The sequence below is a fragment of the Populus trichocarpa genome, chromosome 6 (genome assembly GCF_000002775.5).
Source record: "Populus trichocarpa isolate Nisqually-1 chromosome 6, P.trichocarpa_v4.1, whole genome shotgun sequence".
Taxonomy (NCBI): domain Eukaryota; kingdom Viridiplantae; phylum Streptophyta; class Magnoliopsida; order Malpighiales; family Salicaceae; genus Populus; species Populus trichocarpa.
Genome location: NC_037290.2, coordinates 21213092 through 21285180, shown reverse-complemented (window position 1 = coordinate 21285180; position 72089 = coordinate 21213092). Strand labels below are relative to the sequence as shown.

The 72089-nt window shown below is 31.5% G+C and overlaps 6 protein-coding genes across 9 annotated transcripts in view; 4 read left to right on the top strand and 2 right to left on the bottom strand.

Annotated features, from left to right (window-relative positions):
• The window catches only part of LOC7485292 (probable aspartyl protease At4g16563), a 2379-nt gene extending 2073 nt beyond the window's left edge, over nt 1–306 (top strand). The window contains exon 1 of the mRNA XM_002309358.3: nt 1–306. This exon is cut by the window's left edge and continues 2073 nt beyond it. The gene's annotated coding sequence lies outside the window, so the exon portion shown is untranslated.
• A 10953-nt stretch (nt 307–11259) lies between these two features.
• Nucleotides 11260–19994, top strand: LOC7466002 (protein TRANSPARENT TESTA 9). 4 transcript variants are annotated; one of them, XM_024603846.2, is made up of 20 exons: nt 11260–11477; nt 11868–11919; nt 12131–12207; nt 12291–12424; nt 12614–12710; nt 12897–12954; nt 13575–13683; nt 13766–13886; nt 13989–14178; nt 14741–15000; nt 15458–15546; nt 15651–15706; nt 16471–16509; nt 16723–16863; nt 17056–17161; nt 17278–17349; nt 17445–17497; nt 17906–18062; nt 18145–18311; nt 18979–19994. In XM_024603846.2, exons 1-20 carry the CDS (start codon nt 11425–11427, stop codon nt 19027–19029), a joined length of 2082 nt encoding a protein of 693 aa, XP_024459614.1. In that variant the 5' UTR covers nt 11260–11424; the 3' UTR covers nt 19030–19994. The 4 variants fall into 4 exon arrangements, with proteins under 4 accessions (XP_024459614.1, XP_024459613.1, XP_024459612.1 ...); XM_024603845.2 differs by having other exon boundaries at nt 11261–11477; nt 17906–18023; nt 19497–19994; XM_024603844.2 differs by having other exon boundaries at nt 11262–11477; nt 17469–17497; nt 19497–19994.
• An 11576-nt stretch (nt 19995–31570) lies between these two features.
• LOC7485290 (protein SMAX1-LIKE 3) lies at nt 31571–35549 on the top strand. Its single transcript, XM_024602803.2, has 3 exons — nt 31571–33290; nt 33815–34052; nt 34179–35549. The coding sequence occupies exons 1-3, from the start codon at nt 32098–32100 to the stop codon at nt 35343–35345; spliced, it is 2598 nt and encodes an 865-aa protein (XP_024458571.2). The 5' UTR covers nt 31571–32097; the 3' UTR covers nt 35346–35549.
• Nucleotides 35550–50154: 14605 nt separating this feature from the next.
• LOC7466001 (uncharacterized) lies at nt 50155–51265 on the top strand. Its single transcript, XM_002309355.4, has one exon. It carries the CDS (start codon nt 50388–50390, stop codon nt 51048–51050), a length of 663 nt encoding a protein of 220 aa, XP_002309391.1. The 5' UTR covers nt 50155–50387; the 3' UTR covers nt 51051–51265.
• Nucleotides 51266–55071: 3806 nt separating this feature from the next.
• Nucleotides 55072–56096, bottom strand: LOC7466000 (NDR1/HIN1-like protein 10). The gene has a single exon (XM_002308405.4). It carries the CDS (start codon nt 55906–55908, stop codon nt 55243–55245), a length of 666 nt encoding a protein of 221 aa, XP_002308441.4. The 5' UTR covers nt 55909–56096; the 3' UTR covers nt 55072–55242.
• A 6244-nt stretch (nt 56097–62340) lies between these two features.
• Nucleotides 62341–63403, bottom strand: LOC18100613 (NDR1/HIN1-like protein 1). The gene has a single exon (XM_006381893.3). It carries the CDS (start codon nt 63239–63241, stop codon nt 62609–62611), a length of 633 nt encoding a protein of 210 aa, XP_006381955.1. The 5' UTR covers nt 63242–63403; the 3' UTR covers nt 62341–62608.
• Between the last annotated feature and the right edge of the window lie 8686 nt (nt 63404–72089).

The following is a 72089-nucleotide window of genomic DNA, read 5'->3' as shown; positions in this document are numbered from 1 at the left end:
GTAGGAGACATCTGCTCCAGCGCGTGCTTACTGTTGAATTGTCGATGTTCATATTGGTCCGTGCTCCTTTATATGTGTGTCATGAATTGTCAACAACGTATTTCTTTTGTCGTATCTTTTCATGTAGGGAAGCGTCTTCTCTTTCTTTTACTGTGTATGATGGTTGCAAAGCCCATATGTAAGAGGAGGATAAATTTGGCCCTCATGTTGTAATGGTTAATACTCAATTATGGGTGTGAGTTTCTAGAGTTAATAAACATATGTTAGGAGAACTTTTTTATTTGAATATATGAACTTTTATTCTTACTTTTGAGTGTGTGGATTTTCAATTTTTTTATAATAAAATAATTCTATTAAACTGTTCATAAGTCTAGGTTACTTGAGGGTGTAGTCTTGGTTCAGCTAATTTTGAAATCTGTAAGTAACGGATGTTAATCTAGTTTTGCTCCCATAGTTCTGGTTTAGTTATTTACTAGTTTTGTACCCATAGTTTTGTACCCATGTTTTCCCTGTGGGGTGGTTGTTTTAACTATGTTTTTTTAGAATATTATTTTTATTTAGTGAAAAATATTTTTTCTTAATTATATGACAATATAGAGTATGATAATTTTTTTTGATGGGATATAATTTTTTAAAAGTAAAATAAAAATGTGATAGGCACATGGTGCCGAGATAGTAAAAATAGATTATTGATAACAAAGGATATGAAATTATATTCTTTAAGATTTGAATCAAATAAAAAAATTGATCATCAATAACAAATGGTGAAATTGTATTTTTTTTAAATCGATGGATAAAAAAAACATTGAAAAAAAACAAATAATAGCCCAGAAGCAGTGGATTAACTTGTTAACCATGTGATCCAACTAATGGACTTGATTGAGTTCAATGATTTGTTTTACCAATTTTTCCAAATATAAAATAGCAAAAAAACAAAAACAAAAACAAAGAACAGAAAGAGTCTAGCCATATGAGTTTGGGCATTCAATAAAAACAACCCAGGTGCTTGGCCCTTCAACCCATCTTGCGCGCCTTGACCTGTCTTATTTTTCTATTTTTTAAAGGGGCAAATGATATGTCGTACGCCCCTTATCTTGTTTTTTAAAGACAATAAACAACGCATCATCTGCCTTCTGAAAAATTAGGGGTTCATATTTTTCAATTAAAAACCCATTTTTGATCTTAAATACTTAAAAAACATCATAAACATCTTGATAAATCTATCCATAGACATTAAAAAAAAACTCAAAAAACAGAAATCGACCTGAAACCTAAATTATTAATGTGGCTAGATTTACCTCCTCGGGCAAAGAGAAGGAAAAAAAACCACCTAGGTCAAAATCCCTTTATGAAATGAAACTCATTGACGTAAAAATCAACTATTTTATGGCTAGAATCGTCGACAACAACAAATTTCTCTCTCTACGTTAGAATCTGGCGAGCCTCTCATTCTCCTTTAAAAAAAAAGAAATTGAAAAATATGAGAAATAAAGTTTAGTACTCAAAATTGAATTTCAGAAAACTAAAGGGATTGGTTACCTAATAGCTAAAAATGATAGGGGACTAAAATGAACTTTTCAAATGCAATTCTAAGATGCCAATTAACCATCCTTTGCACTTTAGTTCTTTATCTTTCAATTTAACCTTTCTTTCCAACAAAAAAAAACATATGCAATTGGGTGTTAATTTGGGCTCAAAATGGCTCGATTATGCAAAAACAAAGTTCTAGGACCAAATTGAATTTTTTTTAAAATTACTATTCCAATCCACAGTAATTTTCGAGGGGATGAACAATGAAAAATGCTACAACGGTTTCTCCACAAGGCTTAGTTTCTACTAGCTATTTGACCCGCGTTCCATTGTGGGCTAGATGTTTTTTCCCTACAAAAAAAAATTGTATATACTTACTTTTTTCGATGCATTCTTATACATTAAAAAATTATGTAAATTAAAAAGTTCATGCATAAACGTAATCAAATAAATTAAGAATTATGTGTTAATAAATGGGGAAAAAAGTCATTAACAATAACTAAAAATAAAATCAGGAAAATCAAGAGACAGGTATAGATCAAGATATTTAATCTCACAAGACAGAATATTTACCCTGTTGTGGATGCTGGATTTATTTATTAAAATTAATTTTTTATTCAATCAAATGATAATAGAAATAGACACACCCTAAAACATATTATGTAAGGTTACACTTATTAGAAATATTCTCTGAAAATAAATATTTTTTATTTTTTAAAAAAAGTTCATTTATATAAAAGATTAAAAGAAATTATAGATGAATGAGAATAATCTTTCCAAAAACTAAATACTCACAACAACATTAAAAAAAAAGGATATTTATCCAGAAAAAGGTTAAATAAGAAAAAAATCACAAATGAAAGATATTAATCGAGCCATAAATTTAAAAATTATTTAAGAAAAAATAAATTCAAAGACGATATCAATTAAAAAAAGTAAAAATTAGAAAAAAAAATCTTGGATGTTGTGGCTTAATTCGTCAAACATATGCTCTGGATCATGAACTCAACTAGGTTCAATAATATGTTTTTTCTTTAATTTCTGTCTAACCCTTACATCAAAGACCAAAAAACAGCCTAGGCTTTCAGGCCCATTTCAAGGAAAAGCTTAAGCACATGGTGGGCCTTAAAGCCTAGGATCACAAGCTTGGGCTTGGTTATATGTTTTTATTTTTTAAAGAGTTGGACAAATTTTTTGAGAAATAAAATACGCATGCGACACGTTGCCTACTAAGACAGAAGACACATGTCTGGTTTTTTTATGCAATATTGAGGCTCCAAACAACCCAATAAAGCCCCTCTCATCTTTAGGAACCTGTGGACACCAATAAAACTCATTTTGGTGGCTAGAAATGGAGTAAATGATGATCTTTTCTCTTATCAGCAGAATCTGGCAACTCCTCTCTTTTTCTCTCTAACAATGGACTGAAAAATAACACAAATAAACTTGTTTATCAAAAGTGATTTTTTAAGATTTTAAGGGATCTAAATTTTATGAATTATATTATTTTTAAAGATCAATGACCTAAGTATATTTTGCATGAAGACTCGAGTACGACAATTATATTTGGTATTTTTTTCATTTTATTTTTTAATTTTTCAATTTCAATATTGACTAAGAAATCAAAAGAAATTAGCTTTCAATTAGGATCAAATCATACCAAAAAAAAACTTTTAAAGACTGAAATAAATTATTATAAAATGAATAACAAGTACATAGTGTTTTGTAATTGTGTGAACAATGCCATCTACACTGAAAAAGACATAAGGTTTAGAGTTTCTTATAATTAATTAATGCTTTGTAATAGGATCTGCCTACTCGTTGCCTTTTTTTTATGAATTTTTTACTTATCAATGGACGTGTACATTATAGCACTTTTTGTGGGTCCATTTTGTAAAATTTATCAGAAATAAGTTAAGAAAAAATATTTTTGACATTTAAGAATATAAACAGTGAGATTTATTTACAAAAAAATAAATAAACTAGAGACTTAAAATTGCAAAAACAAAAGAAAAACAACTTCGATCCACACACACCACCTGAATCGATCCTCCCTTTGGAGGGATATCGACAGAGTGGAGGGATGTGGCAATTCGATGCTTTTTGGATGTATGCATGGAGAAATTTACACGAAAGAGTAGAGGGAATTCAAGAAGGAGATCAGATTGAGAGGATGTGGCAATAATGGTACTGAAGCAGAGGAAGAGTGTGGAGCACTACAATTTTGAGGAAGAGGTATGGAATGTCGGAGTTACAGTATTTCGAATAGTCACTGTTCTTGCTTGCAAATCCTGCCATTGCTAAAGAAATAACGATAATGATAGTGGCAGTGGCGACGGTTCTTCTACAGTCATAGCTGTGCTCCTACGTACGTACTGTCCTTGTTAAGATTTTTGCTAGGCAATCCAAGAAGAAGTATACTATTTCATTTCTTCTGTTCTTGTATTTTATTTATTTCTTGGTATATAAATCTCATTTTACTATATATATTTTAAATGTTGAAATGTTTTTTCTTGATTTATTTCTGGTGCTGCGATATTGAAATGAACTTACAAAGCAATGCCATGCGTGCATTTAACGGATACATCATCAGTCAAGTAACAGAATTTAATATAATTACTTGATTAAAAAAATTAAAATCCAAACATTCAAATATAAGAAATCGCAGAGTTCACACATTAAACAAAGAATTAACTCTACTACGTCCTTTATGGCTCCTTCGAAACTAAATTCATTGAGGTTGTTCAAAATTAATCACATGAAAAACATATTATAACTTGTTTGGTAGCCAAAGCCATGATCGATTGTAAGACCGACTACACACCCCAGATTATAAAATGGCAGGGATTTTTGAAAACTTTTGCTTGCTCATTTTTTTACATGCACTTTAACATGATAGTTTGCGTGCAATAATTTGCATTGTTAAAGAAACTATCCTAATTGAATAAATATATATATATATATATATATATAAATAAAGTAATATGAAACATTGAAAAAGGGTCACCCACCACGAGGTTTTTTATTTTATTTTAATGGAATCTATTTTAACTATGGTCTCTTTGCCCATCACAAATCTTAAAGCTTAAGTAACTTGATAAACCCTAAAAAAATGAATTGCAAATAAAGAAGAGTGTAGAAGAAGTAACTCAATCTAACAAACATAACTTTGTTGTATTGGTGTTTAGCATTTTGAGACTTGTGATGAACTCAAAAGCCAAGTACCCCACCTAAGTGCTGTAGAGTCATCCAGAGTCTTGATAACTCCAGTCGAGAATTCTTGTCTCCACGTTAAAGTGTTCAAGTTTTTGTTGACCTGTCAATTTATCGGTCCATCAATTGATCGAGACAAGCTTTGGAAATTATTTTCATGGACTTGGTTTCCACACGAGATGTGCCTCTGTTCGTCTATTTCACACGAAAGTATCCATTGTTGAGTGGAAAACGTGAGGTAGAGGTCATTTTAACAAGTGGGGTAAAAGCTTATCTCATTGGATGGGCTCGCCACATTTAGGACAAGTTACTATAAAAACAAAACTGTTCATGATCGGTAGAGTGTAGGCTTTCTCTGTTTGTTATCCAATACACTTAGGTCCGTCCTAATTTACTTGCTAATAATCCATGCCCATATAGGAAATAATTTTCGTTATAATAACGCATGTGTTTTTATACTACCAAGTGTCCCTACACAACAAAGGAGAGAGATGAAAGTGCTCTTACAGTTTCTTTCTGTGGATTTATGGTGAGAACTCGGCCTTTTCTTCACCAAGAAGGAACAAGGCACGGACAGAAAGGAAACCATGCTTTGATCTATCACAAAAGCTAGAAAAGCAAGCCATGAAATTTACGTTCCACGAACATGGCACTCGCTGATTTGGAAGAACTTGCACAATAAGTTACAGGAGAAAAATAAGAAGAAGTAGAAGAAATGGGTTTTGAACTTGTGGCTGGGATCGATGATGTCATGTGAGAAGAACAAGAACAAAGAAATGAGTAGTAGCTAGGAGCCTAGCTAGGGCACATGCATGGTTAGGAATTGGAAAATAATGGGTTTTGATTGCATTTGGAATCTCTACTCACTGCCCATTATTAGACTTAAAAAATAGTGCATGTCAAGTAATCACTGCTTGTTGAGTCCAGATGAGATAGGAACTGGGATTTGGCAAATATGGATAGCAGTCGTATGGGTGATTTTTTTTAGCAAATTCCTTGCAACCAACTCATTGTATTCGAAATACAGTCCATATCCCCTAATAGACACTATAAAGATCAGAAACTAAACTATTTAGGTGGTGGTCTAGTGGTAAGAGTTTGGGACCAAGAGGTTTGCTCCCTCTATGGTCTCAGGTTCGAACCCTGTTGTTGCTCATATAATGGCCACTGAAGGCTTACATGGTCGTTAACTTCAGGGCCCGTGGGATTAGTCGAGGTGCATGCAAGTTGGCCCGGACACCCATGTTAAACTAAAAAAAAAGACCAGAAACTAGTTTTATAACATGCGTTTGAGAGTATCATGGATTGTTTTATTTGAAATTACAAAATCTATAACATGCGGGAAAAACACCGCAGATATGCCATTATAATAGTAAAATTACAATTTTCTTTTAATAAAAAAATCAAATGAATTGGACTTAAAAGGATAAAAGAATCTTTTCACGAGGTTAAAGTTTTATTTGTTTAGGAAAAAACTCTGTTTTTTTTTTCAATTTTTTGTAAATGTAAAATTATTGCATTACTCTTAAAAGTTAAAAATCACATCAACCCTTCAATTTCTTTCCCTTTTATATTTAATACTTGTTCTCTTAATTGTAATTTTTTTAATTGAAAACATTTTTTTAAATTGAGAATTATTTTCAATTTCATCATTTCATTATTTTTTAATTTTTTCATATCTCATAATTGATTCTTATTTTTTTAATTGATATTTTATTATTTTATATGATTTATAAAATTGATTTTTTTTTTGTGATTTCATTCTCTTTTGTTTTTGTTTTCTAATCAAGTTTGATCTTTATTCTTTTTATCGCTATTTTTCTTCTTTGACAAGTTTTTTAGATTGATTTTTTTTTTAGTTTTATCATTCAACATTAAATTGATTGAGAATTGACCTTATTGATTAAGTTCAGGTATGAGATTTCATGGTTTATAATTTTAAATATTAACTCAAGTTTAGGAGAGCAACTGGATTCGCTTTGTTTTTCATGTTATGAAATTAAGGTTGCCTTTTTTTATATTATTAAATTAACTAAAATTATCTTTTTCTTCTTTAAAAATCATAGCGTCGCATTAACATTTTTCTTCTTACGTACATAAAAATTTGTCTCAGCTCGTCCCATTGCATCCACCGTCGATATAAGTTTGCTCGAGTCACTTTTTTGTTTTCTTTTTTAATTTTATATTTTTTTCTGCTTTCAACCTTTAATATTTGGTTCATTATAATTGAGTTTCCTAATTTGTTTCGGTACAGGTTCTATGGTTTTATCACAATCTCATATGTCAAATTATAAGCTTCACAAAGTAATCATGGTTGGCCCGAGTCAATCTGATGTGCCGCTGTCTCAATAATTTTTTTTTAAAAAATATAACATCCAACATGTCATTATTTAAGTATTTTTAAAGTGTTTCGAGTAGTATGAATTAAATACTTCTTAACGACTTCACATTTTTTAAGGTTGAACAAAAATATATGACCCGCTGTATAAAATAAATTTTAAAAAATTATAATTGATATATAAAAAAACATTGTTAACGATAATTAAATACTAAAATGATAAGTTGATATTTCTAATAAAAACAAAGATAGATGTATATGCAAATATTTTACATTGAATATCCTTTTTTTATTTTATATATTTTGTTTATTTAATCTAAGATGTTAATTTTAGTTACTAAAAACAAATGGTTTTTGTTAATACAACTTATTTATATAAAATATAAGTGAAAATTTTTAAAGATAAATTATTATAACTTTTTTGAAGTATTATAAATTTAAAAAATAATTACTATTTTAAAAAAATTAAAAACATTTTTAAAAAAAAATACAAGGGTGTTAACTATTTTTTTTTTAAGTAATGAAAAGTAAAAACAAAATATATTCGTACCATCCCAATCATTTCAGTATATTAGTGAATAATAATTTTCCTCGTAGAATAATAGATGACAATTGAACTAAATTAATTATGGCCGATCTTGTTGCTTCCGGAATCTAGACCATAAAGCTAACGGCAATTTTTTTTTTTTTTCCAATTTTGCATAATTTGCCTTGTCTTCGCATGGTTTGGTCTTTTGAATATCTGGATTTGGTACTTAAACTTCACAAGCTTTGCAATTTATTCAATTGCTAAAGACTAATGAAAAAAATATTGTTTTGAGCCTTACATTACAGTGAAGAACATGTTTTTGAGTTTGTTATATAAACTCGAGTTGATTCATGAAATTTTTTAGTTTTTTTTTTAATTTTTTTTAATTTCATCATTAAATATTGAGTTGATTGTAAATTGAATTTTATAATTTGTTTTAATTTTTTTTAATACAGTTATCTAAGTCTTAATTATAACTCAAGTTTGATAAGTTAACTCGAGTTGATCAGACTTATTTTTTCAATTAAATTTTATTTTCAATTGCATCTTGTAATATTAGTTTGATTGAGAATTAGGCTTATATATATATATATATATATATATATATATATATATATATATATATATATATATATATATATATATATACTTTTTACTCATGATCTAAGTTTGAGATTTAACATGTTAACCTAAGTTAATCCAAATAAATCCGATTTGATCCGAGTAAATACAATATATTGTCATTTTAATATTTTTAAAAAATTATTATTTTGATTTTTTTAATCAAATTATATTTTTACCAATCATTAAAGTTGTTTTTAAATTTATAAAATTGATTATATCACTTTAAATTAACTTTTATATAATTTAATTTTTTCATTTAAAAAAACACATTAATAACATCTTAATATTTTTTTTCCCAGAATCTCACCCGAACAGCAGCAGCATACCGCAGACAATTAATTATCCAGTGAAAATATTAAAAATGCTCAAACCTTCTAATTCACTATTCATTCCCTGTAAATGCTCAGACCAACCATCAAATCCCTACATAACTATCTTTTTTACACTAAACAGCCCACTAAAAAGGACATCGACTACTAAACCATCGGTCCATCACCAAATTAAAGGATGATTATTATTTTTACTTAAAAATATATTAAATTAATATTTTAAAAAATTAATTTTGACATTAATAAATAAAAACATTCTAAAAATACTTAAAAAAATAAATATAAAACAAAAAGAAAAAAATAAAAAATTTTAAAATCTTGAGCTGGAATCCTATCCTAGACACCCACTTACTTTTAGGATTCGACCCTATAAACATACCAAGGATCATCTGTTTGTGCTACCAAACCCAGCACCTGCAAACCCTGCACCTGATGAGACCAAAGCAGCATACCCACCACCGATAAAAGCAACACCAGCAAACCCGCCATGTGTAAGGATATTGGCTGGATGTTGTTGGTCTTGCCGATGAATGAAATGGGATGGTCGAATGGGCGGAGAATTTATGGGGAAGGAGGGATTGAGGCGGGGAATTGACGAGAAAATTTGAGAATTCAAGGTTAGGGTTAATATTTACAAATTGAGAATGAGAGTTTGCAGTTGTTTATTACATTATTAACGAATACTCTAAATCACGTGGAAATTACTGTGGTTTTCTCTATATTTTTTTTTAAATGTTTTTTTTTTTTAAAGATTGACTATTTTTTTTTTTAAATTATCTTTGTCGAATTTATTTTTAATATTGAATTGATTAAAAATTTAGTTGTGTAGTTTTGTTTTCTTTAAAATATTATGGATTATTACAATGTTTCCCTATATGGTTTTTGTTTTTTTTTTATGAATTTTTTCTTTTTTTTTTCAAAATGGTCTTTGTCGATTTTATTTTTTTCATATTGAACTAGTTGATAATTTTGCTTCGTAGTTTTTTTTTAAAACACTGTTAATTGTTACAATGTTTCTTCACATGGTTTTTTTTTTTGCTACAATGTTTCCCCACATATTTTTTTTAAAATTATCTTTGCCGATTTTTTTTTTAATATTGAGCTGGTTGAGAATTTAGCTTTAACTTTCCCCACATGTTTTTTTTCTATTTTTTTTCATTTTTTTTGCTTTTTTTTTTTAAAAAAATTGTCTTCTTCTTTTTTCCATTTTTTTTCTTTTTTTGTGTTTTTTTTTTTTTTGCAGAATTGTTTTTGTTGATTTTATTTTTTTAATATGGAGTTGGTTGAGAATTTACCTTTGTAGTTTTTTTTCTTTAAAACACTGTAGATTGTTACAGTGTTTCCCCACATGGTTTTTTTTCTTTTTTTATGATTTTTTTTTCAGAATTGTCTTTGTCGATTTTATTTTTTTTCATATTGAACTAGTTGAGAATTTAGCTCTGTAGTTTTTTCTCTAAAACACTGTGGATTGCTACATTGTTCCTACATGATTTTTTTTGTTATGAATTTTTTCAAAATTGTCTTTATCGATTTTATTATTTTTAATATTGAACTGATTAAGAATTACAAAATTTCCTCATGAAACACTATAGATTGCTACAATGTTTCTATGCATAGTTTTTTTTTTCCTTTTGTTTTTTTTTGTTATGATTTTTTCCAAAAAAATTTTTATTCATTTTATTTTTTAAATATTAAATAAGGTACGAATAACATTGCCTTTATTGAAAAGGAATAATGTAAAAAGATTAGGCTTTATTTGTTTGCTGGAAAATATTTTTTTTTTAGAAAATGGTTTTTATGAAAAGTAAATTATTTTTTGATATGTGGCAGTTTCATGAAAATTGAGTTGGAAAATACTTCAAGGATTTGGCTATGTCATGGAAAATGAGTTGGAAAATAACTTATTAATATTTTATTTTATTTTCAAGTTTATTAAAAGAATAAGGACCAAAGCTGACAGATAAAAAAAAATTAAAGGAAAATAAAATTGAAAAAAAATTTTCAATTTCATAAATTATTTTAAATATAAAAAATAGAAATAAAAAAGAAAAGATATCAAATTTGATAGATAAAAAAATTGAAAAAGGATGAAATTGAAAAAAAATCAATTTCATAAATTATTTCAAAAAAATAAATAGCAATTAAAAGAACGAGGACTAAATCTGATAAATAAAAAATCTCAATTAAAAAAAGGATACGAGTAAAACAAATAATTACTAAAAAAATAATGACCAGAGTTAATATAAAAATCAAATTAAATCAAGTTATAAGAAATGAAATTGAAAAAAATATTAAAAAATTCAAAACAAAATATATAACAGTTAAAAGATTAAGGACCAAATTTGATATGATTAATAAATAACAAGATATTTATAAATTTTGACAACTTTTAAAAAGTATTATTAACAAAAGTAAGAGAAAAATACTTTTCAAACTTAAAAAAGTGTGGAAAATAGTTCATGAAACTACTTTTCATTAACACGCTGTTTGTTTTTATTGTTGGAAAATGTTTTTGTAAAAATAAATTTTTTTTGCTTAATTTTTTTTTTATGTTTTCAGAATTTATGTGATATAAAAATAAATTTTTAAAAATTAAAAAATTATTTAAACGTATTTTTAAATAAAAAATAAAAAATATTTTAAACGTACTACTGCTCTAAACAAAAGGGGCTAAAAAGAAATTCGTTAACACTAACAAGTAACACAACGTTGAAAGGTGGTTGTCACCAAACGGACAAACCGAAGTAAAAGCCCAGCCAGAATAGCTGGTGCCGAAAACCATCAATTCCACTCTCAAAAATCTAACTGCCTAGATCTACCAAAATTTCATTTTCTTGAATCGCCCAGTTTGATCCTTCACAATGTGGCGTTCGCTTTGGCGATCCATCGATCGCTTCTCTCTGCAATACTTCAAGTAACTCTTCTTGTTTTATTCAGTTTAATTTCAATTTTATGTGGCCAATTTGGAAATGCTGTAATGTTTTTGTTATTACGAGTTCCTTTTTATCATCCTCATAATTTAGGGTTTTAGTCTATGATTGTGTTTATTAATTGTATAAGAATTTTTTTTTATATAATTTCTAGGCAAACCGGAGAATTTAGTTATTTTGTTGGGTGGTCATCTATAGTGTGTGTTTGTGTGCGTTTTTTTTTTTTGGTGTAGAAAAACTGAAAGGGGTTTTTGATTTTAGAACTTACGATGACATGACTGCTTCATTTGTTATTTCCTGAGGATGCCCTTATTCCCATAGTTTCTACTTGTTGTCAATTTGTTATTGATATTTGAATATGTTTTTGAATGTAGACATGTAATTAATGAATTGCAGAAGATCAAAGTTGTAGATATGCACAACAGGGTGAGTAAAATCCAACTTCCTCTGTGTAATTTCTAGGTTGGAGCTGTTATCACTCAGCTTGATACACTGCACTTTTATAGAGGGAGAAGTTGACTGCCGTTAACACTGGATAGAGTGCTAATAGCTCCTCCTGATTCTCGGAGATAGTTTTGTGTAATCCTTGAAATCCTTCTCTTAACATCAACTTGTCATTCTTGTTTTTCACTTCCAGGAATTAGTTGTGGATCTCCTGCAGTCTATAGTAGAGATAGTTACATATGGCGACAGACAAGATTCACAGATTTTTGAGTACGAAATTCTTGGACACATCCTTTTCTGTATCGTGTTTGATTTTGGTGATATTCAAGAGTTACTTTTTCTGGTTTCTGCAGGTGTTTTATGGAACACCAGGTTTTGGCAGAGTTTGTTCGTGTACTAAAAATTAGTAAAAATTCAAGAATTGAGGCACCGTTACTTCAGTATCTAAGTATAATGATTCAAAACATGGATAGCGAATATGCAATCTGTAAGAGCTAATTCTCATTCATTTTGTATTTCTAGAATGTGTAGCACATGACATAATTATTTGCCCATCCCTCCTCACTGTGTTTTTTTATGTTTCATGTATTCATTTCAATGATGGAGAACAGGCTTGAATTTTCTTCCTTATTGCTGAAACAAGTTTAGTGATTCATTTGGTAATTCTGTAATGCAGACTACTGTTTAAGCAATGACTATGTCAACAATATTATAACACATCCGTACAAATTTGATGGTGGAGATCTAGCTCAGTATTATATATCTTTCCTAAGGTTGTGAATCTCTCCCTCTCTCTCTCTCTCTCACACACACACACACAACCTCTTTAACATTGTGACTTTCATTGGCATTTTCTTAAGTATTGGTTCTCTGTGGTTTGAATTTATCAATAAAAATGGTGGTACATTTTTTCTAACCCCTTTCCGTGACCTATTTTTGAAATTATTTTATTAAATCAGATCAGTGAGCAACAAAATAAATGGAGACACTCTTTGCCTTCTTGTAAAGGTTCATGGGGTAAAAGTTCGCCACCTATTCTTTCTATTTTCTTGCATTATTTGTTTCTACAGCCTCTGAGTTATGAGTGGAATGCTTCCACACAGCCATAGTGTTATCAAGCACATATTTGTTTCTTTATGAAGACTTGAGAAAAAAAATTTAGAGGTCAAAGTCTTTCATAAGTTCCCTTTGTGTAATGTTATGCTAATGAAATCAAATTAGAAAATTGGTTTAATTAAACTACAGCTAAAATAGTTTCGCTTCCCAGTCCCCTTTGTTATATACTTGTCAGATAAGGATGCTGTGTGTGGTTGATCTGATGTTCTATGAAATATCAGGGGTCATCATTTTGATTAAATTGAAGGTTTATGATTCATTTTTCCCCCTTTGTCATAATAAATAAATGATAGACCCAGGTCCATGGGCTGAATTCACTTAGCAGAAGAGCAGGGGTTCAAACATGCACATGCACATTTTAATTGGAACCAGAATGTATTGGAGCTACTATCAGTTTTTCCAGCACTCTTGCTTGCATGCATTCAACATTATTGTGTTTTTTCTGTGTTTTTGTACCAATAAGATTTACTTTTTGCGAGGCCTGACCTAAGTCTATCTATTATGTATTTATCCTACTGCAGGATGCTGTTGTCTCTTTCCCCCTATACAGCGAGGCTCTTAAATTTGCTCAGCACGGGGAAAAGATGATTCAGACTGCTATACGTGCATTGACTCTCAATATATATAATGGTATTTTATTATTTTCTTTGTTTCCTTATGAATGTTGAATAGGTCATCGATAGCTTGCAACATTACTCTTTTGATTTTGCAGTTAGTGATGATATGGTTTATCAGTTCATAACAACTCCTCCAGTTTCAAGTTACTTCTCAGATTTGATTCATAACTTGAAAGAGCAATGTACCCATCTAGACAACCTTGTCCATGCTTTAGAGTATGTTCCCTCAATTTCTCAGGAATATTATATCATTTGAACAATCCTACTCTGTTAGCTGTTTAGAACTATCTATATGAAGAATGTTTCCCTTTTATGTAGGGAGATGGGTGTTAATCAAAGAAGAAAGGAACTACTTTTAAAAACTGATAGAATTGTTGATGATCTGTACTACTTAAAGGATATTCTTTGTGTTGGTGAATCTCGTCTGAGTAAAGTGGTCACGCAGAATGTTCTCAACTTGCTTCTCATTCCCATATTGCATCCTTTGCTTCATTCAAGGCAGAGTGATGTAAGATGTCTTTCCTCTTAATTCCTTAGGACTATTTTTTTTTTGAATTTTATCAAACAATTTCTGATATCTTTTAAGATCATGTTTTCTTGTGTGTCAGTCTATGTTTGCATGCTTGTGTTTCTTTAAGCCTGCAATTCATCAGAAAGCATGCTCAAATGTGCTTTCAGATTTGCAGTCTGATGAAAATACCTTAGGCAAGGAACACTTGCACAGTCTTTCTCATTATTTGTCATCTGCATTACTGCAATGAATGTTGAGGCTAAAGTCTCTTAGAAAGAACTTCCACATGTGCACATCTCCATTGCATCCTTTTTTTGGTTCACTCTTTCATGTTCCTCTCTCTGTTTCACTGATAGTCTGACTGGTTGTGGTACTTAGCTTTGCCTTCATGTGTACTCAGAATCTTGACTGTCTTTTCTCATTTACCTTCTATCTCCAGTAGAACCAGCTACCTATTGAACTATAAGAACCCAAATCATCGCATTGTAATCTTATGCATTGTAACTTTTCTTTTGAAGCTTTTGTGCATCAAGTAAGTAACACATTGTTTTTGTTTTAGGGTTCAAATCTATCTCCAATCACTTCTCTGTATATAGTTTCTTGTCTTATTCAAGTCATTGGTGGAAAAAGTATTGTTAACTATGTGGCTGGAGTTCTTCTATACCCTTATATGTCCTTAAGTGTGAGAGAAGCTCGGGAAGCGTGTTTGAGCAGTGCTTTTTTCAGTAATTTTAATGATATGGAAAAATCATCATGTTCTACCGAGTCTGAAGGTGCTGAAAGTGTCAATGGGAGCCCTCTTCACAGGCATTTGCCAGAGTATGTATCATCTCTATCATCTTGTAAGCTTCTCTGTTGATGATACCATATGACCACAAAGGTTTACAGAAGTAACATTATATGGATTTTGCTTCACTGATGCAAATAAGAGAGAATTTTGTATAGCTAAGGGAGAGCTGTTTTATACCAAGTGTAGGTTCCAATTACCTATGTTCTCTTGCACTTGATAACTTTCAATGGGATCATTGAATCCTGGCTGATCCTACTTGAGACTAAACTTAATGGAATTTTGGCTAGATTTTAGCTGTTGGATATAAGACATTGTACAGCATGATACCTGGAAATTTAGGCTGCTCATGTAGCTGGATATGATGTCTAAGGCATGTTGGATTCACGAGCTATGTTTGACAACTAGATGAAATAATTTTTGTTCTGTTTTATGATCTTTGCAATCATGTGTTCCTTTGTACTCACCACAAAAATTTTCCAATTGCAGAGGCAGAATACTGGATTTTATTTTGTCTGACAATCACAGCCTCTCACTTGCGTCTCTGTTTTTATTACTTACTTTAGCAGAAAGTAAAGGTATCTTATATTTTCTGCTTCTTAAATTATGCGGACTAAAGATAGAGCATAATGGATCAACATCATTGTTTATTTGTCTTTCTGCTATTCTGTTGTCCTCTCAGATCTTGAGGATTTACTGGCTTCAATGGTTAGCCTAAGTGCAATGCAGCATGGTATGGTAAATATCAACAAAAATGGATCTTTTTTATGTTCTTTCTGGTACTAGAGATGCACATATGTGGTCCCCTTTGATTTCTGTTCTGTTTCTTCAACCTTCCCTCTCTTCAACTAATTTGTATTTAGATATTTGAAAAATTGTTTCTTTTCGTCTAGCGATGCATGATCACCATGCACAGTAACCAGTGCAGCAGAGGTGTGTCATTTGTGTGTGCTGTAGTCATGTGCGTGTGGGATGGGGGAGTACTTGAGATCACAACTTGAGTTCCCGACTAGATAAAGTGGTTTGCTACACGAATTCTGTAGCGCCATTGTTTTTTGGGCATGTCTATATTAAACATTCAGTTCCAGTGAGTGTAGCTGGCTTTGTGCTTTTAGGGTTCAGTGAAACTTTCATGCTTTCTGTCTTGCTATCCAATCAAACACTTACATCTACCTGGGTATTTGACTTACTGTAATGTGTTCATATTTCTCCCAGCCACCATTTGACTCTATGCATCCTTGAAAAACATTTTGGATGTGATGAATTTTTTTTTGGCTTCTGAGACAGGAAGAACAGCTCCTCATCACATAAATTACTAGAAATATGGAAGCTGGCATTGAGGTCTGATACCAACAGCAATGTTTAACCAATGAATTTAATAATTCATTGAGAAAAAGAGAGATCATTAAATTAACATGACCAGTTGTCAACAGTTTCTCTAGTCTTTAATCTATATTATTGAAAAAAATCACTTTTAGAATTAATACATCTCATCTCCACAGGTAATGGAGGAAAGTATACTTGTGAAGTTTATGCCTCAGGTATATTTCCAACGTAGTGTTTCCTTAAAACTTCCATTTTAGGCCTGAATAAAATGTATGCTCTATGCTCAACACTTCCCTTTGTGTGCTCTCCACCTGATTAATAACTAATCATTATAGCTTGGTGCCTTTTGACTTTCATTTTCATCATGAACTTACCATCATTGCTATCTTATTATTATTGTTGTTTTTTTTTTGTTTCAAATTCTTCAGATTTTAAATGCATTATTGAATGTTTTAGCAAGCGAACCACCAACCACTGTGCAAATAAAGTGGCATACTGGATGGTTCTTGCGAAAGCTACTGGTTTTTCAAGGAATCAGGCTTGATGAACACAATTTCCATCTATTTAATGTAAGAAGACTGAATTACCTCAAATACATAGCAGTGTAGTATCCTCGTTTACTGTTATCCATTCTTGAATTTATTTGTGTGCTTATTGAAAGGGTAATATCCTCTGAACTTAGAGTAAGTGTTTCTTGGAGTTTCTTTATAATCATGTCTCAAACTTTCTAAAATTTTATATCTTCTAGTTCTCATTAACAGACCTCATATGAGCGGTCCTGCATATGTGTCGAGAAAGAACTTGATGGATGCTGGTTTGATCATATCATGGATGTGTTGAGAAATGAATGGGCAAGCTGTAAAACAGGTAGCTGTATGTTAATTTGACAAGGGACAAGAGCTGCTTCATACAGCAGGGCTCTTATGGGATGTGATAGTCTATTTTGGTGGAACTCATTTGATCTATTTTGATGATCTATACAGCTCTTGAGGAATCATCACAATCTAAAGACCCACTTTTCCTTCTAGAGTTCACAATCTGCCAGATCGCTGATGGTAAAACCTTTTCTCTTTGGTTTGATTGAAAATTTTCATTTATATTTAGTTCTATCCCATGCTTAAAGGGAAAATAAAGTAATTACACATTGCAGGTGATGCAACCTCTTCCCATGTAGCTTGGCAAAGAATGGTGGATGTAGTGAAGGTTTTTACCATTTATTCTTATCAAATTCTTGGCAAGAGATGCTGCATTGCAACCTTTCTTCATGTTCTTGGGAATCTTTCGTGCAGCCTCTTCAAGTTCAGAGCTAGAACATTATGTTTTAGCCATGTGTTTAGCATGTTTTCCTCTGCTTTTACTCTAGATTTCTGAACTTAAATGCTTTTATGTTTGGCTTCAGTTCAGTTTTTGTCTACTCAACAGTTTTGCGAGAGAAAAATCTCTACCACAAACATCTTTTGCTTTTTTTGCTACCTTTTGCTTTCCGTTTGCCTATTGAGCCCTTTTTGACATTTTGCAAACATTGGGAATCTGTTTACATTTCCTCATAACTGTACATTTAACATTAAATTTTCTGTGATGTTGGAGACCACATAACAATAATACGTGCAGGTCTTCATTCTGCATCTTCAGTTGAAGGCTTTTATTTCCAAAGGAGAGTTTCTCGAGAAGTCCTCACTGGACTCCATAGTGGTCCTTCCCTTCGATTCTGCGAAGAACCTAGCTTCAGGTCTTTCATCTGCTAGCTTTGGGTCGGAGGTTTCCTTAGGTTGGGAGTCATTAACCTTCCACTCCCCATTCAACATATTCTCCAACATGTCTTCATTTTTTCACTTGTGAAACATTTGCAGGCTCAGGAATCCCTTGCAGGATTGCCTTCTCAAATGCAGGAATCAGAGATATTTACCTGATACCTGTGGCAAGGGGAATATCTGGGAAATTGCTTCTTGTGGAGAAACATCCCTTCCGCAGTCAAAGAGGGGTTGTAATTGCCATTGCTCCATTGGCAGGATTGAGTGTAAGTCCAGACACTGTCAAACTTTAGTTCTGCAGGGCAAAATATTGCTGCGATGATAATGAACCTTGCATGGATGTTTAGAACTTGGTATGATTAGACTAATCAATGAAATTGCTTTGCACTGTTGCCAACCAAGGCTGGTGTTGGCCTTCTCGATTGGATTTGGCAAATACTTGTCTCATTGTTGAGCAAATTTCATTTAGATTATTTGTCTAGACTGCCTTCATAACGATTAAAATTTCAGTGGACTGGAGTGATGCCACTCTTTAAGAGTAAATCAGTGACAAATTGAATGCAGGATAAGCAAGATGTAAACACTTTACTAGCTTTTTTCTGAAATTTGACACAGGCAGTTGTCATGATGTTAGTTGGGTTCTGGAAAGAGCTATCTCTTCTTGGTCATGCTTCTTGTATCAGAGAGTTAAATGGTGTTAAAATACACTTTTCTAGAAAGTGTACAAGATCTTTTGTACTTTCTTAAATCTCAGTATCATCCGAAGCTCTTCCATTAATCTACAAACATTTTTCAATTTCTAATTGTGCATGTTTTGCAATAAAACACATGTAGATTATTATATATGGTCTCTAACTTAGGCTTAACCTATGGATTTAATTTTGCATTTCTTTACATAGAAATTTCCTGAATATAAACCATTTATATTGTTAGGTGTTAAAATTTACATTTCAAGAGTTTAAGGGAGATGCCAAATGTACATGAACGATGGAGATACAAAGCTTTTCTTGCGTGTTAACAACCAATTTACATCAGGGAAACTGGTTTTTGTGAGGTTTATGACTTGGACTTAGGGAAGGAGATACAAGTTTTGACAAGGAGAATCAAAACCTTGAAGTTATTTGCAATAAGTTTTGAATGAGTTGGGGTTGAAATTAGGATATCATCAGCTCCTTGATAGTAGTTGAGGCAAGCTTCCTCTGAGTACTTATTTTCTATACTCTGAAAAGCATCATTATTTATTTCCTGACATCTCCTTGATAGTCTCTTACCATCTTTACCTATGTGTCAGTTATTCTCCTTTTTGTGCCATGTTTATGTTTCCATTATTAACTTCTGCATTTTGCCTGTTTTAAGATTTTTAACTTCTGAGCAAGTTAATCTGGTTACTGGTTTTAATTTCTCTGTTATCAACAATATATACTGCTGTGACTTTTTTCCCTACCTGACAGCCAAAGATAGACGAGGATCAGCCCACATGGCTGCATCTCAGGATAAGAGAGTTTGAACCCAGAATAAATGGGGGTAAAAATAGAAGCTACAACACAAAGGAATTCATTCAAGTTGCAGATGGGCGATGGACAATCGGTTTCCCAAATGCAAAAGCTTGTGGCACTGCTCGATTGGCAATACTTGAGGAGACTAGTAAGCAGAGATCCTCTGTTAGGAACGCACTTGGTCCTCTTTTTCAGAATGATTATGGTGGAGGGTCTTCAAATCGTCAAGATGGGCGAGCTCTAGTGTGAGAGATTGTAGAAGACAGGTTAAACTAACAATCTCTCCTTCTTTCTTTTATTTCTTTCATTTTTCCTTTGTCGTTTGACTATACATGGATGATCTGGATAGCAATAATGTACAATACTCTTCTGTGTAACTATTAGAGCCGAAGCTTCAGAGTCTTCTGTTCTTTGTTTGTTAAAAAGAATATAGGGGCCACCTGATTAATGTGAGTTCTTGCGTTCTGCTTTTATTTCCTCCAAAATAGTTAATTTTTGCTTGAATTTATAATTTTTTGTACTCATTAACATAGTCATTGATCTCTGTTTCTACTAGCGCATACTTTGTCTATCATTGGCATACGTTTGCATTCGTACATCCCCCCCCCCCCCCCCCCCCACTATATATATATATATATATCTGCTTCCATGAATATTGTGATCATGCGTGAACTGTGCTTGTTGACAATTAACCAGTGCAAAATTTATCGGGATCATTTGGATTTTAGTTTGACAGGTATTTCCAAGAAGTCAAATAGTTTAGCACGGTACTGGGCCCAGTTTGCCAGTACTCCTGACCCCTTCCTGTGCATTTATCTCAAGTATACATGTATATGCGTAGAATTGGTTTGGTGACATTACTAGAAGTGGACAGTAGACTGTATCCATGTCACGGGGTTATTCCTCGGTATATAATTTACCAAATAATGTCTAAGAACCTCATGAGGTAGGAAGTAGTTTCAATCTCAAGAAATTTTGGCATTTGCGTGCTTGTGATCAAAGGGTAGGATGTTGAAATGCATTAGAAGATGAGAGAGGGAGCATATTGTAAGTGTAATATTGGAGCTGGGATGTGAAATACTATGATGTGGCTGCGGATTGCAAAGAATTAATACCATCTTTTAATTATTTGGACGGCACTTTCAAACCCAGCTAGAAGCTCCTACCAAGTAACTCTTCCATAGAATTGTGAAACATAGTCCATTAAACTCAACCAGGGTAATAAGTTTCAGGGCCGATTATGATTCAAATGCTATAAATAGCTAGCTTTATTATTGATAAAATTCAAACCCAGCCGTCAGGTGATTAATAAAATCCCCGTCTTCCATAAAAATAGCATTAATATTATGTAACGCAAATTACAGTTAGGATCTCCCTAGCTAGCCATCCTCTACATGACCGGTAATGAATCAAAGCTTCCCCTCATTTGCTCGAGATTATGATATAAAAAGTACAGAAGCTTGGGCGAAACTACCTATCGAGAGCAAACCATTGATTAATATATAGCAAGAAAACCTACACCATTGGCTTCAATCTAGTGCATTGGATTTAGGCTAAACTACGAAACTAAATCTTCATCATGCCGGGCTTTCCAAGTTAATGAAACATCATTAGCTAGTTGTTGATATATATAAATATATATGGCAGATGCTAAGCATAAAGTAAGACTACGTAATATAAACATAAGATAATGCAAACTTTTAGGAAAAGGAGTGTGCGGTACGTAATTCCATCACCTTTACATTAACAAGGCTGTCATGTCAAAATTAGAGCAACTTTTTCTCCATGAACCTTTAAAGTCTGGCCGCCCAGTAGAAAGAAAGAAAAAAAAACTAATAACTATGCTCTCCATCTCTCTCTCGGAGTTCTGTTCCCTGCCTTGGATATTGCTTTCATCCACATGGCCACGTATTACTCCAAAGATGCTTATTTGAAGCTTAAAAGCATAAAATGAGCGACCCTTTTGAGTAGATAATGCCATATTTTACTTTTATTAATATATGCTTTATGAGAGAGTGCTTTACTTTAAGCAAAAGAGAAAAGAAGCAAGTATAAGGGTCTCTAATGCAATGTGTTCCCTCAAGAATTAAAGGTTTCGATGGTGAAAGAAGAGAAAAGATATCGCCCTAACTTTCACTTTGACAAACTTCTTTTGGTTTGCCCAAAACGTATATAGATTTAGCAAGAAGTAAACAGTTCTGAATGGCTTTCGTTACACTTATCATCCTTTATTTAAAACAAAGTTAACTGTTATTGGCGAGGGATAGAAAGAGTTATAAGCTAGCTAGGGTGTGTTCTAAGCAACTATATATATTCCTTTCTTTCATTCAAACTCTCCTTTTATAGTATTGCCGTATGCTTTGTTGTTCAAATTATTTGGTGCGCTTTGTATGTCTTTTTAGGCCAACAAAGAGAGAAGCTTTTTGACTGGTGACCGTGAGACTCACTGAGAAAGAATAAACAGTCAGAAGTTTAGGCTATTTGTTATATATTAAGCATGGACTATTTGAGGTTCTTATACAGCTATATTCAAAAAGAAACTGGCTGTGCTTCATCATATTCCACACAGAGATTTCATTTTTATGCATGTTAGAGCTTCTCTTTAATGGATGATTGGTTCGAAGGTTTTCAGTTTAAATCCTGTTCTTGTCGTTCAAACGACAACAATAATAAAAAATTTCTTTTCATGGTTTAGTTGGAAATACCTATACATAAATTGGTGGTAGAATCTAAAAAAAGCTTTGCTTGCTAGGATATGTGATGGTACCCCCTAGTATTCCTGACCCAAGTATGGACATAATAGCTTCTAATATATTTGTTGACAAAAAGGGTAAGAAACAACAAAATATGAGAATATCTACAAGGAACCGTGTCGCATTTACAAAGGCAGTGGAATTTGAAACATTCCCAACGATGACAAACTCTTGTTATTTATTACTCGTGTCATGTCTTGTCCTGTCAAGTGAATGGTATTTCCTTCTTGCCAGTTCCTGGCCCTATAAACGAAACATAACGCTCTTCTGTGATGGTTTGGAACTTGCTGGCTAGACTATAGTTCTTCATGGAAATGACCTTATAAAGATGCAGTACTAGTTTGCATCAGCATTACCTTTTATTATATGATTGTTATAAGTTAGATCACCCTCTCTTTCTCCTTCTGGATTTCTCAAACATTTTCTTTTTTGACCTACTTTTCTTGCAAGGAGACTATATAGACTGAAAGTATTACCAGTACCAAACACTAATTTTCCGAGGGTATTTCTATGAAATGAAACAGGTAAAAGTCGAAGATGATTGAGGAATGAAAGGGAGATCTCTCGTTTGCCGTGTAAACAAATATGTTTTGATTTGTTAATTTATGTTTGAAATGCATGTTGTAGATATGGTGGGAGTAGTAGTGTAGCTCTCCTTTCTATGCCAAGGCACGCTAGCTAGGAGTAAGACCATACAAACCTAGCTCACCCGCGCGCGCACAAGCTACGCTAATCACCAACAGAGCAGGAAAATTAACCTAAGTTCATGTACACATTAATGCCTTTATTCTAAGATTATAAAATTTGCACTTTGTTCTTGATAACCATTATAAATCTTAATCAAACACCTATTATTTGTTATTGGTTATGTCTGAACATGAGGCTCTGAGATATTCTTTTTAGCTATATAAATTATTCTGAATTTGTTAATTGACTCTATAATACCGAATTCATATACAACATGCATGAAGTGAATCTCGTAGTGCGCGATATATTGTTATATAATCATATAATATATAGTAAGTTAGCTAGCTAGCTAGCTAGCTAGGGCTATCTTATTTTTTTTTAATAGTCGAGGTGTTTTTATTGCAAAGACCTGTCTAGCATTAAGACAATGACAATGATATACAAGTTCGAAAAAATGATTAAAGTTACATGTAAAAGCATTGTTTCGAATAGATAAAGTATGCAAAATATATACACCAAAGAACTGAAGTTGAATTTTTTTGTATCATCAATTATTTGTACACTCCAAAATATTATTCTAGCTTTTAAATAGATCATTTTTGGTATATAAAAAATTTGCATCCATAACATTCAACTAATTAGACAAACCATAAAATAAGTTTAAATATTATAGTCCAAACCGACATGATATTTCAAAAATTAATTTGTGAATTTCTTGCACGTCAAATATTCCATAAAATACCATAAAATAACATCGTAAGTGCTCTTCACTGTAACCAGACTTTAACAAGAACACTCCATTGCAAAAAAAAAAAAAAAAAAAAAAAAAAACCACTATATAGGATACGAGAGGGTGGTCCTTCAAGTCGAATTCATATTAGATTTAAAGGAAATATATATCGTCAAAAGGGAATGGACAATTAGAAGATTAAATTCAGTACTGTAAGGTGGTGTTTGATACTAGATTAAAGAAGAGAGAGTGAATGATTATAAGAAGGTAAAAATTCGTTTTTCAATGATATTTGGTATATTAATAAAATTGAAGGTAAATTATAAATAAAAATAAAGAGGAAAAAAATCAAATTATTAGTAATAGTTGATGAGAGATAAATAAAAATTATTTGGTGTGAATATTGAAATAAAAAAAAAATTGAATTATTAGCTTGTTTTCTTCCTTCACCATAAGTTGTACCATGCACAAGTTTTTTGTTTTTTTAGGACAAGTACTCATGATCATTCATATATATATATATATATATATAGACACACACACACACTATTATGCGGACGACATATATCTTCAAAATGGAACATTTTTTTAAGGAGGGGCGGCCGATCGCCCGTCTAGCTCCCCTCGGCTCCACCATCAGGCTACAGACGAAATGAAGAGATGTAAAAGAAATCTAACCAAACTCATCAAACATTGCCCTTGCACCCGGATGAGATCACAAGTTTTTTCCATTGATGATTTAATTTGTTCATTTTTGAATCAAAGGTGGGAATCATAAAGCTCCAACTTTATGAAATAATGGAGAGAGAGAGAGAGAGAGAAGATAAAACGAGGGAATGTTTCTGTGAGTTCTAACAATCCCCATGCAATATATATATATCATTAAAAGCTTCAAGTTTTGTGAATATAATTGCAAATGTGCCATAATTAAATATATTCAACTAATGGATACACTTTATTCCTTGTCTTCGAGTCCGGAAGAAAATCGTACACACTTCCCGATTCCTTTAGACACACAGTCCCCCACTCTCTTTTCAGGTCTTCGTCTTTGAAGCATGGTGAAAAAGATGTCACATTCCCTCTTTAGCCACCAATTTTCGAAGCCAAATTTTCAAGGGAAATTGAGGTGCAATTCCAAAATGCCCACCCTTTTTAATTTCTTTTTTAATGAGTGGCTTATTAATCAAGTCTTAAAGTACTATAAAATATGAAATCAAAGAGATGTAACTGATATATCTAATCACCGAGAATAACAAGTACTTAAAAACTGAAAATAAAGTCTAGTAAGAGTATAACAACTAATGAACTGATTAGTCTTTATAACCCTAATATTCTATTATGGTAACATGACATAGCGTATAGCTTGAATAATGTTCTTTAATCCTTAAAATCTCACGTTCCTAAAATGTAGAAAATAAACTAGGATTCTCTAGTCTAAAGTTATAGCACTTGATTGTAGAGAAAATTATAGAGAAAACTCTAATGTGTTTAGAAAAATCTCTTTTTTTTTTTGGCATAAATTCTCTTTAAAAAACAAAACCCTACAAGGTTGTTTAAATGCAAGAAAAAAAAAGTCATAATTAGTAAAAATCCTAACTAAATTAAAAGTCATAATCTGAATAGGAAAAACAATTACAAAAACAAGAAAAATAAAGAAAATTCTAAAATAGTACTTTCCAAGCCTAATTTGGATCTAAAAACAAAAATAGTTATCAAAGCCAGCTGACCCTATATAATTAATCCTTTATAATATTTTGATAAATTCACAGCTTTATCCAACAATCGGATAAAAAATTATGCTTATTTTTATCAAATTATGCATTGGACTTGTATAGAACTCCTCAAAACCTAGAAAATCTTAACAAATAAAGAAGTAATACAATAAAAGAATCGTTGCCAAAATTCATGGCAAGCCTTAATTCCCTCTTAGGCTTTAATTAATCTCTTCCATTTTTAGTGAAATTTAATTTGAATTTATTTGAAAATACAAATTTATTTTTCCAATTATATTAGTCAACATTAATTCATACAGTACACATAAATAGTTGTTGCTTAAAAGGATTTTTCTATATCTATAAACTAACCTTTATATAATGCATAAATGAGTTTATATTATGATTACATGAGAGTAAATTGCCATATGGCATAACATAACTAGCCACCATAAAAATAAATATACATAAGAAAATGTAATTATATACAGTAAATACTCTAACATGCCTCTTTAAGTTAAACATAGATAGGAAATGTTAATCTTGTCTCCGAAGGTTAGTAGAACATGCAATAAAAAGATATTTAGGTAAGATATCAACAACCTAGTTCTCATTAGGAATGTATCGAATGAAGAAAGTATCATGTGAAGCTTTCTCAAATATAAAATAAAAATCAATATCCAAGTGCTTTGTATGAGCATGATAAATAGGATTAAAGGTGGAACAAGTGATACTCATATTGCTATAAAACAATACTAGTGGAGAAAAAGTGACAACCCCTGGATCACAAAAAAAAAAAAAAGATTCCAAAGATAAACTACGTAAACCATAATAGATGAAACAATATGATATTCAACCTAAGTGTTGGACTGAGAGATAATATGTTACTTGCTAGAGGACTAAGAAACTAAAGTTTTGACATAATAAATGACTGAGTTAGTGGTGAATCAATGAGTGTTTTTTGGGTAGTCAACCTAATCAGTATTAGAATAAACTATGAGAAAGAATGAAGAAGATGAAAAAAAAATAGATAGGCTATACTTGAGAGTGTTATCAATATATTGCAAAATTCGCTTTGCAAATTTAAAATGAATTGTAGTATGAGCACTAAGGGCTAAGAAAGATTAAGTTTCAACGGGATCAATCAAAACCTAGAAATTGATTGCCTTTCATTCAAACTTAAGCAAGTTTTTTTGGTCAACACTAATTCAATCCGAGATCTTGGAATCAAAGATATAAAGCTAAAAAGAGGGCCAAAAAAGGATCTTTTATGTATAGACTTGTATAATCTTGAATGTTATTAGTTTGGTGTGTAGAACAAATAATACAATACAAGCAAAAGTTTCTAGATTCATAGAGATATAAAAGAACATATAAGTTATTGTGTTTGCATATCCATCATTTGAGTCTACAATAATTATTCCACCAATTGCATATCTAATTTGACCTATGAATGAATATCCAAGTATACTTTTCATGCTTGTTTGAGTAATAACAATGAAATTTTCCATTGTTAAGCTTATAATAGCTAGGATTTCTATAATACTCTATCCAAGAGTTATCAATATTTATCAAATATATTCCTATTTCATAAAAGGCTATTAGATTAAATGATAAAAGCATTGTTGAGAAAAAAATAGCTTTTCACGGATGAAAGGAAAATTGGATTCATGTAACAGAGGAAATGTTTCCCATTTCTTAGCCTTAAAGATATGTGGCCATGCAAATAGAATTAAATGGAACATAATTGACTAGGTGGTAGATTAAAATATAAAACCTAAACCTAAACCTAAACCTAAACCTAAACCTTGAGCTCTAAGGTAATGAACTGGTTATGCTAAATGACAGTAATCATCATCCTAAATCATTGTACTTAAGGTAAGATGCATTGCTACTTTTGTCTTTCATTTCTAATAGTCTATTATGCTTAATCTACCAATGGTCTATTTATATGAATGATAATGAGTGTACTGTAATGAGTTAAACCCTAAGATGTTTATTTTTGTCTCTCCCAATTATTATCTTTCGATAACAACTAGTGAATTGACTTGTCTATAATTGGTTACTCCTGATCATGACACGTGACTAATAGTTTACTAAGTCATACCAATGAATAATCAATGGACTTATATTGGATTTATTGGACCCAACCTAGATCCTAGGAAGGATGTATGAATAATGCCTTGTTAAGGTTCATTATTCCTATAGTACCTAAGATTCACTTATAGTATTTGCTAAATGAATGAAGATTGTATGCTCCAGTCCTCTCCAAGCAATGACCATCATGAGCTCATCCACTTGAAATAGGATTTAGTGACATGAAACTCTATTATGGACTAAGTTTTGATGAATAACCTTTTTGGGGTTCACTTATCTTTAAGATGTGTTATTTAAAAATCACCTTTTTATAATCTAATTTTTATTAGTTTCCCCTCATGAGTGTTGTATACACCGATGCTATAACTCATATATGTATAATCATAGTAAGTGGACAACTGATTATCATCAATATTTGAGATTTTTTAAGAGGCCAATACCCCCAATCTCTTGGTGAATATTGGACTTTTTCCAGTTCTAAAACTTGTTTTTAAAATCAAAGAAATAGGTTACTCATCTTAATATCTAAAGCAATGCTCTATGTTCAGTCTGTTTACCTTAAATACCAAGAGTGGATAGCAAATATATTTTGGATATGATTTTTAAAATCAAAGATGGATTGTTTTGAAAAATTTTGAATGTCAACCTATTTGGTTTTTTGGAGTGAGCCAAAACTCGACAAGCCTTGTAAACTTGTTTCAAGGTCCAACATGCATGAATGAGTGACTTTGATACGATTGAAACTCAAAGCAAACAAACTAGAAAATGATAATGTTCTTATGCAAATTCCATTTTTAAACAAAAGCCTAATGTAGTAACAATATATAGATGACCAAAGACTCATCAAATCCAATACGAGAAAAACTATCAAAGGGTCCCGGCCAAAACATAGTTTTTTAAATGAAAAAAAATAATTTGTAAAGCACAACACTTGAGAAATACATAAATCTTTTAGAAGATGTACTTTAGTTGGTTTATACTGACTTTAAAGAACATGAAAAAGGACTCTACCAAATCTATAATATAGGAAATATCAACAAAAAAAAAACCATAAGCTTCTCCACAATTGCACACAGTTAAAGTCAAACAAAGGATAAACAAACACAAAACAACCTTTATAAGTAGTATAAAATTCTAGGATACTTCCCATCCTCTATTTTTTTAATGTCAATAGATTTTATCATTTAGCAATTTTTTATAACAAGTAACCATCAAAGCTAGCATATATCTAATCCAAAGATTCCAATTTTATAAGCATATACAAGTGAATGAAACTATCTGTACCAAAACAGTAACTTAGAATAACTTAGAATCAAACCCCATAGTCCAAAAGTTTATCAACATTCTCTTCTAACTGTTATAGTGATATCTTTGAGTTTCATATACATAGACGATTGCATATCGTAATATTAATGATATTTTAAGATTTATGAACACAAACAATTTCATATCACAATAGGCCTACAAACAATTACATATCACAAAAAGAATTATTACAAACATCTAAACTAAGGAAATATACCTAAGCTAGACGACAATCAGAGGTTAAATTGAACCGAACTATGAACTAGGACACCTTGGTTTCTTGTTTTGAAAACTGAATTTCTTAATTTCCCACACTAAAATATTCAAGACTATCTCACCCAAAAATCTCATAGTCACAAAGATCTAATCTTTCACTTTTTAAAATTAGTTTTTCCTATATTTTTCTTTAAGGATCCATGTCTCTTACTGTTCTCTTCTAACTCTTAATTCTCACCATGGCTCTTTCCCCCCCCTAAAAACCACAGTCTAATTATAATGAGGATGAGGACCATCTCAACTTGGGAGTCTTAGAAAAAAACTTAGCCCTAGGATTATCAACAACCAAATCTAATTATTCACAACGTAAAGACAAGAAAAAGACATACAAAGCTAGCTATGGTAGTATAAGAGCAAAACACTCTCGGTCAAAACCAAAATGTAGCAATAAAATCACAAGGATACTAGAATCGAAAATAGATGCACAACCCAAAGATTCTCTCAATATAAGAAAAAACAATACCAAATCCTAAACGAGATGATTTTTAAATTGATCAAGGTGACACCTAAAATTAGCAAAACAACACTGGTTATGAGACTAAGTTTGAGAGATGATAAGATGTATAATTGGGGTTTGAATTTTTTTTTTTACTAGAAGAAGACACAATTATATATGAGCTACCAAAACAAAATAGATGCAAATATAGACTAAAATGTAATTTTTCTTGAATTCAGGAGTAAAATTATAATTTTACAAAATTATAGACTAAACTATAATTATCTCATCTTCAATCTCAACATATATTTCCCAAAATGCAATGCTAGTTTCCTGTACACATATCTTTCATATTTTCTTTCTAATATTAAAGTTCTTTAAATACATATTAATTTATTCATACTCTATTTTAATTCATATCCATACACATATATTATTCCATACATGAATCAATTCAAACAAAACCACATACATATCAATCAACATCACATAAACCCTAAATTTTCAACAAACCTGTGTAAAGGAAAGAAACCCATAACTATACTATATAACAAGATAGAAGAAACCTTACTCAAATATAAAGGATAATATGACTGATTTGTAAGCTATAGTTTGTGTAGAAATATGCAGTTGAGAGAAGGGAAAAAGCATGCATAAGAAAAAGGGGGAAATGAAGAGAAAAAAAGTTGTTGGATATTTGTGTATGTGTGTGTATTAAGGTTTTTGGGCTAAATTAATGGACTAACAAATGGGCTTTAGTTATTGGGCCAACAACTTAAAATAGTATATGGGCCTTAAAGTAAAGGTCTTTGCTTTGTTTCATTTTTAATTTGAATTTATTAATATATTTTTATGACTATATCAACAAGCGCTCTTTCTTTACAACTCTTTATGATTTTTTTATTAAACTTTATTCATTTTTCTTTCCTCTGCATGTCTTTGAAAAAGGATTACAAAAAATCCCCTATGATAATGCATGAGTGGTGTGTTCTTATATTTTTTTAATATGCACATGATAATAAAAGATATTTTGTTAATGATTTATGTAGTAACCAATACTCTGAAAAAAGATCTTGGTTCTTTAGAAATTTTTGAAAAGAAGATTAGAAATACAAAAAAGAAATTATGATTTTGTTGCATTACATAAAATACAAATCTTGTTGCTTGATTGGTTTGAGTTATATTATGTTTTTGGAAACCATATTGCATACCCTTTATAAAAGATGTATGTCCCATTACAATAAGGAACAAAACCCCTGTTTGGGAACTAGCAAATGGTTCTCCCATTGAATCTGACATCCTACTTTGAGTGTTTAAGATAAATATATTAATAAGAAAAAGAGAAATTATACCGCAAAATTATTTTTCAGTGTAGTTTATATTATTACTTTTCTTAAAATGAAAAGCTTTGTTGTTGCGTGGTTAAAAACAAAATTCAAAAGTGGCTCGCATCATAAAGATTAAATATTTTAACATACATCTTTTTTTTAACTTCTCGACGCAATATTTGAATAGCGTTAAAGCTTTTTTTAACATTTGCTAGTACATGTAGTTTTTTTTTTTTTTATCAAACACACCATATTTTTAGTTCAGAACTAAATTTTTTATTGATATAAAAACCATGCTAACAATATTTACAAATTTTCTCTTGTTGAAAATAAATATTATTATCTGATCCGCGGGAAAGCACAAGCACCCTGTCTAAGTTATTTATATATTGTAACTCTAACAGTTGCCATGGAAAAAGAAAAGGAAAATAAAGAAATGATAGATAGGGTTGAGATTGTCTTTTAACTTACCCTCCTATATTAAATAGCAGAAAGGGCACTAAGTACTATAATGTAGGCTTTCATTTATTGATATGTTGCTTTCATCATATGGCTAAATGAGTTACTATAATATATGTGCTCAAAGGTGAGATTAATTTGTTGGCTACGGGTGGTATATGGCTGTTGATTTTTGGTTAATGGCTTAACTAATTTGTTATTTAATGGTTGCATAAAAGAGAGAGACCCACTTAGCGAAACCATATCTTTATCAAATTTGAGAGATCTAGAGAAAGAAAGAGAGAGGTGTACATAGGGCAAAAGCTGAGTTGCCTTTGATACTGGTGCATTTGTCCTGCTTGTCAGCACATGCATTCCACTTTCCACTACAAAATCGACTTTGGACCCTAAATTTTACCTCACCTACAAGAAAAGCATACCTCAATTTCCATATATTTCACACACTCCCCCTCTATATCTCTCCAGCTAGTCGACCAACATCTTCCATAGGAATTAATTACTTGCAAACTAGAAATAGATGCAAATATATATGATCACACCCTCTCTGTCAAACCCTAAAAGAAAAAAAGAACTCTTAAACCTGCACAAACCATTCAAATATATCTCTTTCCTTCTTAATTGATGAGTTTTTCCTCAAGAATTAGCTCGGATCATACAAAGCAGGTGATACTAGAATCCCTAGCCAATAAACCTTTCTTGATCTCACTCTATTCTTAAACTTCTTTCGGTTTCATATTTTATTTGTGGATCATAACAAGAACCTGGGATAGAAGATGAGAGCAGGAGGTTGTACAGTGCAACAAGCTCTGACGGCAGACGCAGCAAGTGTTATTAAACAAGCAGTAACCCTTGCTAGAAGGCGAGGCCATGCCCAAGTCACTCCTCTCCATGTTGCTAACACCATGCTTTCTGCCTCCACTGGCCTATTTAGAACAGCTTGCCTTCAGTCACACTCTCATCCTCTTCAGTGCAAAGCCCTAGAGCTTTGCTTCAACGTCGCGCTTAATCGGCTCCCAGCTTCAACTTCAAGCCCCATATTAGGTACTCACTCTCAGCAGTTCCCTTCAATCTCTAATGCCTTGGTAGCAGCTTTTAAGCGCGCTCAGGCTCACCAACGGCGTGGCTCTATTGAAAACCAGCAGCAGCCACTCCTTGCAGTGAAAATAGAGTTAGAGCAGCTCATAATATCCATTTTAGACGATCCTAGTGTTAGTAGAGTCATGAGAGAAGCTGGTTTCTCTAGTACTCAAGTGAAAAGCAATGTTGAGCAAGCTGTTTCTTTAGAAATATGTTCACAAAGTGCTCCTTCTGTGAGTAGCAAGTCCAAGGAAAGCAATGGTTTGGTCCTTTCACAGTCTCCAACTTCAAGTCAAGTTGGAGCAAAAGCAACAGTTTTAGATCCAATTAAAAACGAAGATGTGATGTGTGTCATAGAGAATTTAGTGAACAAAAGGAGGAGAAGTTTTGTTATTGTTGGAGAGTCTCTGGCCAGTATAGAAGTTGTGGTGAAAGGAGTCATTGATAAGGTTCAAAAGGGAGATGTTCCTGAGGCTTTGAGGGAAGTGAAGTTTTTAACAATCCCAGTTTCTTCTTTTGGCCATTTCTCTAGGGTAGAGGTAGAACATAAACTCGAAGAGCTTAAAATCCATGTGAGAAGCTACATGGGCAAAGGAGTTGTTTTGAATTTGGGAGATCTCAAATGGGCTATTGAGAATAGGGCTAGTAGTTCATCAAGTGAGCAAGGAAGGTGCTTTTTCTGTCCAATGGAATACATGATCATAGAGCTTGGCAAATTAGCTTGTGGAATTGGAGAGAATATTAATGGAAGATTTTGGCTTATGGGGATTGCCACTTTCCAAACTTACATGAAGTGTAAATCAGGCCATCCATCAGGAGGTACTGTTTTGGGCCTCCATCCACTTACAATTCCTGCAGGCAGCTTGCGCTTGAGTCTCATCAGTGACAGGTAAACAGTTGCTAAAGTTGCATGTAATTGTATGCATTATCGGGGTCTATATTCTTGCTTTCTATTATTTGAATTTCTTCTGAACTAAGTAAATGAGTTTTCTTTTTCAAACTGCTTTTAGAAAAGAAAAAAGAAATAGATGTCGGACCAGTGAAAAGAAATGAAGTTCCTACTCCATTTTCCTTCTCTTTTGGAAACTCAAAATTCAAGTTAGGGGAAAGAAAAGCTATATACAGAGTTTTAATGTGATTTATAATATGCTAAAATGTCAAAAATTCATCACTTTTTTCTTTGGCAACAAGGAAGGAGATGTAGATAGGCTTCTTTTTTTTTTTTTTTTTTTTTGTGGTCTTGTAGCTTTTATTAATGGGCACCATGCAAGTTGCACTTTTAAAAATCCAAGGAGTTTCAAAGCAGTGAAAAATATCAATTGTAGCTTCATCAACTTCATCATTTACCTTTTTCTATAAATGATCAACAAAGTCTAATAACATCCTCATTTACCTTCTTTTTTTATTTTTCAGTGATCTACGATGTCAGTCCACAAGAAACAAAGCTGGAAATGGGTCTAGCAGCTGGATTCTACATGAAGGTGGGGAAGATAAACAGCTCACTTGCTGTGCTGATTGTTCAGCCAAGTTTGAGTCAGAAGCTCGAAGCTTACCAACTAGCACCTGTGACAGTGATTCCACAACTTCTGGCCTTCCTGCATGGCTTCAACAATGCAAAAATGAGAAAAACTTACAAAATAGTGATAATCAGGTAATTATAACTAGTTAATCGCATTTTATTCTTCAATAATTCAAAATTGTATACTTGTAGTCAGAAGCTCGAAGCTTACGTCTTGAGCGATTACTGTTCTCTAATTTCTCGGTTTCTCTTTTCCAGAACTCTATGTCAATCAAAGATCTTTGCAGAAAATGGAACTCATTTTGCAGTTCAATCCACCGACAACACTACTTTTCTGAGAAAACCCTCACATTTTCTTCTGTATCACCTTCTTCTTCTACTTCATATGACCAGCAATACCCTATTTTTCAACAAACCCACAATGAGTGGCCCATTGTTGAACCCAAGCAGTCATTGAGGGACCACCCTTTCTGGCTTGGTACAGGGACTCTCAACAAGTGTAGCATTAATGAACCAAGTTTGAGAATGTACATTCCAGAACATAAAGATCATACCAAACAATTACCATTTTCATCAAATCCTAATTCTACTCCAAACTCAACTTCATCAAGTGATGTCATGGAAGTGGTGTATCTCCACAAGTTCAAGGAGCTAAATGCTGAGAACTTGAAAATCCTATCCATTGCATTGGAGAAAAAAGTGCCATGGCAGAGAGATATAATCCCTGAAATAGCAAGCACTATCTTGCAATGCCGGTCTGGCATGATAAGAAGAAAGGGGAAGATGAAAAACAGTGAATCCAAAGAAGAAACTTGGTTGTTTTTTCAAGGAGTTGATGTGGAAGCTAAAGAGAAGATAGCTAAAGAATTGGCCAGGCTAGTTTTTGGCTCCAATGACAGCTTCATTTCAGTTTCTTTAAGCAGTTTTTCTTCTACAAGAGCAGACTCGACCGAAGATTGTAGAAATAAAAGATCAAGAGATGAACAAAGTTGCAGCTATATCGAGAGATTTTCTGAGGCAGCATCAAACAATCCACGTAGAGTTTTCTTAGTGGAAGACGTTGAGCAAGCAGATTATTGCTCTCAAATTGGTTTCAAAAGAGCTATTGAAAGTGGAAGAATAACCAATTCCAATGGTCAAGAAGTTGGCCTTAGTGATGCTATCATCATTTTGAGCTGTGAAAGCTTCAGCTCAAGATCTAGAGCCTGCTCTCCTCCAATCAAGCAGAGAACAGATGGGTCTTATGAAGAAGAAGACAATGCTGGTGCCGGTGCTGCATTAATGGAGGACACAACCCCTTGCATATCCCTGGATTTGAATATTTCCGTTGACGATGATAACATATTGGAAGATCAATCGATTGATGACATTGGCCTCCTTGAATCCGTCGATAGACGGATTATATTCAAAATTCAAGAGTTTTGATGGATAGAAAATAAAAAATCAATCATGTAATATCAGTTCTTATTTTTATTTTCTATTTATTGTTGTTTGATAAGTTTTTAGCTTCTCGTAGAGTTCCTAGGGAGATTATGTAAAATCACAATGTACATTATCCTCCTTTCATACTTCTTGACCAGAAAATATCCCTATTAATTTCAATACATGTCGTTTTCCTCCTTTTCAAAAGCACACGGCTTGAATTTTTGAATTAAATGCTTCATTTACACCAAGAAGCTAGATAACTAATTATATATTCAAACATAATTGCACATCGCAATTCATATGAATATGTTCAATTTTAGTTTGGTGCGATGTCTAAGATCCAAGCGAAATTAATTTCATGAGTCTAGAGGCATTCCCCTTTGAAAAATTGAAGTGATTCCATAGCAAATTACGTTAATTATGTTCTCAGTTAACCAAGTGAAGGGTTGGTACTGCACAATAACTTCATCATTATATGCGCCAGTAAGAAAAAGGAAGAACATTATCAATTAAACGTAGCTGCCACTGATCATTGCCCTTCCTTTAACTAATAGTTAATGAGCATATATATAAAAACATTCAGGTATACCCAGCCAATTATCCCACCATGATTGTCTGCATCTATTATATTGTTCATGATTAATGGGACAATGAAAGTGGCTTCTCACTTGAGATAGCACCATGCTAAGCCATCCCATCATGATCATTAATCTAATTTGCAAATCATAGAGAATCAAACAATAACACCTTTCCTAGTAAATCCGCTTAGGCTTTTGTGGGTGGGGAACCAGGGCCTGTGCCTTTGTTGTTCCTTGAATTAATCGAACTACTCTTAATCTAAAAATGACAGTAGATTATTGGATGCTTCCACCTAGTATAGTTTCTGACTACCACTTGAACTGGGAATCATTTCTTCGTACCAAAAGTTCTAGGATATTGAAGACTGTATATGGATGAAAAGATGGTTCTCTACATAGAAAACACATAGTGAGATCACTAGATGTTCCAATTACTTGCGGTTCATCTGTATAGAACTTAAAAGAAGGGATGAAAATCCAAACACCTTATAGATTAGCTGTTAGATAGGTGGCTCATGCTTGCCTGCAAGTTGAATTGATTTTTTTTTTAACTTAAAAAAATAATGTTTAAGCACTGCTGGTGTGTTTTAAAACATAAAAAGAATTATGTGACTTGAGTCATAGATCCTATTAGGTCCAGTAAAATGATATAATTTAATTATTTTATATAAAAAAAGTAGTGACAGTAAATGTACCAATCTCAATCCAGGTTAACATTTTGTACCTTTAACCTGGGTCATGAGACCAAAATCACCACATAGAAAAAAAATTACGAAACCTAAGTCTCAATAATTCAAAGTTAAAGGATGAAATTAAAAAAAAATTAATTTTAAAAAAGAATCCAAAACAAAAAAAAAATCAATTAAAAAAATAAGGATTAAATTTGACATAAAAATAAAATGATGTAAAATCCCTAAGTCAATTTAAGTTGGAATGACAAACCCACAACATGAATCATGAGGCCGAACTATCCTCATAATATGCAAAATGAAAAAAAGTTGAATCTTTTATAAATTAACTTAGTGTTGAAGAATAAAATCAAAAAATAATCAGTGTAAAAAAAAAAGACCAAAGGCAATTCAAACTAACATTTCATACCCATGATGTGGGTCATGAGACTGAGATCACTGGATCAAAATAAATCACAAAGTCCAATTCTTGACCAATCTAATGTTGAATAATAAGATTGGAAAAAGAAAATCAATCTAAAAAGCATATCCAAAGCAACAGAAAAAAAAAGAATGAAGAAAAAAGTTGACACAAAAACAAAAACAAAATGATTGAAAAGCCCAACCCAATTCAAGTGAGCATGGCAAATCCACGATTCGGGTTGTGAAAATGAATTATCCTCATAGAAAGCAAATAAATAAAGAAGCTCAATTTTTAATAAATCCAATATTAAATGATAAATTTTTTTTAAAAAAAAAGTGATGTTAAAAAACAAGAAAAAAAAGAAATCAATATCAATCCAGGTTAAATAAAAAACAATCCGGTAGGTGGGTTAACCCGGGTCAATACGAAACATTTTGTAATGCCAATATTTAAAAAACAAATATAAAGACATCATATTGAAATATTGTTTAAAGTTAAATAAGATTTTAACCAGGTTGATTGGACAGTGTTTGAACTTGCCATGCATGTTGAATGGGTCATATCAGATCAATTTTAAACCAATTTAATTTGAAATAGGGTTGGGCAAGGGCCCGACCTGACAAGTCTTCAGTTTTAATTGAAATTCATTACAATAAATTAATTTAAAATATATTTGTTATAATATTTTATTAAATGTTGTTCAATTTTTACTTTGTTTTCAAATAATATTTTAGCATTTCTTACAATATTAGCAACCACTATTTCTATACAATCTTTTATGATTTTTTTTTTGTTAAATTGTTTTTGGTTGTTTTCTTGCTTATGTTTTTTTTATCATTTAATTAAATAAAAATAGATTCTAGAAAACAAAGTTATTAAACATAACAAAATTTATGACTTAGGTAGTGAATTTGACGGGTTAACTCATATCGATCCAAAACACTATCTTCTCAATATTTTTTGTTTAAATTCAAACGATGTCATCTTGAATTATTTTTTTTAAGTCAAACCGTGTCATAATTGGTCTGATCACCATGTCAACCGGGTCACATCATGTCAACTACAACCTGATTTAATTTTAAAGTCGGGTCTAGCAAGGGGCTATGTCAAAGGGTCTCCATGTAGACTCGCTAGGCCAAACCAAATTTAATAACATAGCCAAAATGTTTCCTGCATCAATGCGCGAACTGTGTATTATTTTTATATTTTTTAATATATTTGTGTTAAAATAATCATAAAATATTTTTTTCTATTTAAACTTGCTCTTATAATTTTCTAAATTAATTTATTTCAATAAAATTAAAATTATTACTTTTCTTAAAAAAATTGAAATATAATTGAATAAAAGAATCGAATGGTGCCTTGCGATGCAAGATCAGGTCTTTTAATTTGTGTTTATCTCTCAGCTTTTTGATTTAGTCTTTGGTTATTGTCATCTCTTTTTAATATTTATTGCAGCATAAAATTATCGATTTATTTTATTAAACACGACCATCAAATTCTGAGTTCACAAATAATTTTTTTAATTAAAAAAATTAACAATACTTGTATATTCTATTGTATTTTTAGTTAAAATTTAATTTTTGATTCGACTGGAAGTAGAGTGTGATTAAGTTGGCTAATAATTAATTAAATCATTTCTTTGAATTTTTTCATATAATCTCTTTGAAAAAAAGAATTTATCGTGTACATAATGTTACCAATAGTCTCCCCATTGATTGGGCAAAAGCTTCAATTAAACCCCCAAATGCTAAATTCTGCAAAAGCTCTAGAGCATTGCAAAATTAATTATCAATTCTTGTTTTACATTCTCATTTCGAAAAAAGAGAACGATAAGAAAATGAAATAAAATAAAATAAATAATATCCAAACCTATAAAAAATAAAAATATTTTAACCTAGGCTAATTTTTCTCTCTCTCTCTCTCCGTGTTGGTAATAACTTTTAGAGTACTCTAAGATTTCTCCTAAATTCAAATTTCTAAACTATATATTTATTTAAATGGAAGCTTAATTTCTTCTTTCTGTACCGTTTTCTTTCCTTTTCAATACCGACATTTGATGTGATCTAAGCAAGAAAATATTCTACCTTATTGCTGCGAAGACTTTATAGAGAAATGTCCTGCTAGAGCTCTTTACTTGAGCAGAACGATTAATATTTATAATATATAGTTGAAGTAAATTTTCCAACCCATTAACAAAAAGTTCTAGCCAATACTCTATGACTTTTTCTTTTTTTTTTCATCCAGAGGTTTGCTGAGTTTAGAGTTACATAATATATAGGGACAGCTCTCTTCCAGTATTTTATATTAAACAAATTAAAATCATTAGACTATACATGCTTAAATGTCTAATTATAATAATTTCCTGATGGCATTCTATAAACCATAATCAAACTATGATTTAAAAAAAAAAAAGGGTTGGAAACCTCAAAAAAAAAAAAAAAAAAAAACCATAGTTTGATTATGGTTTATAGAATGCCATAAGGAACGTTAGGAATGCATAAAGTAAGGTTAAGAGTATGATCCATAACGTAAGGGTTGTGCAAAGGAGAAGCAACTTTTTTCTGCTTTAGAAGGAAAAAGCAAAATCTTCTCTAAGAAATATCAAAAGAGCACAACTTTTCATGCTTTGTGATGCGTTTTGTAAGAAAAGAAAATAACTTTACTTTCTTTGATTTTCGTAACCAAACATTCTCATCCTTTGGAAAGCATAGAAAAGTTACGGTATGAGGGTTCAAAATAAATGAATTAAAGTGAAAGTAGAAAAATAAAGGATTAAGAATAATAATAATAATAAATAAATAATAATAAACATAGATAAGCATCTCTTCTTTTAACCTTAAAGATATTGCTACTTTAGAATCACAAAAAGATCATTATCTTGACAACTTTAAATCAAAACTCCTAAGCATAAGAAGGGAATTTGTCGCTTCTTGCTTTAGCAAAGATTAAGGGTTTTGGGAACAGATGCATTCTTTTGGAGGACAAAAGTGGGTTTGATGAGTTGCAAACTCTCATCGCTCTTCTTTTGAACTAAATCCAACTTATTTATATTAATATTCTCTTCTTCTTTTCATTTATCTCTTTATGCACTTTTCTTTGATTTCTTAAAGGAAGAAGCCACCATCTTAGACTTCTTTTTTTTCTCCTTACTTTCCTACCAAATATTTTTGTTTTTTGTTTGTGTTTAACGTGGTGGCAACATTCGCTACTCTTGTTAAGAATATAGAAAGTTATAGAATATATCTTGTGCATTATGACTAGATTCATGTTGAACCAGCTTGATTGGCTAGTGTAATGTGTATTGTACTCTTAATACTAATATATTATCATAGGTGAATTAATTATATATTGATGCGGGCATAAGTTAAAGATAGCAAAAATTAAAGAAAAAACACGAGAATTTTAATGAGCAAAAATGATTGCAGATATAAATTTCAAGTTCGCGGGTTTTATTTTCTCTAGAATAATAATTCTCCAAGAGGTTTACAAAGCTTTAAATAGACAAGAAATCTTGTCTTAACTAGAAAATAAAATAAAATAAACATATGAAATTACAAAGCCTTAAGTAGACCAGAAACTCTACCTAAACTAGAAAGCAAAATAAAAATATGAAATTACAAAAGAAAAAAACATAAAATCTAAAAATAATAAAAACTACCAAAACTGGAGTTTTGGGGTGAGATTTTGAAAATCTAAGGATCCAACAGTCAGAATAGCAATTTCAAAAAGTTATAGTCATTTTGAGTTGTTATTCTGGTTTGGCGCGACCAAACCTTCTCTTGAGCCTAAACTTATCTCAATGATCCATAAATATATTTGTTAGGTCATCTGTGCAATCTATCTAGGGTAGATTCTAATTTAGTTGTGGCAAAACCACACTTGGTTGCCCAGAATTAATCATTATCGCAATCTCAACTTCATCATATACTATAATTAGTTTTTTTGTAATAAGATTGATATTAACATTTGACTATGTTCATGTAATAATTTCTTAATATAAATTCATATGGGAGCTTTATTAATCATGGTGAAATAAAAACTAAGATTAATGACTTTATTTATTGAGATAATATGTTAATCAATCTTTATATTTTTAGTTGAGTCAATTTTATCCTTAAATATATGTTAAACTTTTAATCTATCATTCTGGTAAGATTTTTAAGCCAAACCACATGAATTAGTAACATGATATATATATATATATATATATTTTATTTCTAAAATATCACATGACTAATTATGGTGATTTGGCCTAAAAAGTTTGACAAAATAATATACTAAGAACTTAACATATATTTAAGGATGCAAGGATAGATTAGAGAACTACGTACAATTAGATTGAGCTATTACCTTAAAAACTAATAATGTTGTTAATCTGTACAGCGTTAGTGATGAATTTATTGGTTATATTGACTTGTTACCAATTTCAACTCTAATTATTCTCAAAGAATTCCACTATAATTAATCAGGAATCAACGAGGAACTCAGGTCTTAAAACACTTCCAGAGCATGGAGTGATATTTTTATTGGCTTCAAAAAAATCAAATCGCTCCGTTCGTGTATAGAGAAAACCTTTGTTTAACAATCCTTGTCTAAGATTTGTTAGCAATTATATATGCTCTTTTGATTATCATACTACTTAAGTATCTGGTTAACGCAACCAGCAAAAAACATTGGGTTATGTATGTTAGAAAATAATATAAATTATATTTTGAAATTTTACTTAACAGCTTAAATTATTGGGTTAAATTGGTTCTTTAACATATATGATATCAGAGCCTTGATGATCTAGTGGTCACGAGTTCGAATCTCATCATTTCTATTTATGTGATAAAAATTAAGCATAAGATAGTGTGAGTTTGTGAGTCTTTGCAAGTTTTGAGTCTAAAAAGATTTCACTTGAGATAGTGTATTAAAAAATAATATAAATCATATCTTAAAACCTCACTTAACAATTTAAATTATTAGATTGAATTGATTCTTCAATGATGTAACCAAAGATATGCGAGTATATGGAATCTGATTTCCCTCAAAAGCAGGAAGATATAGCTAGTTTGTGTGTATGATTTAGAAAAAATATATGGTTTAATAATTATAAATTGCAGAAAGTGGGTGTCCCTTTTAAAGCAATTAAAGCTCCTCTCTTTTTTCAATCCTTGTGGCTAGAATTTAACCTTTCTTTACCAGGCTAACTTTTATTTATTCAACTTTTTGCACATTCAACTTTTTCACATAGGATACGTTATTATAACGTAAATGGAAAAGGTGGGTGCATTAATTTGTAGCCAATTAGCAATATATAATGGGTGGAAAGGTGACATATATAGAATTAAGAAGTAGACTAATTTAGAGTTCAATTCGTTTCATTTGATTTAACTTTGAATCATCATCATTCGAAAGTTATATTTTACAAGTAACTTGAAATAAAAATGGATTTAAGTGTTTGATAATAATTATTTAAAGTGATTTAATTTTCTTGAAAAAACAACGTAATATAAATTATAATTTATAAGTTAGAAGTTATATTTTTTAATTCTTTAAATAAAATATTTAACTCGATTTTGTAACAAACTATTGACATTATTTCTAACCAAACATTTTTTTTAATAAATAATTAAAAATAACTTAAATTTATTTATAAAATTCATACCAAATATAACCTTGATTTGATTTGATTATTGCATGTGGTTATGAAACATATATACGTGGCACTTTCCATTCATCCCTTCAGTTTCAGCATGATTATGGGATGTGGGTTTCACGCTGCTAACAACAGCGTTGAGAAACACATCAGCAAGTCCACAGATAAGCTTGCAATCAAGAAATCAATATAACAACTGCTAGATTAATTACATTATCACAAGCCATTTATCATCATCATCATCATCATATCATCAGCAAAAAAGAGGTGAGGGCGCAGGTCCAGCAGGAGAGGTCTTCACATGTTTCCATTTTCATTACGATTAACCTTCCTCTCAGTTAAAAGAGAGAGCTTCCCCCTCATTTACCTCTCAATGATGGTGCTCCAAAAGTGGAGACTAACGGTGAGAGGTTGGTGGAAGAGTGTTTATGTCTGTGGCGGAGAGAGTATAAGAGGAAACGAAATGCTATTGCTGTCTAGCACTATTGAAAAAGTAGTGATGACTAAGTGACCAATTAGACTGAAAAGAAATTAGAAAAGAAATAATGAAGTATTAATTTTAAATGTACAGAACCAATTGAAGTACAGCAAATTAGCAAGAAAGGATAAAAATAGTTGATAAAATGTTTGATATACATGTCATTTCACCAGAACACGAATAGCGGCACTCGAATATGAGAACTATGCCGAACTAATGAGTTTGCTCATAAAGATTTTTATTGAAAAGGAACAAAGAAAGCTTATCCAGAAACTGCACCAACTAGGAAACCTTTTGAACGACGATTCTTGTGCGTGTGAGATTTGAAACACACATGAAATTAATTCCCTGTTCTAAGGTCACTTAGACTATGGCCCAATGCCCATAAACTAATGGTTAGCCAGAGTGGAGCCTTGTCGCACGCACGAAGTCTCAAGGTCCTCGAGCATTGTCTCAACAAGGGGGATAATAAAGGGGTTTACGTCACTAGAGGGTCCTAAAGTTGCCGAAACTTGAGTCGTGAGCCTTACGGGATAAGAGACATACTCATTAAGGTAAACCACCTTCGTGCTTTCTTTGAGCCAATGGAGTTATTCCTCCCTTCTTTTCTTTTCCCCATCTTTAACACCCATTGTTTCTTTTACTTTGGAAACCTTTTCAATCCCACCATAAATATGAATACCTAAATAACTTTTGAACACTAATCATATAGTTTTATATATCTTTCTTAAGATATGGGTTTCATCTTCAATTCTTTTCCTCTACAAATAATGGTGATTCTTTTCCAGATCTGCGATCACTTTCTTTATGAGATTTTTAAACATATTTCCTTAATGGGCCTAGTGCTTTTGCTTTGACAAGTGGTAGTGCTAATTTCCAACGTTCTGGAGCTGATCAATCCCACGGACCAAGTGGTTAAATCTCAGGCATGCATCGCTCCATATATAGTGCTAGCTGTTGCCTGGACTGGATCTAAGCATATCATGCATGGAATTAGCCAGGCCATATTAATGTTTGGTTTTAATTGCGGGGCATTTAATAAATAATTTATTTTATTTTCTTGAATTTGTGCCTGTATATTTATACATGCGGTGGAAGTTATGTCCTAATTATAGGGCATTTTAGTTTATAAGACTAAGATGTGGTCTTAGCAAAGCAGTATGGATCCTGTGATGAAAACGAGTTTGATCATCGAAAGCCCAACAATATTAGTATCTTTTCTAATCGGAATATAATATTAGGCTGGGAAGCCTCATATAACTTGATATGAACTCCATATATACGAATTCTTGAGAAGAAGTGCGTAGTAGTAAGAATTGTTATGTTAATTTTACTTAAAAGGATGTCGTTTAAAGATGTCTGTACTATTACCTGAACTTCACATCCCTTTTTTTGTTTTTCTGCCCACGCTAAAATTCAAACACTACCTTTTTTTATTCTTTTTCTGGGTGGATTAAATACTACCTGTAATGTTTTCTACCGAGAAGTTTGAGGGCATGATATTTTCAAAGTAAAGAGTATTTTAGCCTAACCCTTGGTATAAATATAGAAATTCAATTAGATCACCGAACAATTCCTTGACATGGTGGTGAAGAGGATCGAGTTAAAAGAAAAGAAATCAAGCGTGGAATCTTCAATCATCATCTCGACAGCAAAACAAAGCAGCACAGCACATGAAAGAAAGAACATCATGGAATTCTTTCCAGTTCTAATCAATGTACATTGTACAACTTTTAATTAAAGTGATCCTTCAGCAGAACAAATTAAATTATATAGGAAAGTTAACATTAATGGGATTGCACCCCTTTCCTTGCACCGAATACCAAGTGGGTTTTTTGAACAAGCAAGACAAGCTAAGAGAACCCTCTCCCCTCAAAAGACCCACCAAGAGAGAAGGATTCAAGTGTTTTGCATCTACAAAAGACAACAAAGGCATGGAGACAAAGTTTCCACACACCTTAAGTCCTTTTGCAGTCTTTAAGAAAAGGGGAGCTAACAAATGGTTCTTTTCCACGAGGTCACTGTCTATGGCCTTCTCTTTCTGTCTCTTTCTTTTCTTTCTTTAACCTTATACTATGAGTGATTTTCTTTTTGCATGAAAGTAAGGGAAGTCTGGGATCTGAAAGTGCTTACAATCTATAGACAGATAATTTTATACATATTCCAGTTATTCAAAATTGAATCATCACCTCCTTTCTCTCCTTTCTATTTTGGACGGATTTAATTATCATTTGAAAGTGATGAGTGAGGGATCCGAGGAGAGTGGGAGGAAGTACTTCATGACATGCTGTATTCATCTACGGGAAAGATAGAGTGAGGGAGGGAGGGAGGGTACCACCACCTGGTTATATAGTGTGTTTGTGCGTATTAATCTTTACGTTGTGGTCTCTCTTTGTAGTAAGACTCGGTCAAAAAGAGAGAGGCGCATACGGGAATAAACCAGAAACGTGAGAGATGTTCGATTTTGGAGCTGATGATGCTTTTGATGATTGATGGGTCGTTTTCCATGAATCATTCTTATTTCGAGAGACAAATTGAGAGAGCGCTTTTTATGCATAAGGCAATGTTCCTAGCTAGGGTTTCGACTGACCATTGATGTGTGCTGATCAACATGCACCAAAGCATGCATAAGTATCATCCAAGTTCCCAAGGCCACTTATTTTGGAATTACTTGGCTCCTGGGCCATGGAGTCCCAGACATACCTTTGTATGGTTTGACCCATTCAGGATGTTTTATGGATTCAGCACATTACTGCCCTGGCCTGGGTAAACTAGAGGATTATTATGTGCTAAGGTTTGAGTCTCACAGACAATGTTATTTAAAGGAGTTGTCAACGCACAATGATATCAGACTTTGCAAACCGCCGCCGCCGCCGCCCCGGTTTTTTGAAACACGCGATTGATATCCAAGCAGCTTCGAACGCTTTTTCTCCTCAGAATGGAGGCTTGAGATAACGGACGATCTAGGTCCAGCATTGTTTTCTAAAGGCCCAGATAGTCTTGGACTCTATAGTTTCGGCTATTAGATGTTAACATTGAAATATTGACCTTTCAATTGATAGACTTAACCTTATAAGCCCAATTCAACCTGACTTATATGGATTTCATAGCAGAACTCATTCTAAGCAGGGATGCTGCTGGACACAGCTTCTACCCATCCCGAATCACCTGAAAAACACGAAGGAGGTATTTGTTTTGGTGATAAAAATTGTGTTTTATAAAATTTAAAATTTTTTTTGAATTATTTTTTTTTTATATTTTTAAATTATTTTGATGTACGGATAACAAAAGTAAAATTCTTTTTTTAAAAAAAAAATTATTTTCATGTATTTCCGAGTGAAGAGCACTTTGAAAAGTAACTGCTATCACAACATCAAACACTACCTAAATGTTTACATGACCTGTTGATAACTAGTAAACTTATCCGCACTCCATCACCTATCCAATCAAGAAAAAAAAAAGAATTAATCAAGAATTTAATGTGGTCCAGTGGTAAAAGTTTGGGACCAAGGGGTTTACTCCCTTGTGGTCTCAAGTTCAAGCCTGTGGTTACTAATATGATGGTTATTGGAGGCTTACATGGTCGTTAACTTCAAGGTCTATGGGACTAGTCGAGGTGCGCGCAAGTTAGCCCGGACACCCACGTTAATAAAAAAAAATTAAATTTTAACAAAAAAAATATTTGTAAATGCTGTTAGTATTTTTTTTATATCAAAAAATATTTTAATTATGAAATGAAAATTGAACAAGTGTTTAATAAAATAAATTGATAATTACATGCATCAATAAATGTAAAAAAAACAGTTATTAACATTAATAAAAAAAATTAAAAAAATAAGAAATAGATTCAAATTAAGATATTTGATCTTCTGCGAGGGGTAGTTTTATTTTTTTCATTTAATTATGTCTATATTTTTAAACAAAATTAATCATTTATAATCTATTGAAACAAAATAATATGCTAATATAATCCCTCCTTTCTGATTAAGTTTTTTTTCACAAACAAATATAATTTTTTTCTTCTATATTTTTTATTTAATAAAAAAAATTAGAATCAAAATCACCAAAAAAATTGACGATTTGAAATCAAAATAATAAAGATATCCCTTTAATTAAAACTCATTTACCTCATTAACACATACCCTTTTTAGACAACATCTTATCATAATTATAAAAGCAGAAATCAAAATAAAAAATATCCATCTAATTAAAACTCATTTACCTTATTATCGCATACCCTTTTTATCCAACTTTTTTCAATCATAATATTTTTTTTAGACAACATCTTATCATAATTATAAAAGAAAATATAAATTAAATTAAATTAATAATATTTTAATAATTTTGATGCAAATATATTAAGAAAAATATAACAATAATATGCCCATTGCGAGTTGTCATGGAGAGTTTTGTAGCAATGTTATTAAACTTAGCCCTACATGTCGAGTCAACCTCTTTTCTCAACCCTTGTTTGGTTTGATTTTTAAATTAAATCTTATATAAGTTGATCTCGTGTGACTCTATTAATTGTACAGATCTAAATGTATCTCAAATGAGCTTTTTAACCCTTGGTTTTGACATGTAAAAAAATGATAAAAAATAAAGTTGTTTCAGTCTTGTTTTTTTAGTATTGTTTGATTAATTATAATTCTGTTTATATATTTTTTAGTATTGTTGATTAATTATAATTTTGTTTATATATATATATATATATATATATATATATATATATAAAAGTTTCTAAATTTGTCTAATTAAGAAGAGGAGAGTTTTAAGAATGCATGTAGCACCAAAGTAATAAATGATATTTTGATAAATAATTAAAGATTCAATGGTGGAGGGAGGAGCGAATGGGGACAAAGGGATGTTATTTTCAGAATCATACAAAGGATTGATTCGTAATTATAAAATAAAAGGTCAACTGATACAGACACTGTACTTGATAGTATCATTATAAATTTAAATGATGTTGTTGAGTGAAATGCCATATCAACGCCTGGAATTTGACTTGGCAGATAACCTCGACCATATCCATTTCTGTATCTACGAAATCTGTAGCCGAGCTTTCCGCATTGGGTCTTGCCAGGTTGCACTAAGATGGATCCAACACTTGCCTGGCCTCAGCCAGCATAATATTTGAAAATTTAAAAAATAATTTTTTATTATTTTCAGATCATTTAATATATTGATGTTAAAAATAATACTTTAAAAAATAAAAATAAAAAATATTATTTTCATATATTTCTAAACAAAAAACACTTTAAAAAATAATCATTATCATACTCTCAAACACTCCTGAAATGACGTTCACCTGTATTCCAAAAGAAAAATGAAAGAGAAATTGCTGTTTTGAAGTGCCCATCACGATACAAGAACAAGCTTATATAGACATAAAAAAAACAATTAAACCAGAATGCAAATTCACTGTAACCCCACTTATAATTTTCTATTTATCATCACATTGTAATGATTCTTTTACCCTTTCTAAAAGTTTTTTTTTTTGCCTTTAAATCAAGGGTATTTTTATCTTTTCATGTACCTTATAAGTCATTATAAACTTGTTTAGAGGCATTATCTGTTTTTCCATATATTAGTGAATAGTTACATAGCCAAAAAAACACTCTAAAACAATACACAAAACTAACATTTTTAGGAAGGGGTATTTTTGCCTTTTTTTTATACAAAAAATTTACACTCAAGCCCTTGGAATAAAAAAAATTCAGCACATGAATAAAGAGTAATAGGGTCTTTTTGTCTCGGGTATTTTTTTAATTATTGATTTGACCAAGTGTAATAACGTCATTCATCATTTAATTAATATTTTTGAAATTGAAAAAACTACTAGAACGTGTTGTACATGCGGCAGTATGTGCAAAATGCCATGTATTTCGGGCGATGAGTGCGACGTTTCCCAATGGTGTAAAATATTCTTTCGCAGTATCATTTGATTCCTTTTCGTCTTATCTTTCTTTATGGGTGGTGCGTGTTTACTTGCGATAACCAATTCATCACTAGTTAGCCTTTCTTTTTTCCCTTTTATTTCTCTCTCATACCTTGAAAAATGAGCTACAGTCCTCGTTGTTATCGGTCTTTTAGATTCAATTCTTTTTTTTTTGTTAAATTTTTTTTTGTTTTCAATTGTAATTTGTAATGTATAATGTTTTTCAATTTATTCATTTTACTTTCGATTTTTTTCATTGGCCCTTGTATCAAAGTTTTTATAGTTTTTAATTTTATCTTTTAGATGAAATTTATGATTTTTATTTTTTTAATAATAATAATAATAATAATAATAATAATAATAATAATAATGGTATCAGTGACTCATTTGTTTTAATTAATTATTATCAAATGTTTTTTAACCGTTTGTTTATTATTATTGCCTACCATATAAATTTGACTATTAAATTATTTAATCTTATTGGATGTAATAAGTTAATAACCTGAGTGTCACGTTTTCTAACTTTATTTATAAAAAACAATACTATGGTCGCTTAAGCATTACTTTTATACACTAAAAAGTTTTGGATCCCACGGTATACCGCAAGACATCCATCAAGTATGGTAGTATAATTTCCATAATTATATTAAATAAGCTAGTGCCTTAACCTATCCGCTATATTACATAGTCTCGGTTTGTCTCCTTGCATGCAGAACCTTTGTACCGTCTCTCACGGAGCTACGAATTAATTAAAGTTTATTATTAACCCTTACTTTCTGTAAATTGAATTCTCACCCGCCCAACTAAATTCAAAACAAATTTCTTTGTCTTTTCTTTTTTTCAAGGCAAGTCTCGTCCGTCGTCTATCCTTCCCTCGACATCCCCGTCATCGTTAAATCTTCATTCCCATTGTAAAAGTTGTTTTAAAATTATTTTTTATTTAAAAATATATTACAAATAATATTTTTTATTTTTAATATTACCATTTAATTCAAAAACTTTAAAAGAATTAATTTAAAAAAGATTTCAGAAAATAAAAAACACATGACTGTACCCCCATTAACAAGCAGGCTCGGAGAGTAATTAAACATCCAAAGACCAAACCTCCTCTCCTCAGTCCTCACCTTTATCCACTCTTGACACCGGCAACTTGCATTACCATGCCCTTCTAACCCCTCGCCTCTCTCTTCATTCCCAAACACTCACCGGCTAAACCCGTAAAAACGTAGCCACATCCAACAAAATAAATTACACAATCTAACATGCTGCGCAGTTACTGTTGCTGTTGTTTCGTTCCTAGCTGTCAACTATGAATGCTCTAAACAATCTAGGAACAGTGCTCACAGTTCTCTTCTCGGTCTGTCTTGCCGCCCTGGTCTTCGAGATCCTCTACGTTCTATGGCGCTGGAGAAGATTCCACCGACGTAGTGTTACAAGCTCCGGTGCTGATGGGGAGTTCAGTAGTAGCAGCGAATCACTCTACACGACGCCGTCTAAAGAGCTTCTCTACTTCTTCTGCTGGAAAAGCCAAATGACTCGCATCGAACCGGACTCGACAACACCACCAGCGGCCTCCACGGCGGTTACGACAGTTCCTGCAGATGGTGAAGATGCGTTGGTGGAGGAGATGTTGAAGTTGCAAGGAATGTACGGACCGTCGAGAGGTTTGTTTACGATCAAGGAAGAGGACAGGGAGATGGAGATAACTGAGAACGACGAATCGTCTATAGAGAACGTTCTTGTTGAAAGTAAGGAGAGAGAGTTGAGCAGCAGTGATGTTTGTTTTGAAGAGATAGCCGTTGCTAATGATGTGGTTGTTGATGTCGAGGTCGAGGATGTGACGACGCCGTTCTGGACGCCATGTGCGTCTCCTCAGAATTATTGTTCTCCTTCACCTTCTCCTCCTCGTGTCGTTTTAGGTGATTCTGTTGAGAACACGATGTCGTTTGCTAGCCTAGAAATTCATGGTTAGAAAGTAGTTCGAGCCACAAAAAAAGTGGAGCCGGCCGGTTATTGGGTTGCCGGAGCAATTATTATTAAATGGTTTCTCCATGTATTTTGTTTTAGAAAAATAGCGGCTCTCTTTTACTTGTATATTTTATTTTGAGGTCAACAAAATGCTTCTGATATTGCCACGTCAGCACTAGGTAAATTCAACACGGAGATGATCGGTTGTTTGGAAGATAATGGCTTTTGTTTTTTAAAATATTTTTGGTTATATATATATATATATATATATATATATATTAAAATAATACTTTTTTATTTTTGAAAAATTTATTTTTAATATTATCAATTATCATATTAAAATAATTAAAAAACATAAAAAAAGAAATTTTAAATAAAAAAATAAATTTCAACCTCCCAATTTTTGGACTGCACTCGATATGACGTGGCAAGATCGAGAGGAGGCTGACATAACATTGAGGTTGCTGGAAGGAGGCGGAGAGCGCGGTGGTCAATTTACAACTCAATTAATTTTTGGCGTCCTAAAAAGGGCTGTAAAGTAAGAGATGAGAAATAAATTTTCAGGACCGTTCACAGCAATTATGATGTGTGTGTGGACTGATTTTTTAATGACTGCATTAATTACTGTTCGCCTAGTTATTCGCAATATTTAAGGATTATAATGAATATTTACTAGTGGTTTTGATAATATTTATATTTAAACTTGAACCTAAAATAATTATTCATATCATATAAATTTTGGGTATTAAAATCTGATTCAATTGGGTTATAGATATTCATTACACAATCTTATTTTTCAAAATAAAACAAACAGAAAATTAAATTCAAACATGCTTGCTTTCTTTGAAAACAAATAGAAATAAGAAGAGAAAATGTGGGGAAATGAGAAATAATCGACTCATCATCTCTTGGTTTATCATTGATGGGAAGCGTCATGAGGTCGAGAAGGTCTGTCAGATGACGATGATGACAAATGATTTGAGAAAGCCTAACACACCATCTAAAGAACAATAAATAAAATACAATAATAATTCATAAAATAAATACAATAATAACCCAAGAAGAACATGACAACCAATCCCAACCGAAATGACCTAAAAAAGGCAGGAAGGGACGCACCCTGAACCAGCAGAAACAAAAGGAAAAGGTAAATGAGAAAATTTAAGAGGTATAATTTAAGTGGTCAGATTTTAAATTTATTTTTTAAAAAGTAGAAATTATCAGTTTGAGTTTTATAAATTTTAATATCACTGGAGGCTTATATGGTCGTTAATTTTAGAGCATGTAGGATTAGTCGAGATATATACAAGCTGATCCTGATACTCATGTTATTAAAAAAAAAAAAAAAAAAAGTAAATTAGGAAACCAAAAAGGCCACTTATTTGGTTCAACAACAACTGGACTTGAAAAGAGGCAGGAGAGACCAACAAATTAGCAAAACAAACCAAGCATTCCCAGCCAACAACATGTCAAATCCCAACAAACAACAACCACAAGGTGCATTTAATGCACAATCATGAAAGATTTGGCATGTTGCAAAGGGACCCAAACCAGAGCAACGCCATATAACAAAGCCCAGAAGCACAACCTTTAACCATCCAAATCCTTCTATTGATCATGCCACAAAATAATAATAATAATAATAATAATAATATCCCAAGCACAAAAGTAATTGAAGAGATGATCGCAAGGAGACACTGTATATTACTATTGTAATCTAGAATGAAAATAGTTATGGAAAAACAGTGTTTCTTCTCCCCTACACCTTTTAGCTTTATTTATAATAATAATAATTTAATTTAATATAATTGTATATAATATTTTATATGATATCATGCAGAAAGTAATCTTAAAAAAATAAGTAGTCCGAAAATAATAATACAGAACCAATTGAAATGTAAGAATATATCCAAATATCCAACTAAATTATAAACTTGGTTGTCAAAAATATTTTTTTTGACACGACATGAAAAATATAATACAAACTCGGATCATAAACTCGAATCGTAAAATTATAAAATTATAAGTAATTTTTTTTAACTAATTATATATTGATAATTCTAGCCTATAAATTAATTTACATTAAAATCTGATAAAATAAGTTAACAATATTATAATCAATGAGTGATCTAAATAAAATGAGAAAGATAAATAATATGAATCAATAAATTAATAATAATGAGAAATAAAAAGTCTTAAAATAAAATTTTTCAATACAGGGGAATCACTGAAAGGTAAGAAGCACACATAAATCTAATGACAACCTGGTTGTTCCCATCACAATAAGTCTTGATAGACTCCTTTTAAGTTACAAGCTAATGAGTTTAAATTAGTAATTAACTAACATAAATTCAATAATGAAATAAACTCCTAAACAATGTCTAATGCGTTAGAAAAAAAATTCAAATTAAAAATAATTATTTAAAAATAAATAAATAAAATAGAATAATAAAAAAGTCTTCATGTTAAAATTCCTCTATGTAGCTTGAATCTTCAATTTTTGCATATTCTTGACAGATTTGAGTCTTGATTTCAAACATGTTGTTCTTTCCTGATTTCAAACATGTCGTTCTCTCTCATTTGAATGAATTATTGGGCCTACAATATATAGTTGGAAAGTTTCAGATGTCTAGTTTCTATCCCAACTTTAATTGAAGCAAAATTCTACCGATAACTCTAGATATGTCCTAAACAGTACATGAATGTCTTGTTTGACAATATTACTTTACTAATTTTGACCATCTGAAATATTATGTTCCCTATCTCCATTTGACTTAAAAATTTACCACAATATATTTTCATGTATCTAATATTTCCATGTAAAATTTTAGTTTTATCCAATATACAGTTTGAAAGATATGCTCAATCTCGTAAAATAGACAGCAGACATTTTAAGGCCAAATTTGGACCTGACTTTGTTAATATAATAAATTTAGTAAACTCGTAAAATCGGACCGAGTTTACCAATTTTATCGTTTTTGCACAAATTAAATCCGATTTTACTAGTTTCGAGTTTTTATTCTGATTTAGCATATTAGATACATATTGACTCGTAAAATCGTAAGATTTTAAGAGTTAACTCGCGATTTTAACAACCTTGTAATCTCCCTTCCCCACACCTTTTAGCTTTATTTATAATAATAATAATAATAATAATAATAATAATTTAATATAATATAATTATATAAATTTATACGATATCATGAGAAAGTAATCTTAAAAAAATAAGTAGTCCGAAAATAATAATACAGAACCAACTGAAATGTAAGAACATATCCAACTAAATTATAAATGAAAAGAAGAAGAAGAATGCATACAACTTTAGAAGCAAGAAGTCATCATGTGTATTTATTTATTATTCTAGTTTCTATAACTGATACACCTTAATTAATTCTAGGATATTAATGTCTTTTATTGTTTATGTTCAAATTATTTCCTTGTACATATGAAGATCCCCTCACAACATTAACAACATATAGCAATAAAATCTACTACCCCTTGTTTATTGTCGCCACGAAACAGACGCACCAACCACCCTTACCAAATACGTTATTAAATACCAGCAATAGTTGATTAGAAGCTGGTTTATTCAAAGGACATTTTTGGCGTTACACCGGCATAAATTGCTCTATCTTAAAACATTATTTTTTATGAAAAAATAAAAATTAAAGTCTTCGTGAATCTCGTTTCAAATAAAGCCTAAAGGAGAAATCATAAAATCTTGATGATCTCTCCTGTACAACCTTACTGATTACTCTCTGGCACATAATCTTCATGCAATGCGGGTTTTGCCTCAACAAGTCTGCTACAAGCAGCACTGATTTGCTGTAGCTAGTTTCTTTGCTCGTTCTTTTCCCTTGTCGTTTCTTTTGTGAAATATTGAAGAATCCATGATGGCCGCTCGATCAAGATTCACATCTCTTTAAAATGGCCGATTACATGGGTTTATTCAGAGCTAATAAGAGGGTGTTTGTTTCTTATGTTATTAGTTTTGATTTTAACAAGAGGTATGCATCACAGAGAAATACTAAATTCAATATCTATTAATTATACACATCAACATAATGAAGAAAAAAAATCCAATATAGTCTCTGACTATGAACATAAAAGCATGATAAGGGTAAAAAAAATATCAAACAAAACCAATCGAAGATTGAATCAAATATGAAGATGAGGTTTTGCGACCATGATGATCATCAAAACTTGATCTCGCACTTGTTATTACTCCCAGCAACAGGAGATCCGTTCAGAGGAATCTTCAAATCGTCACACTCAACCTTGGGCTTGAACCTTGCAGTCTTGACCTTACCAAGCTTAAATCTAATCCTCAAAGACAACTCCAAGGCAATACTATATAACCCACTTGTTCTTTCTTGATTAAACCGTGTCAACTCTTCACCTTGAAGGGTAACTGCTTGCTGCCCTTTAAAAACTACGTTCAAGACACTTGTGTTCTTGTGTCCTTGATAGAATGGAGTCAAGGCATGATAGCCAAACCTCTGGTCCTCATAAAATGCCCTGGCCTCTATCCTATCATAGTAAATCCCAATCTTTTTGTTAGGGTTGCGGATACTGATGTTGGCAGCAAGGTTGAATTGGAGCATGTTGTTGGTGTAGTTGAACTGAGTTAAAGCAACGTCTGTGACATGGAATTCGACCTTGTTAATGGGACGAAATATGAGCCAGATAATAAGGATGAAAAGCCCAATAAGCATGGCCACGGTGATGATGACTTTGAGGAGGAAGGCCAAGAAACAGCAGCAGCCACGGTCAGAACCACGGCCAGGGCGGTGGTAGTGTTGCGGAGGTGGGATTGATGGACCGTAAGAGGCGCCATTCAAGTGAGCTTGTTTCTCTGCCATTACAGAGTTGTTCTGGTTGGTCAGAAAACAAAAAGAGAGTAGACAAATGTGCTGTAAGAGATAAAACAACTACTCTGAAATTGTTGAGATATGATTTGGTCTGCTATTAATGTGTTCGTGTGTGTTTATATAAGAAGGGATTGTAGGAAGACGATTAGTTGGGTAGGTGTGAATTTATCTTAGCACCAAGAGGGACACCGAAGTTGGAGATGTTGGCCGCGTCCATTGACGCGGTTACTTTGTTGGATTGCTCTGTATTTTTTTAGGCAATTTGTAAGTCCAGGTATATCTTGTGTGGGTGGAGACCTCTTTAGATGGAACCTGAAAACTTCTAACGTGTAAATTTCCCGCGTCCATTGATTGTGCTTGGAAACTTCAGCAGCTTCCATTGACTTACGCGTATATGGTTTCCCTTTCAAACTTGGACACGATGTTTCAGAATAACCAGTAGACTTTTTTCTTAGCATAATCAAGCTGACGAAGCTTGAAATATCTAGCATGCTTCTAATTTGTGAGTAGCATATATCAATTTATCAAATTGCTTAGCCTATAGTTTTAGAACCATACATGTGCCTTCATATAGGCATGTCAGCATTTACGAACACATAGTCAATACTTAGATGGTTTGATGAAGTTTAAACAAACCCACATGAATTATAGTGGGATTGTGTTGAATTTGATTAAATACATTGATAATTAACTGCCCGAATGAGATGGAAGCGCTTAGAACTTGTTCTTGCTATAAGAACAAAGTGTTCTTATGCTGGGAGACCGATGATCATTCTTCGTTGCAGACATTTCATGACAACATCAAAATCAAACATTATGTGTATACACTAATTTCAGTTCAAATACAATTTGAATGTAATATTGAAGTTGTCCTTTGATGCAGTCATTCGCTGCTTAATGTTATGGCCAATTAGTAATATGCAATCAATGGTCTGGATTCTAGGGTATCCTTACAAGCTAAGCTACCAAATAAGCAAACAATCTAGCGTTCTACTGCTCAAATTGTTTTGGCACATAGTTTGTCAACAACGCTTTTGAGCTTCGTATGCCAATTCGTATGGAAGGTACATCTTGCACTTAGAGAGAGAATGCAGTTGTTAGTTTGGTATTATGATTCTCGTTGTTTTTTAAAGTATTTTTTATTTAAAAATATATTAAAATAATATATATATATTTTTTAAAAATTTAATTTTAATACAAACACATCAAAATAATCTGAAAACAAAAAAAAAACTAATTTAAAATAAAAAAAATAAAATAAAATAAATTTTTTTTAATAACATGAAACATAAAAACAAACGGGTTTATAACAAGGTATATAAGGAGGCTTTAAGCCCACATGATGGACGGTGGCTGTAATGGCTTTCGTGTAACTAGATGCATTAGTTCCTCCTAATCTTATTATTTGGTACGAAAGAATAAATTTAAGATGGAGTCTTCGACTGGGTGCGCCGAATTCCAACAATTGTTAGATTTGTTAGGCCACGCACAAGTTTTACATTCAAACCATCATGGAATTTCGGCTCACTCGTTGACTCCTCTTCTGGGAGTTGAAAATATTTCTCTCATTTTTATTTGTATTAATAATCCAGACGGGGTATTTTAATTTATATCTTCTAAGGTATTCAAAGTTTTAGGAAAATTCCATGCAATGCAACATCTATATTTGTGTATATTTTGAAAAGAACTGCTAAAATTTAGCCAGTGAGGGGTTAGCAATTATTATTATTATTATTATTATTATTTTTTATAATCCGGGGTGTCCGGACTAATTTACGCGCACCACGACTAATTCTCGGACTCACTGAACACCCTGCAAGCCTAGCAGACAGGTAAGGCACCGCGGGGATGACAGACGTGCACAGAGAGAGTCGAACCTGGATGCTGAGGAAGGAAACAAGTCCCTGCCATGACCGCTAGGCCACGTCCTCAAGTGCGGGTTAGCAATTATTAAAACAATGTTTGAGAACGCGGTTGAAATCACATTTTTAAAATTTTAATTTTTTTATTTTAAATTAATGTTTTACATATATTTAGATTTTTTTTAATATACTGATATTAAAAATAATTTTTTAAAAAATAAAAAAAACAAAAAAACATTTTAAAGCATACAGACTACCATAATCTCGAATACTCAGTGTAATATAAATTGTTGATGGAACAATTTGTTCTGCCACTGGGCCCTTTTTTCCTCCTCCATATGCACGCACGGCGCAGAGAAACTTCAAGTGACTTGGAAATTGGGCTAAAATGATCCAGGCCTCTAGTTTTGAGTGTGGCCTTCGGATTCGGCTTGGCGGGCCCCAGGTCTTCGCCTTTTTACACCAGATGTTATCAGAGGTGATATTGTATTGCTGTTATGTTCGGTGTTATAAAAGCAGTGCTTGATGAATAGTTACTGTATTGTAGTTAGAAATATTTAAAACAATTAAATGGTGTTTATTTAAATTTTATTGTTATGTTTTTGAGATATAAAATAAAAAATAAAGATTATTCTAAAAACATTTAAGCAAATATATTTGGTTTATTCTGACTTTTAAGCCTAAATAACATGTAAACATATTCTTATAAAATTAATTAAATAACATGTAAACCTAAGAGGTAGGTGTGGATGATTTATTGTAGAAGCACTGTGCAATAAAACATAATTTATCGTGAATTTGCACGGTTCTTCTATTTTTTTGTTTTTCATTTTTTTTCCATTTCGGTCATTAAACAATTTTTTTCTTTCAATTAAATCCTTAGGGAATTTTGCAAAATAGAATCTAATTTTATTAGGAAGACAAATTAAAACTTAGGGGACTAAATTTGACATTCCTTTTCTTTACATTGTTCATTCCATGATTTTTTGATGATTTTGGCTGGTGAATTTATATTTAGCTAATTTATAATGATTTCTCCACATGGTTTAGGTTTTGTAATAGCATCCATCCTCATTTGGGCTATCGTTTGGTCAACAACGTCTTTCTCCGGCCCAAGTCTGAATGAATTAATTAATTAATGCAGCTAAATATTTCAAGGCAGGCGAAGAAAATCATGAATCGATCCCAATCATGGACTTCCTATCGCAATGTGACCTAAAAAGCCGAAAATGCCTCTGCCGACGAAATTTTTTCTATGCTCGAGTTATTGCGAAATGATTGCCACGTCAACTAAGATAGCACTTAGCCATTTTGCATGTACCTATCTTATCCTCCTATAAATTATTAATAATAATTGATAAGTGGCATCAGGCGGCTATGATTACTATTATTGCCCTTTGCCAATTGATAGAGGCTATAATAATTTGATGACACAAACAATTAAGCATGTTTTAAATGGATTAGCTTCTGATTAATTGATTTTTTTTAAATTAGCACAGTAAATTAAAAGTTATGATAAAATAACAACATTTAAATAGGTTTTGATTAAATAGCATACTTCAGAAGCACGACATGACGTGAAATTTAAACATTTTTTCAAATAAAAAAAACACAAAACACATAAGCAGTTTCTTTTTTCTCTCTACAAATCGATGTCCTTAGCTCATATCTCTCTAGAAAACCCACCAAACGGTTATTCCCCTCTGAAACACTCATAAATCAAACCCACCTTAGTCTCTAAGCATCCTTGGTCATTATTCTGTTAAAAATCCATCACTGCCGCCACAACCAACATATACCTAGCCCCTTTTCTAGTCCTACAAGCAAATTAAACATACTACATTGTTATGCGTTTGCGTTTGGTTTGATTCAAATGAAATAATTGTTCAGGTTGAATATAAGGTTCATGGTGAATTTAAGGTTTGTTGAATTAATAATAAATTAGTTTAGAATATCATCAATTAGGGTTGATTGGATATAGTTGAACATGAAAATAATTTAAATTAATTATGAATTAATTATTTCAATTAATTAATATTGGGTAAGTTGCTGAATTAGAGACTTTATATGGATTGTTGGAATCAGCTAATAATATAATTAACCACACTTGATGATTTAATACAATAGAGCATGAATGTGGTAGAATTATGATGAATTACACATTGCATTGAATTGTTGATAAGTTGATGAATTTGATATTTTCTTTGAATTATTTTATTTTTCTATTAATTTGGGTTTGTTTAATGGAATTGATCATGAAAATATCCATTAGATTTTATATCATGAATTATGTTTAATTTTGGTGAAAGTTGATTGAATTTGCTATGAATTTTACCAATTAAAGTTAGGGTAATGCAATTTAGTTAAAATTACATCCAAATGACTGTAATTTGATTTTTTTTTTTTGCAGAATATCTTATAATATATTTATGTTATGTCATTACGATGTCACTATTGTTCCTGATGTGAACATTAATATCATATATAATGGTAAGAGCAGTTTGTTGTTAGATGGTAGTTTAAACATGTCCTATGCAAAAATAAAAGTAATTATTTGTCATAGAATTGGATGGAATTATAATAATATTGATGTTGAAATAACTTTGAAGTGTCAAATTGGTGAACATCAATATTATCTTGTGCCAATTGTGTGTGATGATAATTTTAAGACAATGATTGATTCTTTCATCCAAAGTGGTTTGAACATAATGACATTGTATGCAAGTAGTCGACCAAAATTCATGTCTGTCCCAACTTCTGCTAGTCTTTTAAAGTCAGCTAGTAGAGGTAAAAACAATTTATTATTGAATGATTTGCTGCAAAAGAAAAATGATACTATGTTTGACAATCTATTTGCTAATTAACATAGATTTGACTATTCTGAGCCTAGTGATAATAAAAATAATGATACATTATACCTAAATATGACATTAAATGTTGATGATGAAATCATACTTTCTATTCCTAAATTTGGAGATGCTTCTTGGTCTAGTTTTGGTGTTTCTCATAATTGGATATTTAGTCATAAATGTATTTCAGGTGGGTCTGATTTTGAGATTGGATAAACATTTAGTAGTGAAAATAAATTGGTTAATATAGTTAAACGATGACATAGTGCACCTTCGATTAAACACCAAGTCTAACAGTCGAACTTTATATTTGTTTAATTACAATATGTACAAACACTTAAATATAAATGATATTTTCTACGGAGAATATTATAAAAGATAGAATTTATTTGAGATACCAAAATTAAAAGAATCACGTATATGCATTTCAACTTTTTTTTTTTGTCAAAAAGATCACCATTAATTAAATATAATTTTTCTACTACATCCAAAAAAAAAATATACTATTTTATCAAAAAGGAATTTTGGTGCCGGTTAATTCACCATTTCTTTTCATTTTGTATGCTAATTGTTAAATTTATTTAAAAAAAGAAAAGAAAAAAGAAATAAAGCCCGTTAATTTGAGAATTGACTTAAAGAAAGTCTTTTCTATGACGCCTTTATTAATTAGCACGTAGAAGCTGGTGATGGGTGAAAAGGACCCCCACTAAAGCCAGCCATGTGAGACTTGCGCACCGACTCCCAAAACGCATCACGCTCTCATTTCTTTAAAACTCCACACTGCCTACTGGTTTGTATTCCGTATCAGTTCCCTTTATTAGCATACGTTCGGTAGAGACTTAAATTCTCTTTCTTGAAACCCTTCCGTGTGCCCATGGTAGGCCACTCCACTGAAGAATCGTTTCATGATTTCGTCCCCTCCATTATATAGCTACTTTGCCGTATTTCTCCTCGGCCGATTTGGTTGGTTAATTAAGATTCATGCTAGCTTAATTATGGCTATTCTACTATTCTGAAGGCTTTAATTTGTTTTTTTTTTTAAAGGAAAGCATTATAGAGTTGCTTGTTAATATGTAAAGGGTAAATGATTTGGGTTTTTCCCTCTGCCACAATCAACAAAGTTGATGTAAAACAATGCCCAAAACAAACAGTGTACTCATCTCCACTTGACTCAGTCTCATGCCAAATTAAGCTACATGTACTCATGTAGAGTACGAGCTCGGAGTCACAAGTACATCCACTTTCTCAAATTAATGCAACAGTTTCGTCACAACACTGGCTCCTCTTCCGTGTAAGAGTGAAGCAAAAGAAGAATCATTTGCATCTCAAAGTCCAGATCAAAGGTATCTCTCTAAAGCAAATTAATTATAGGAATTAGGAAAAAGATGATAGAACAATCACTTATGGCTGACCGTGATTATAAAGATCCTAGAATTGGACTAGAAAAAAAAGGAAAAAAGAGTATACAACAAACAAGCAGCAATAAAGGAATTTGTGTTGAGAAAAAAAACGATCGACAGTGACTCGGCAACCTCCACTAGCTAGCTAGACACTCGATTGTTATCTCTCCATAAAAAAAACTAACAATTTTTGATTCCACGTTTCATTATCTGCCTAAAAGAAATCAAAATCATATAGCTTGCGCAAACAGGGTTTGTAACTTTCCTCTCTGTCTCGACGTCCGTTTCATGATTTATCTAAAAAAAAATCACTTCAGCAAAATGTTCACTTTCAATTTCAAAGTCTTGATTTCATATCGATCTCACGTGTATACACATATAATCTAAGAAACAGAGATAGCCCATCATCAATTGCAGAAGAAGTAACACATCAAATTAAACTAAAAACATTGAAGACTAAAAAGAAGAAATAATTACTTAAAGGCGGTATAACATGTGACCATCTTCTTCTATATATATATATGGCAACTCCTTACCAGCTGATACTTATATATATATATATATATAATCTCCCTCATCTTCAGAGGCTTACATGGCAACTCGTTGCCAGCTGATACTTAACGACGTTGTCACCGACCATAATTCCATTAGTTCTGCTACCAAACTGAATATAAGCAGGACACCTAACATGCAAATTGTATTTCGCAGAAATAAAGGTTCCGACTTTGAATCGAACACGACCATCAATCTTGATCATCAGCATCACAACTCCTGCACCTTGGTCTTGACTTAATGCAGCTGAATTGTACGGAGATACCGGCACGGAGTTGCCGTAAATAAAAGGGGACCAAACATTAATCTCTTTGTGTCCTTGGTAAGAAGTAGGTATGGAAGTTCGTAGAGTTATTTGTTGGTTACGGTATGTGGCATATATATCGAGTCTATCATAGTAGATTCCGACTCTATCATCCGGGTTGCGAGAGGATACGGTGACTTGGAAGTTGGAAGTGATGAAGTTTGGATATGAAACGTTAAAGGCGTAAACTGTAGCATCTTGGAGGATGAATTTTGGTTTTGAAGGACGGAGGATGGCCCAAACTATGAGGATTATGATGAGGGCAATGAGGAGGAAGGTTAGGATTCCGGCGAATAACAGGCGGACGAGTCTTCGGCGTTTTTGGCCGTGGTGGCCGCAGTCTTTCTTGGATGTCATATTGGAGGAGTTGGTGGTGGAGAAGTGGAGAGAAAGAGAGTAGCTTTGTGAGGAAGATTTTCTGAGGGAAGTGTGGAGTTTTAAGAGTTTGAGTGAGTGAGAGAGGATTTTGGGGTTCTATGCTTTATGCGGGAGTTGAATTGACGGTGCCGTGCGATAAACGCGTTGTGTTATGGGTGTGTATTAAGATCTTGTAATAAGATGTGAAATGGTGATTAGTGGTAGGACTTGGGAAGGTTCTAGGCTTCTAGCTTAAAGTTTAATGTGATTAATGGGATTTAATTGTTAAATTGAAAATTTTATGTATCCATGAGCATATGAGAAAAACTTATGTACATGATAATGTTTTCTTTTTCTTTTTCTTTTGAGTGTATGTCATTGTATTAGAAAAGTTCATATTTGCTATTTTTTGGCTAACAAAAATTTGTTATTCTAAAACATATTACAAATAATAAATTACAAAAAAAAACTCTAAAATTTGTTTTGTATTGTTTTTTACTGGGTTATCATGGTCTTAACATAACGTTCTAATACTGGATTGATTCTTGATTTTATATAAAAAAATGTAGCTAGTTGTTCGTGAAGAATTAAAAATACGGAGACCAAAACTAAAAACAAAGTGAAATGATAGTTCTTTATTTGAAGGAAAAAATTTGGTCCATCATTTTTTTAATCGGCTCATTGAATCGTTTTCTTTTCAATTTTATCATTTTATATTGAATTTGATTGGTGATTCAGATTAATAATTTGTTAATTTCATATTGTTTTTTATCGGTTTATCGTGGTTTCAAGAAATATCTTGTCAATGAGTTGGTTCTTGATTTTGTAAAGAAAAATTCAGTTTTGTTGTTTGTAAAAACTAAAAGATAAGGGGGCCAAAATTAAAAGTTTGGTAAAATAGAAGGCCTTTTCTTTTAAAAAAATGTGTCAATGACTTTTTTTTTTTTAAAAAATAGGCTTATGTTTTTGTCCATTTTTTATATCTTTAGTTTGGAAATTATAGGATTTGATCTAAGACTTTATTTCATTCACATTTCAGTCTCTAGATTAAAGAGATGAGAGATGAAGTCATTGAAAAATAGTGGAAAAAAAAAAGAGTTAACGATTGATATCATTTAAATATAAAAAAAGATCGATTTTGGTGTCAATTAATTCAATTCAACGAGAAGTGTCCCATTAGAGTGTTATTAAATCTTTATCTTGTCTGAGAAATGTAGATTAGGGTTGAGAGATAATTGTTTTTTTCTCAACTTGATTTTGTGTTTTTGAAATGTTTTTAGAGGTTTTTGGATTGATAGATTGGTTTTATGAGGTTCTGTTTGTATTTATTAGATGTTTTGAGGTAAAAATATATTGAAAAATAGTTTTTAAGATAAAAAAACACCTCTTGATTTTCTAGCCACATTTATGGTAGCATAATTTTGAGTGGTAGATGACTCGTTGGCTGCTTTAAAAAAAAAAAAAATTAGATAGACAATATGTCGTCCGCTTATTTTTAATAAAAAATAATCTTGTTAGATTCTTAAATTGATTAAACAAATAAATTTAGATGTTATTTATTAAATACATTTCAATTTTAACTTTTTTTTTAATTTAATTATAATAGTGTTTTAATAATACTAGCCATCATTGTTTTACAGCCTATCATGATCTTGTTAAATTCTTAAATTGATTAAAAAAATAAATTTAGATGTTATTTTATTAAATACATTTCAATTTTAACCTTTTTTTTTAATTTAATTATAATAGTGTTTTAATAATACTAGCCAGAATTGTTTTGCAGCCTATCATGATCTTGTTAGATTCTTAAATTGATTAAAATAATAAATTTAGATGTTATTTTATTAAATACATTTCAATTTTAACCTTTTTTTTAATTTAATTATAATAGTGTTTTAATAATACTAGCCAGAATTGTTTTACAGCCTATCATGATTGCTCTTTTTTTTCCTCTAAAAATCTCACTTAACTTTTTTTCTTGAAAGAACTAGTTTTTTTTTTTTTTATCATATTGTTTAATAATTTTATTTTAAAAAAAGTTATTAAACTTAGATGAATTCATAAGTCGAGTTATAAGTTTGATAGGTTAATTCAAATTGATCAAAGTTTTTTTAAAATTTTATCTTGAGTTTTTTTAAAATCAAATTAGGTTTTTACTCGTTATCTAGTTTATTTCAAATCCATTCGCATATGGTTTAATTGAAAATACAAGGTAGACAAAGAGTTGGGACAGGAGATTTTAATTATATTGGTGTATCGGAAGGGTCTAGTTACACTGCCATAGAACTCCTTGTGGCAATACATTAGCGCTGTATTGTTTTTATTGCTTTTGATGTATACTTTTTTTTTTAATTAAAAATATTGTTTAAAAACCAAATATTTCAGTGAATAAATAATTCAAACTTGCTATGTGAGAAAAAAAAATTTAGCCTTTTTCTTATCATATTTAATATTAGCATCAAATTTTAAGTTTATAATTAATAGTTTTCTTGTCATTATAAACACAATAATAACACTTATACATTTTTTTTCTTTGATTTAAAAAAAAAAAAACTTCAATTCTAACTCGTATTGTAAGTTGTAACACAGGTTAGGCATGTAGTAACATGGTATTGTTTATTTTGGTGTTTAAAATTATATTTGAAAACATTTTAAAAATATATTTAATTTGAAAACATATTAATTGATGTGTTTTTAGTATTTTAAAATGATATTAATATATTAATATATTAATATTAAAAATTAAAAATAAATCTGAAAATAATATTTTCAAATAAAAATTATTTTTAAAAAATATCATATACAGTAATAAACCAAACACAGAGCAAACTAATCGTCCTCGCCAGGACTAAAAATTAATTGTATTAAATAAGTAGCCAGGGCTGGTTACTTACTGTCTTCCTTGCGAGTGACATGAATCCCTGTCAAGCGGATGCCGAAGAAAAGTCATAGCATTGTACACACCAGTGCTACTGCTACCCTTTCATTAAATATCTTTTCTACTTTTCAAGCTATATTTAAGGGCTAGAATAATTAATTCTTTTTTTTTTTAAGTTTAATGTGGGTGTTCGGGGCTGCTTGCGCGCACCTTGATTAATCCCACGAGCCCTGAAGTTAACGACCATGTAAGCCTCCAGTGACCATTATATGAGCAACCACAGGGCTCTAACCTGAGACCATAAAGAAATCAAACCTCTTAATCTCAATCTCTTACCACTGAGCCACTACCTAGATGGTTAGAATAATTAATTCTTACTAATTAGCCATGTATATATATTTATTTACTCAATTAAATGTGTCCTCGGAGGTCATATTCATGGGAACAATGAAGTAGATTGGTGCCTTTTCATTTATGTTTGAATATAAATAACGTTGATATATATATCCTAAAATCCTGTTTGTTTTTGCTTTTCTAAAATGTTTTTTAAAAAATTAAAATTTTTTTATTTTTTTTACTGTTTGAAATTAATATTTTTTTGGTGTTTTTAGATTATTTTGATGCGCTGATATCAAAAATAATTTTAAAAAATAAAAAATATTATTTTAATATATTTTCAAATAAAAAATATATTTAAAAACAACCATGATTAACCTACCAAAGAAAGATAAACGAATAAGAGCATGTTATGGCCTGCGTTTTCCTAAAGTTGGGGCCAATAATGCAAGGACCCGATAGCCCTTTGGCTGTGCTTTCACAAAGGGAAGTTGCTCTTTTCGCTAATCGAACTTTAGAAAGACAAAAAGGCAGCAAAAGAACCCGTCAAGCAAGTAAAACTTGAACAGATGGACTTCCATTAATTCGAGAGTTCTTAGAACAATGATTTCATGTATTATTTGCGTCACTTGTACCATTGTATAATACTTGGCTACTTATTTTAAGGTCTCAATTTGATCATGTGCATGCTTTTATCAACGTTTGGACTCTAAATTAAGCAAGTTTCTCATGATTAATCAAGGTTAGATAGAAATGATCACATTTGGACTCTAAATTATGCTTGAGATTTCATGCAAACTAATGAAAATACCATCATGTTAAAAGCTGATCAAATTAATATCATCTAATTTATTAAAAATAATAAATTTATCTATGGGTTTGACAACGTATTTAGGTTTTTTTTCTAGGTGTTATGGGTAAAAAATAGGTTGTATAAATAGATGTTGGAGTAAAAAAAATAAAGAAAATATTATCGTACATTCCAATTGCATTTAAAAGAAAAATTGGGCTCCATTCGGGTCCTTTCTAATTGTAATAGGCCTCTTTCATTTTTCTTTTATAATTTTGCTTTTATTGAAAAAAATCATGCTTTTTTTTAAATGTGTTTTTTTTAAATAATCTTATAATTTATATTTAAATTAATTCTTTTTTTCTTTGGTTTTTTAATTTCTGTACTTCTTTTTTTTGTAAATAATGGTTGTTTTTGAATTATTTTACAGGTGTTTGAAGAAACTATTTTAATTCATCTATATTTTTTTATTAAAATTAAATTTTATTTTAAAATAATGCTACACAATCAGAACTTCTTCCACGCATTCATCCAGTTTCCTGCACCCTACTTTTGGGCAATTACATACCTTCGGAAAGATATTTGTGTTATCGGATTATTATTTTTTTCTTCATAAAAAGTCATCTCCAGAACTGTGCTTATATTTGTGATTGATGTGATTTGTTTTTAATTTTTTTTTTAAAAGGGAAAAGAAAGAAGGTCGAAGATTCCTTTTCATCTACTTGTTAAGGTTTCTGTTTTTAAACCGGAGGAAGAAACCTGATATCCTTTTCTCTTTTTTTCTTTTGGTAAAAAAGTATTGAGCCTGTGTTCTGGCACACGGGCGGTGGAGTGATAAAAGTTTGAAATCAAGAGATTTGTTTTTTTTATAATCTTAGATTCGAGCCCCGTGATTGCTAATATGATAATCACTGGAAGTTTACATGATCGTTAACTTTAGGGTCCATAAGATTAATTGAGGTGCGCGCAAGCTGACTCAAACACCCCTATGTTGATAAAAAAAATATTAATTCGTCCACCAAAAAGAAAAAGAAAGAAATGTACAATTACTAGCTTGCTGACGGGCCATGCAGTTCCTCTGTTTTGTTAATTTCTTCGAATTATCAGCACTGCTAACAAGCATGATCCCTTGTGTAAATCTCACGGCTCGTATCATTTCTCATATTGCTATCATTAATTATTAGATACAAACAACTTTTTGAAGTTAGCAAGAACAACAAACCCATCGATTTAGAGTGCCATCACAGTAATAATAAAGAAGAAATTTTTTTTCCAGACCTCCTTCTCCATCGCCATTATAAAAAAAGATTTCTTGACGTCCCAACTACCAAATATATTCCAAAAGACACAGTAGCTTTCTCTGTCTTGCAGTTTCCTTTTCCCCTTCTTAATCACGATCTTTAAAACCATAGATTGTCATTTGACTAATTAGTGACTTCATTTTCAAAAAAAGAACGGCAAACGTTTGTTTATTTCTCACTCAACGTTCCATAATTTATTTTTGGTTGTACCGGCGTATACTCCGACATCTTCCGGCCAGGAGACTAATATTCCTCTCTATAATATCATCGTGTTCACTTCACCGGGAAGACCAGCCCCCCTCCGCTGGGTCCTCCATAGTCAGGTAGCCAGGACACTCGTATACATTCAAGGCCTTCGACAAATGTTAGAGTGGAAATGTAAACAATGTACCCATGTGAACCCAACCTTCACATTAAGGAGCCACATGTCCAACAGCTCAGAAACCTCTGTAACATTAATTACTCTGATCGGACTTTGAAAAAATTATGGGTCTAAAATGTTCATGCATGATTCCCTGTTCATTGCAGTCTGAAAAACAAAAATTAAAATAACTATGGCTCGACTGCCTCAAAACTTAGTAAATTAAAACGAGTACAGTCGATCAAAAACACTTTAATTACTTTGCCTCAAAAATTATATTGTCATCGAAGAACCAAGTTGTTCTGAGATTTTTGTTTGTTTATGTAAATTATCATACCGTTCTTAATGAACAATGAAGAGCAATTATGTTGATAATTTTACTTAGGGTGGTATTAATATTATCAAATATGTTTAAGAGTCTGTTCGACAGTGTGGTTGCGATTGCTTTTCAAAGTGTTTTTTTATTAAAAATATATCAAAATAATATATATTTTTTATTTTTTAAAAATTATTTTTGATATCAGCACATCAAAATGATCTAAAAATACAAAAACAAATATTAATTTGAAGAGAAGAAGAAAAAATTTAAATTTTTTCAAAAATATTTTTCAACACAAAAACAAATAGGATCTAATATGAAAGATTCCATCTCTTCAATGAAAGAGTTTTGTTTTGTTTTTTTGAAAAAATTAGCTCATCAAATAACTTGACTTTTAAAAAATTCATATTGATAACAATAATTTCAGCTTGATAAACCTTTGAGTGCTTTTTAGTAAGTTCTACACTTAATTTTGTTTGAATTTATATAAATACTAATCTATTTTTTGGATTTTTTTATTATTACAGAAGTTGACCATAAAATTGCATTAATAAACGAGCAGGACATGTGACACGCCATGATTGTGTCCAAAAAGTCACGTGGGTCGGAAACAGGTGCAAAAGGATGGAAAATGACATTATGAAAAAAAAAAAAGAGAGAGGAGAAAAAACCCTCTGAATCAAGAAAGAAATTGAAAAGTAAAAGTTCACATTGGGAATAAAGTCTTTTTCCTTGGTCGTGAGCAATCTTCCATCTTAAGGCTGGATAGTCTTACCCTCAAACAAATCACAGACAAATTAAAATTGTTTTACGACTAATCTAATCTAACCTAACTATAATTATAAATATATAGTTTCTTAAAGTGCGTGTATGCATTATAAATATATATTTTAGATTTTACAAGCTAATGAACATTAATTAATGCTATATATCATTTAATAAGTCAGAGTCAAAATCACAGAGGCAAATTTATAATTGATGCTCCAACCATTAAATCCAACCCAACAAAATAACAATTTTAATCAAAGTAAACTCTTTTAGTCATGGATTTACAATTAAACTCAAATAAGGTTTAATTAAATAGTAAAGCAATGTGTACGTATTGTGTGTGTATATATATTTCACCACCTGATCACTACTAGAAAATTAACAAATACAAATAAAAAAATTGATGGAATTTTTCCGTCGGTATATTGTAATGACCTTTACCGGCAAAATTTTCCATCCATTTATCCATCGGTAAATACCAACAGAAAAATTCCCTCGGTATATACCAAGATAATTGAAGGGGGAAAATAAAGAATACAAAAAGCCACACAATATGATGACGTATAACTTTTACAGATAGCATTACCAACAAAATTAACCCTACAGTAAAGTACATCCATAAATATGTCGACAAAATTTTTTTCTTGATACATACCAAGAAAATTATGGAGGGTATTACAATAGGATTCAAAAAAACCAAGTCATACAGTGACGTTATATTTTTATCGATAGAAAGAACAATAGAGTTATTGACAGAATAATTTCATCAGCGATGCCATCGTTAATATTTAATTTATGACCTGACGATCAACCCTTCTCTCTTCCTCCCTCGCTCATTTCTCCTTCTTCTTTATGTATTTTTTTTTTGCAACAAACAGTCACCCCCTCCCCCCCAATCTTAACACAATTCAACCTCCCACAACAAATCTGATTACCACAACACTCAGTTTGTCAGCATCCGTGTTCTAATTGAAATTTTATTCAGGATTCTCCACTTTAAATAAGCAAATCTACCTTCATATATATATATATATATATATATATATATATATGAACTCAATTTTAAAATGTTAATTTTTTTTTGCATATTTTTGTAGTATATGTATTTTTTATGTGTTTACTTGTTTTATTATTTTTTCTCATATAAATTTGTTGTATGGATTTATGATTTGTACATATTAGAGTTTGTTTTCTCACAATACCATGATAGAAAGGATGGTTGGGTCAACTTTTAGTTTTAGCAACGTGCATGGAGTTGTAGATGACAATAGTAATTCTTATAGGAATATGGTTATGGATGTGATGAGAATGAATTATGGTTATGTCAGTCAATGTCCAATCGTAGATGAATAATCTAATGCAGACACATCTAGGTTTTTTTTAATATTTTGAAAGATTCTGATGAACCATTATAAGATGGTTGCATAAATCATAGTAAGTTATCGGCTGTTACACATGTGTTCACCATCAAGTCAGATCATAGATTGAATGAGGTCGATTATGAAAGAATTGTCGAATGGACAAGAAACATTTTACCTGAAGGAAACAAACTAAAAGAAAACTTCTATACTGCTAAGTCTATGAAAAAACCTATCGATCTAGGATACCAGAAAATTAGCATGTTTCCAAACTTTTGCATGTTGTACAACCTTGAAAATGCAGAATTGACCGAGTGCAGAACATGTGGATATTCTCATTATAAACCCAGAACTAGTAGGGGAAGGACTCTTGTTGCATACAAAAAAACTTAGATACTTCTTAATCACACCTAGATTGTAGAGATTATTCATGTCACCAAAGACTACTAAGCATATGACATGACATCAATCACACGATGCGGTAGATGGAGTGATGGTGAAGATTGGAAACATTTTATCAGTGTGCATCCTCACTTTTCAGTGGAGACAAGGAACATGCATTTTGGGTTATGTACAAATGGATTCCATTCGGGTCATTGCTGCTCATTCTTGTTGGCTCGTAATATTCATGGTTTACAACTTGCCACTTGGGAAGTGTATGAGGTCAGAGTTCATATTTTTATCTACGATCATACCTGGCCCTAATAGTTCAGGTTAAAAAATAGATGTTTATCTCT

Bases quoted from the DNA above. Each gene is read 5' to 3' on its own strand.
- LOC7466002 (XM_024603843.2), top strand. From the start codon at position 11,425: ATGTGGCGTTCGCTTTGGCGATCCATCGATCGCTTCTCTCTGCAATAC. The intron at 15,001-15,457 runs GTATGTATCATC...TTCCAATTGCAG, and splicing joins CTTCACAGGCATTTGCCAGA to AGGCAGAATACTGGATTTTA. The intron at 18,063-18,144 runs GTTGGGAGTCAT...AAACATTTGCAG, and splicing joins TGGGTCGGAGGTTTCCTTAG to GCTCAGGAATCCCTTGCAGG.
- LOC7485290 (XM_024602803.2), top strand. From the start codon at position 32,098: ATGAGAGCAGGAGGTTGTACAGTGCAACAAGCTCTGACGGCAGACGCA. The intron at 33,291-33,814 runs GTAAACAGTTGC...TTTATTTTTCAG, and splicing joins TTGAGTCTCATCAGTGACAG to TGATCTACGATGTCAGTCCA. The intron at 34,053-34,178 runs GTAATTATAACT...TCTCTTTTCCAG, and splicing joins TACAAAATAGTGATAATCAG to AACTCTATGTCAATCAAAGA.
- LOC7466001 (XM_002309355.4), top strand. From the start codon at position 50,388: ATGAATGCTCTAAACAATCTAGGAACAGTGCTCACAGTTCTCTTCTCG.
- LOC7466000 (XM_002308405.4), bottom strand. From the start codon at position 55,908: ATGGCAGAGAAACAAGCTCACTTGAATGGCGCCTCTTACGGTCCATCA.
- LOC18100613 (XM_006381893.3), bottom strand. From the start codon at position 63,241: ATGACATCCAAGAAAGACTGCGGCCACCACGGCCAAAAACGCCGAAGA.